The following is a 67,969-nucleotide window of genomic DNA, read 5'->3' as shown; positions in this document are numbered from 1 at the left end:
TTTCCCCCTTTCAACCTCACGTTCCCCTCAGCACCACGGGGAGGGGGAAGGACGCAGAGGGCCAGCGTTTCACAATGATTGAAACTGGTTTGCTGCTAGTGAGACCCCAGAACCTGGGGCTCCTGGCTCAGAGCCGCCCTGAACTTCCTGGCGCTGCCTGGTGGTCACCGGCACCAGCCCAAGGTCCGGTGGCTGCCCTATATAATACGGAAGAAAGAATTTTAGTGCGATACATGGAATCCAATAATAAATATTTATTCCGGAGACAGTGATGAAGCAAATATATTGGAGCCAGAGGTATGTGTGTGTTTTGTGTGTGTGTGTGTGTGTGCAGAATCTGCCCGTTCACTGATACCCCTGGGGTCAGGGGGCTTCCAGCTTGGGCACCTCAGCAGTCTTCAATGTCCCTTAGAGGCTAGTCTCGTCCCCAGCAGCGTCATTTGTGTTCTTTAATGCTGTCCTCACCAGCTCTGCCAGCTCTCTGCAGGCTCTTCGTTCTTCCTCCAGACACTTCATCTTCTAGTTATTTTCTTTTAATTCTTGGACTTCATGCTTCAATTCACAGTCACCATCAACTGTTTTTCCATCCCTGCCTGGCTTTCTTTGCCTGTAAGTTTCTCTTCCTCTGGAAGCACAACGTGGGGAGCAGCCCCTGACCTGGACTCGAATTCTTGCTAAGATCCTCCTCGCAGCAGAGAGCAGCCGAGAGCTGGGGGAGAGGTGAAGACAGACAGCTCCACAGCGTGGGGGCCGCTGGAGGCTGGGGGCAGGGGCCAGGTGGCCGTGTGTGGAGTGCTGTGGTGGGCAGCGTGTGGTGGGCAGGTGTCACGGGCTTGCTGTCCGCAGGCTTGCTGGAGGGGGTGATGGAATGGGAGGAGAGGGTATGAGACAGCACAGAACGGGCCTTCATGGCAGACGCCACTTGCGTTTGCTTCTGCACGTGGTCCGGCCACTCCTGGAGGCCCTGCTGGTTGTTGCACCACACTGCCCTCCGCTCGTCAGGCTCCCTGATACCTCAAGTGCATCGCTGTGACTTTCCCTGTCCTCAGGCTTTGTGATTCTCATTCCTGTCGTTGGTAGTCTCCACTGATGGCTCAAACCACTTGGTTGTGGCTGGCAGACATTGTCAAAACAGTGGCGAAGAGCAACAGAAGATATCTCTTTTTTCCCCTCACTTCTGACATGCTGAACCATGACCTGGGACATGTCAACCACGTGGCCCAGGGTCTGAATGTCATCTCCCTGGCTGGGTGGCTTCCCTCAGGATCTGCAACTCCAGCACCTGCCTTCTCCAGGTCTCGAGAACTGGGCTGAAAGGTTTTGGAAGGCAGTTGTGGATTTTTGAATCTCTTGTTTATCAGGATGACAATTCTCCGTGTGTCTCCTGAGCTCCTTGAGCAGCGTGAGTACTCATTCAGCCAGGTGTGTGAATGGTTTGCTGAGGCTGGAGCTCCACGCAAGAATCTCTGCCGGCACCTGGCGTCTCCGAGCACTGCCCCCACTCTCACTGCGCTGGGACAGCAGTCACTGGCTGCTGAGGGCTGGTGGACACAGCAGGCAACACGAAGGTTTTTCATTGTTGGCATCGCATTTAAAAAGAAGCCTCCAGCTCTCTGCTCAGCTTCAGGCAGTGTTTGAAGACTGTACAAGCATCTGCTGAAAAGAGTTTAATTCTTGTAAATTTCCCATTCAGTAGGAAGTGTTTGCTGAACTTCTCACCCATCCGTAACGGCGTAGATGGGTTAAAGTACAGTCTGAAGTGCTTTACGATATTCATTTACTGTTTTCAAAACATTCTGTACCCTGACATTATCGAAGTCTTTGCTAGTGCCGGTGACAATGAATCCTTTGGGAGGGCTCTGCAAAGCCCCGGATTTGGGGGCCCGTGCATGTTGCTCAGGCTCTCGCTCCACGTGGACCTGCCACACAGAGCACAGATACTGAACGAGGGGGAAGGCCACAGACTCACCCCCGACCCCTAGCAGCCCCAGGGGTGGCCCCTGCTGGCAGAACCCCACTGGCCAACTCAGCAGTCGGCCCAAAGAGCCCTGGGTGCTCCTGGCCTTCACCTGCTCAGCCTGGAAAGTTATCTTTTAAGATCACTATTATTAGCCCTGGCTGGTGTAGTTCAGTGGATTGAGCACGGGCCTGTGAAGCAAAGGGTCGCAGATTCGATTCCCAGTCGGGGCACATGCCTGGGTTGCAGGCCAGGTCCCCTGTGGGGGACACATGAGAGGCAACCACACATTGATGTTTCTCTCCCACTCTTTCTCCTTCCGTTCCCCTCTCTCTAAAAATAAATAAAGTATTTTTTTAAAAGATCACTATTATTAAGGTGGAATACGGAGTATAATACACCATGACAAAGTCAATTATAACCAAAAACCAATATGCTGGGGGAGTAAAAACAATAGGAAAAAAGGCACCAAACTACAGACTAGTTGGTAAACCTTTGGGTGATATTTGCTTTCAGTTTCTTCTAATTAATTTTTTATTATGATGTATGTTGGTTTGTCTCTGAAAATATTAGTGCTAAAACACTTTAAATTTTTAATTATTCATGATCTTACAGCCCAATGAGGCTTTTAGTAAAATTAGGACCTTACAATCTCCTGGCAAGATCCGAGCAAAGAAACATTGAATACCAGTCCAGGCCCACTCCCAACGATTCAACATTTTAACGACCAAGTATCTAGTACTCCCTAGAGGCTGGCATAACTGGACCTCTGCACAAAGGCTGGATATGTTGACTGACAGCAGGTTACTTTTCCCTTAGCTTGCTTGAAAATTTAAGAAAATTGTATCTTAGACATGGATCTGGGGACCCCTAGACATGTAAGGAAAGCCAACAAGTAAGAGAGATCAAAACAGGAAGAAGAAAATTAATGAGAGTGATAAAATTCAGAAGCGAATGAAAACTTAAAAAAATAATGCTTAAGCAACTTCCAAAATGCAAAAAAAAAAAAAAACCCCAACATTGCATTGGTGAAATAACCAAAAGCCATTTTAAAAGGGAATGACAGATCATAAAAGAACTCTATAAACAAAAAACAAGGTAGACAAAACTAAGAATTTAACAGAAGGCTTGGCTCATCAATCAAGGAGATCTGTGGGAAGTAGAAAAAGATGAAATGAAAAATAGGGGAAAAACTGTAGAGATCTGTGCAGGAATACTAATCTAAGAGTTCCCACTTCTGCGTAATAATACTAGACAAAAGAAGGAATAGAGAAAATATGAAGTAAAGAAAACTATTTACTCAAAGGAGAGAAGGTCTGCAGACTTCATAATAACCACAAGAAAATGAAAATGTACAATGTAAACTGTATTATAAATTTCCACAAGCCCAGAGGTACTAAAAGGTACTAACCACTTCCAGAGAAGGCAGGGGTGGGGAAAAATTACTAGAATTGGTAATACACAATGTATCATACAATGTCAACTGACTTAAGAGCAACGCCGTAAACAAGAAAACAGTAGAAATGTCTTTAGGAAGGCAAACATTAGTTTCAACCTAGAACTCTGTGCTTCATCCAACAGGAGACCTTGCAGAGAGGCTGGATCACTAGGTCCTGTGCAGGCCCCTCTTCCAACCTCCTCACATGGCTCCCTCTCATTCTGAGGACTGCTCAGCATCCTGTACGGAGGGCAGCCGTGTTTGGCCAACCCGACTTTCTTGACTGCGCATGCTCTGCCCCAGCCTCCTCTAGAACGTAGGGACCGTTCTAGGGACCGTTGGGGTAGGGGCGCTGTCTTCTGTATCACTGTCCTGTATGTGGCGTAGTGCCCATTAAACATCTGTTTTCATGTACCCAAAACTAGTTAAGTTTCTCCCAATTTTCCTGTATCTTCTAAGATTTTATCTAATAATATCTTTTGATTTGTCATGTAAGATCAGCATGACTTTACTTTCAGATCTTAGAGCAGTAATTCTGAATTAAAGGCAGAACCACAAAAATCTAAAAGAGAAGTTTTTAATGTCCAGTGAAAAAACAAGAGTAACTTTCATTTAGGATTAAGAATATTTAATGTTAAAATACCTTAACTACACAATAACATCCTAATTAGATAAGAAAATATACCATGTGAATTCTACAGGGAAGTACAATGCATCCATTTTTATCTGTATCTTTAGAATAAAGCATCATAATAAAGCACCATCATGGGATGGTGTATGCTTTTACTTTTAAAGAAAGCCAACCACCTGGCCAGGTGGCTCAGTTGATTGGAGCATTAACCCATACACCAGAAGGTTGAGGGTTCAATTCCCAGTCAGGGCACATGCCTGGGTTAAGGGCCAGGTCCCCATGGGGCACATGAAATGTAACCACACATTACTCTCCCTCTTTCTCGTTATCCTCCCCTCTCTCTAAAAATGAATAAATTAATTTTTAAAAAATTATTTTTAAACTTATGCATTACAGTTTCATGCAGTTGCATGAAATATGTCCTGAAGGGCTGTCTAGGTGTCCAGTGGAGTCCAGAAGTTTTATTCATTACTTTTTAGAACAAATGTACACAGCAGCACATAAAAGCAGACATCATTTTTTAAAAAATAAACATGCATACAGAAAATTCAGAAAGAATCAACACAAAAATATTAATAAAATTCTAGATATTTTCTAAATCTTTATTTAATCCTTTTTATTGTTGTTCGAATACCATTGTCTCCATTTTCCCACCACCACTTTCCTGCCCCACCCCCCACCTCCCACCCTCAATCCTACCCTGCTTTGATTTTGTCCATGTGTCCTTTACACTTGTCCTTTGACAACCCTTTCTCTTCTTTCCCCTGTTATTTCCCTCTCCACTCACCTCTGGTTACTGTCAGTTTGTTCTTTATTTCAATGTCTCTGATTATATTTTGCTTGCTCGTTTTGTTGATTAGGTTCCACTTACAGGTGAGATCGTGTGATATTTGTCTTTCACCACCTGGCTTATTTCACTTGGCAAAATGCTCTCCAGTTCCATCAATTTGTCATGAAGGGTAGGAGCTCCTTCTTTCTTTCTGCTGCATAGTATTCCATTGTGTAAATGTACCACAGTTTTTTGATCCACTCATTTACTGATGGGTACCTAGGCTGCTTCCAGCATTTGGTTATTATAAATTGTGCTGCTATAATCATTGGGGAGCATAGTTCTTTTGAATTAGTTCTTAGGGTATAAACATAGCACTGGAATTGCTGGATCAAAAGGCAGTTTCATTTCTAGTTTTTTGAGAAAATTCCATACTGTTTTCCACCTTGGATGCACCAGTCTACATTCCCACCAACAATGCACTGGGGTTCCCTTTTCTTTGCATCATTGCCAGCACTTGCTGTTTGTTGATTTGTTTATGATGGCCATTCTGACCAGTGTGAAGTGGTGTCTCATTGTGGTTTTAATTTGCATCTCTCTGATGGCTAGCGGATGCTGAGCAACCTCTCATATGTCTCTGCACCCTCTGTATGTCCTCCTTGGAGAAGTGTCTGTTCAGGTCCTTTGCCCATTTTTTAATTGGATTGTTTGTCTTCCTGGTGTGGAGTTGTGTGAATTCTTTATATATTTTGGAGATCAAACCCTTGTCCAAGATATCATCAGCAAATATATTTTCCAATATGGTTGGTTCCCTTTTCATTTTGATGATGTTTACTTTAGCCATGCAGAAGCTTTTTATTTTGATGAAGTCTTATTTGTTTATTATTTCCTTTATGTCCCTTGCTCTGTGGGACGTATCAGTGAAAATACTGGTGCATGGAATATCTGAGATTTCCTGCCTATGTTCTCCTTTAGGATTTTTATGGTATCATGACTTATATTTAAGTCTTTTATCCATCTTGAGTTTATTTCTGTTTACGGTGTAAATTGTGGTCTAGTTTCATTTTTTTGCATGTAGCTGTCCAGATGCCCTAAAACCATTTGTTGAAGAGGCTATTTTTACTCCATTTTATGTTTCTGCCCCCTTTTTCAAATATTAATTGACCAGAGACACTTGGGTTTATTTCTGGGCTCTCTATTCCGTTCCATTGATCTTATGCCAGTACCAGACTGTTTTGATTATCATGGCCTTGTGACATACTTGATGTCAAATATGGTGATCCTATTTTCTCATAATTGATTTAGTTTCTTCTTTCTCAAAATTGATTTATTTTTCTAAATCTTTTACATGAAAAGCTTATTACTATTGCCACTAAAAACAGCAAAAAAAAGAAGAGGGTTTAAAATAGCTACTGTAAAGAGGTAAGATGTGTTGCTCAGAGATTTTTCCACTTAATATTTTCAGTTCCTTCCTTTCTGCCCCTACTCACTCTTCAGGGGCAGGAGGAGAAAGGAGTAACTTCAGAGAACACCTTTAGCCAGAAAATTATAAAAGCTCACAAGGTCAGAATATAAAAGGCTGTGAGAAAAGTCGATGAAGAATAAAAAAATTGGATAATAGCACCTTGGTGTCTTCACCATCTTCCTGCTACCACTATCAGTTACATTATTTATACCACTCTCAGTTATATTATTTATATCACTATTGGTTATATTATTTATACCACTATCAGTTATATTAGATACACTGACAGATAAATGCAAAGTAGAAAAATTATTTAAGTCTATCTGAAATCTATTCTAGGGTTTTAGGAATATCTCTTGGAAATGGCTTAAAGAAATCATGTCGTACTCTTTTAGAAAAACAAAGCAGATTATCACTTTATGTCAGTAACCAAAGAATTCAAGCTCCATTGTAGAAAAACTGGAGTAAGATAGTCCCACTTTATGGAGAAATGATAAAATAAGAACTAAATTCAAGAGGGGGTTGAATTTAGCGCCACCACCACTGGATTTGCACATCTGTCCCCTGCACATCAGCCTCTTCTGCCCGGCGCTGCCACTGCCCACCTCCCAGTGCCCACCTCCCAGGCTCAGTCCCTTCATCAGGAATAGAGGGGAACATACACACACAGGAGCCGAATGAGATATATGTGAAAGGGCACCACGAATCTTAAAGAATTATATAAGGGACCTATTATGGTCTCTAACACGAGCATCTAGGCACACTACCTAACCACTAACTGGTTTGTAAAGTCACTCAGAGGCTTACCTTGCAGCACCAAGCAGAGAAGACACTTTCACAAATTCTTTTTTGAATATTCTAAGAAGGACATACTCCCCAGTTGCTGTACAAAGCCACCACGTCCACCCTCTGGGGAAATCCACAGGCTTAATTACTCTAACTTTTAAAGAAATTAAGGGCTCAGCTAAAGTGTAAATGGAATAAGATCTAGAAGGCATTTCCTCTATGAAGTAATCTCTGGCATTTAAATGAAACAAAAGGACCAATGTGGCTTTAACATCTTTAGGATGAACTGTCTTCTATTTCAAAGAACACAGTCTTCTTCAGCCAAAGACTAGTTCTTCTTCATTATTTTAAATCAAACATTTCCTCTCCCCTCTTTCTCTCCTCCCTCTTCCCCCCCCCCCCCAACTCCCCAGCCACTTGGTCTTCAGGGTTTTTTGCTCAACATTCCTAACTGCAGGAATCTATGGCCGGAGGAGAGGGGGCGGAGCCATGGAGACCCAGTCCTTGCAGGATCTGGCATCTCAGCTCCCAAACCTGTATGTTGCACATTAAAGCCCAAACTTGTTTTCTTCTCTTTTGAAACTTTTGACCAACAGATCAGGCAATGTAAAAGGCAAGTCTGTTGAGTCACTGAGGTAAGACGAAAGACAGATTTGTGCAAAAGTGGAAATTTTAAAGCAATCCAAACTCTGTGGGTTCTCCTTTGGGTTAAAATAAAACATAACAAAAAAACCCATTCTCTGCAGCGCCGGCAGTAACATTTTACGTCGTTCAGTTATACATTTTCGCTCCCACCATTTTATTTTCTTTTGTGTTTAAATCACAGTTGGAAGGAATAAGGCAGCTTCCATCCAGACAACTGAAAACAGCCCACTTGACACCGGTGCCGGCCCGGCGTAGGGCTGGTACCGGGCTTCGGGCAATGGAACAGCTTGTTTCCCATGGGGCACCTCCACTCCTCAGTTCTGTCACCACTGTCTCTTGTCCCTCCCCCCACGGCTGGCAAGGGGTAGCCTCAGGGGCTCACAGTTCAAGCAGACTCGGAGGATTGCCTGGCTGGGAGAATCCAGCAGGGCTCAGGCCCGGCAGCAACCCCTCTGCTGCCAGCTACTCCCTTCGCTGGGCGGACTGAGCTGTGAGGACTGCAACCAGCGGGAATTACTTTAAAAGTGGGGGACCAAACAAGCGCTGAGAACTACAACCACTTTGGGAAGAGAGGACAGCCAAGCCTCCCCCTCCTTCCGCAGCTACCTCTCAACTGAAGGCCAGTCTCCTAGGAGGCACCACCTGAACAGAGCCATTATGTGGTCACCTGGTTATGAGGGGCCAATCATGGCATAGCTCTCTTTATGTGCCCACCTCACAAAGACAGCATGTGACTTACAATGCCCCGCCCTCTCCACCTACCCCACTTCTGCTCTCTTTCCCCTTCAGTGCCAAGCACCCCAGACTTGGGTGTCCGTTCCTCATGGGCTGCAGGAATGTCTGCTAAAGCAAGGACCCCGGTTTTGGCAGCAACTCAGTTTCATCTGGTCTGACAGCTGACTAGTTTGATGTATTGCTCACCAAACATATTTACACAGTAAATGTTGGCTGTTTTGTAACTAAACACTCGCTGCCTTCCAAAAAGTGTTTGTTTTCATCTGCACTCTGACCATAGCAACCCTTGGGGCCCTGGTCCCACTCTCAGTAAAAAGCTATGACAGTGTGTTTAAAATGAGACTCAAGGACATGTCACCCGTCCACGTCCTCATTGGTAACCTTGGGACCGAACTAGTTCTTCCTAGCTCAAAAATGCAGGAATTTACCAATGTGCGCTCCTCACCTCAGTTTCTCCCCTCCATGGAAGGCATTTCCAGATTTTCCTTTTTTCCCCAATGACGATGCTTAAAGTACGATTTTCTCACACAGAATTGAGGACCACAAAGAGGCGTCCCACAATCCTGATTTGATGAAGATGATGGTGATGATTAACATCTGGCAAGCACTTCGTAGGTCGTCAACCTTGCTTCAAGTGAGGTGTTTATTTAACCACCCAAAATGATCCTCTGTTATAGATTTGACAGAAGAAACTGACATGCAGAAATAAACTAACACTGCCACAGTCACATGACTGCTGGGGGTGGGTGGCTTGGGGGGGTGGGCCCAGGATTTGGTTCTAGACAGTGTGGGTCCTGGCAGGCACTTTATTGTGATTATCAGGAAATAAAGGTAAAAGTAAAATGTGGGAGGTAAAAATGTTACAGCAGAATTTTTAAGGGAGAACAACTTTTTGGTGTGAATTTTAAATCTATTTCCCGTCATTCGGTATTAAGTCTCTCACATGCTCCAGGTGCTGTATGTGTGAAGCGCTCCTCCTTCAGCTTCAGGCAGATGGAGAGACGGAGGCTTGGAGAGTCTGGCTGTATGAGGTCACACTGCTGGCAAGTGCTTCACCTGGGAACTCAAACCTGGATCTATTTTCCTCAGAGTAGTTAGTTGCTGATAGGGGAACCCAAGTGGTAAAGATTTTAGCTTCAGTCATAATGGGTAGGTTTAAGTGACTAATGCATGTGAAAACAGCTGTTATTCCAGGAACTGGAATGCAGGACCACATGACTCCAGGGGGCTGACGAGCAATTCAACCTTTGTGCCCCAGGGGGTCTGCAAGGGATGGAGATGCCACCTGAGCCCTGTGCTCCAGGGAGGGAACACCAGTGATACATAAAGAATTGCTGACCAATACATAAAGAAGTACTAGGAAAACTGCTGCAGGACTGCAACTCTTATCCAATTGACCTTTTGGTGACCTCTCACCTGCCCTTTCTTCTCCGTATAAAAAGGTCAGCTTGAAATGAGACCTGAAAAAGGTTTTTGAGGATACGTAACCCACCATCTTCTCATATCTCCAGCATCTGAATCAAGTGCCCATGAAGATTCAATCCTTGTTTCTACCTACCGGTTCAGGTAGTGACGGGCAGCACAAATGCTGACTCTTCCCATTGCAATGCTGGGGGAAAGAATTGGTATTTATCCTGGAAACATAAATGAAACAAACGAGGTGAATTTGAGGAGTCACTATCAGATGGTTTTCAGTGAGGTCATTCTGGACAATAAGGCAGAATGAGGGAAACACAAAACCAATTAAGACACTCTGTATTCATCTAGAGGAGATATGAGGGTTTAAATTAAATGTAGTGCCAGTGACTGGAATAAACAGAAAGGATGGGAGCTCAACTGGGAAGTAGACTAGAAGGACTTGCTGACTACACACAGAGAGAAAGAAGAAGGGAGGCAGAAATAACTGCTGGGTTCTGGCTTGGGTGACCAGGTAGACAGCCCTGGCTCTCTCCCAGACAGAAAGAGCAGGAGGATGAATAGGTGTGCAGAGGGAGATGATTTTGGGTTCTGTTAAATGCAACATTGAAATGAAGCTCTTGGGTTGAAATTGGATATAAACTTCTTTATGCTAAGTTTGTTTTGTGACACCCCAATTTATATTTTCAAAAATAGCCCACGCCAAAACAAAAAGCAAATAAGAAAATTTCTTAAACTTGACATGCTAAGAATATCACTTTTAGGTGAATCAGTGGAGAGGAGAATGTTATTTTATTTGCTATGATGCTTTGAAAGAAAATACAAGAAAACTAGGTCAGATGCAAGAAAAATTGCATTGCAGTCAAGTGATCAGAATTACATATTTTTTTGTGCTGCAACTAACAGGGTTTCATCTGGAGTATTATAACTAGTGATTCCCAAAGCACAGGACTTTGTGTGTGAGTACTATGGCCATTTGTTCTAGGAAGAGTCTATTATCACCATCATGTTTGCAAAGGCATATGTGAACAAAAATGCTAAGGATTGCTCTGCCGATTTGATGTGGACTAACTTCTCTCAGTTCAAACTCCAGATAATTATAATCCAGATTCTTCAGTAAGGGGGCACTCAGCGGTGCTGATGCTGATATTTTAGTGAGCTCTCCAGCACCCTTTCCACCTGTGTTGCTCCAGGCTTTCTGAACTTTCCTCCCACCTTCTCTCTTCTCCCGGCATGTGGGTTTCTTTCAGCCAAGTGAATCAATGGAGATGAGAATGTTAATCGATTTGAGATGATGCTCTGGAAAAATAATAAGGGTGTTAGTGTGCCATACCATCAGGAAGTTAAGGCTCACTGGACAGGTCAGTTCTGGCCACAAATGTCCAGTGTGATTACAGTCCCAAACCTTGGGGCATGTTATGAGACAAGTTTAGAGAAGGGTGTTGAGTCTAGAAGCTTCTTTTGCCTTCCTGGGCCCACTCTTTCCTGCTCTTTAGTGGTTTGTTTTCTTCTGGTTCCCTTGGTCTAAGTTCAACAGGAAATTGAAGGTCTTTCTCAGCCCACAGCCCGTATTTGCTCAGGCCACCTCCACACGGGGGTGGAAGGGGCTTTCTCCCCTGGAAGTGCCTGTTCAGACTCCTGGTGTCTAAAGCAGATGCCGGCTCTACACCCAGCTCCAAACACTGTGCCAGCACCTGGTTTGCACTGAACTAGTTTCATGCGAGAGCAGCCTTCTGCACTTGCCCAGGAAATAAACTCACAGCAAAATCTACTTTAGAACAAGGCAGAGTATAAAGAAACTCTATAAATGCCTTCAACTGTGTTTCTCCAATCATGCCCATGCTCCTGTTGCCCCCAACATTTTTATGTTTCACTATTTCCAACGGTACGTCTAACATATGTCAACTTTGAGTCTCTTAAAATAGACTCCTTGGCCAAATGGACTTACTAAAGTCAGGACCATTTTGCTTGCAATGATTTAACATGTTACCCTCGGTTTCTTCTAGCAGATTTTTCCAGTTTTGCTCCCTAGAAACAGAGCCCATTGATTTGGGAACACAATTTGTCCACGTGATGGCTCCGTTGCCCTATTATGCAGACGAGTTGTTTTCATCCTCACGTTGCGACATCCACCCTGAAGTGCCTCTAGAGTTTTTCCATCATAAAGGGTTAGGGCAGCAAACTGGGTAAATGTCGGGATCAGGAGTCTGTCTTATGAGTCACATTTGAATAGAAAGCTTGCAACCACTTAGATTGCATTGGCGGGGGCGGGGTGGCTAAGGTTTCCACCCCTCTGCTGAGCGGGCCAGGCTTCTGCAGGGGGCTCATTTGCTGAGCCTTGGCTGAGTAACGCTCCAGTCATACTTAACCACACATATAAATTATTTAGGATACTCCTCTAAAAAACTGGTTATACACTGAAAGCTTTGTCCAGGAAAGGCAAAGAAAAACAGAGCACAGAAGCAGCTGATCCAGTGTCCAACCCATTCTACCCTGTTCTTGGCATCCATAATGTTAGTGCTGCTCCACTTTGGCCATCTGGTAAACCTCTACTCGTTCTCTGAGGTTTATCTCAGGCAGAGCTTCCTCTACAATACTTCTCTAACTCCCTCAGGACTAGAAGTTCTGCCTCTGCAGTGCAATTAGTTTCTTCTGCAAACCCTTACCATAGAGCAGCCTTGTACCACATCGTATGGTAACACTTTACTGACACCCCCATTAGACTAGACACTCCCTGAGGAGCAGTAAGTATAATGTCTGGCTTGCAGCTGTCTCAATACACTTTTCTCAAATGAATGAATGAATGTCTAAATAAATTAAAAGTTTTGATAAAGGCATTACAATAAAAGATAATTATAGGCCAATATTCCTATGATGACTATAGATGGTAAAATCCTCAATAAATATTAGCAAATTGGGTCCAGTAATACATCAGAATGATCATACATCATAACCAAGTGGAATTTATTTCAGGGATGCGAGCCTCGTACAATAGTCACAAATCAATAAAATGCAACACAGCACACAAACAAGTGAAAGATAAAATCATATGACTGTATCAATAGATGCAGAAAAAGTATTCAATAAAATCCAGCACCATTTATAATAAAAACTCTCAGCAAAATGGGAATAGAGGGATCATACCTCAATATAATAAAGGCCAGGTATGAAAAGCCTACAGCCAACATCATACTCAAAGGGCAAAAATTAAAAGCATTTCCCTTAAGATCAGGAACAAGACAGGGATGTTCACTTTTACAGCACAGTACTCTCTTATTCAACACAATACTGGAAGTTCTAGACACAGTGATCAGAGAAGAAAAAATAAAAGGCATCCAGATTGGAAAGGAGGAAGTAAAACTGTCATTATTCACAGATGACATGATAGTGTACATAGAAAACACCAAAGACTGCACTAAAAAACCTACAAGATCTAATAAATGAATTCAGCAAAGTAAAAAGATACAAAATTAATATCCAGAAATCTATGACATCATACACCAATAATGAACTATTGGAAGGACAAACTAAGACAACAATCTCATTTAATATTGCAACAAAAAACATAAATAACATACCCAGGAATAAACCAAGGAGGTAAAAGACCTGAACTTAGGAAATTATAGACACTGAAGAAAGAAATAGAGGAAACAAGTGGAATCATATATGGTGTTTATGGATTAGAAGTGACACCATTAAAATGTCCACACTACCCAAAGCAAACTATAGATTCAACACAATTGCTATTAAAACTCTAATGGCATATTTCGCATATAGAACAAATACTCCAAAAATTTATAGGGAACCAGAAAAGATGCCAAAGAACCATAGCAATCTTGAGAAAGGAGAAGAAAGTTGGAGGAATCACACTACTGAATATCAAACTATACTACAAAGTCATTGTAATCCAAAGAGCCTGGTACTGGTGTAAGAACAGGCATGTAGATCAATGGAACAGAACAGAGAGCCCAGAAATCAACCCATGACTTTATGGTCAATTAACATTTGACAAAGGAGGCAAGAGCATACAATGGATTAAAAATGGTCTCTTCATTAAATCATGCTGGGAAAATTAGCTACATGCAAAAAAAATGAAACTAGACCACCAACTTACACCATACATGACTAAACTCAAATGGATTAAAGACTTAAATGTAAGTGGCAAAACCTTAAAAATCCTAGAAGAAAGCATAGGCAGTAAGATCTCAGACATCTCTTATAGCAATATTTTTGCCTACATATCTCCTCAGGCAAGGGAAACAAAGGGAAAAAAATGGGACTAAATCAAAGTAAAACGCTTTTGTATAGCAAAAGAAATCATCAACAAAGTGAAAAGATAACCTACTATATGAGAGAACATATTTGCCAATGATACACCTGATGGGAGTTAATTTCCAAAATATATAAAGAACTTATACAACTCAACACAAAGTAGACAAAAAAATCCAAATAAAAAATGAGCAAAGGACCTGAATAGACACTTCTCTGAGGAGGACATACAGATGGCCAATCGACATATGAAAAAAAAAAAAAAAGCCCAACATCACTAATGATCAGATAAGAATTAGTGATAAGAATTCTTATCTCTCATCACTAATGAGAGATAAGAATTAAAACCACAGTGAGATATCACCTCAGACCTACCAGAATGGCTTTCATCAATAAATCAACAAAAAACATGTGCCGGCTGGGGTGTGGGGTAAAGGGAACCCTAGGACACTATTGGCTTCCATATTGATGTCAGTATGGCTTCCATACTGATGGTATGGATGGACCTGGAGATTACTGGGCTAATTAAAATAAGCCAGTCAGAGAAAGACAAATACCAGGTGATCTCACTAATGAACAAAGTGATAAACCAGATAATTAACAAAATAAAGTAATGCACTAAATAGAAACAAAGGCATGTATACATGAAACAGACTGACAGCTGTCAGTGGTGGGGGGGGCAGGGGGAACCGAGGAAGGAAGTGACAGGATTAGCCAAAGAACATGTCCCACCCGTGGTCCCAGACAACAGTGTGCCGATGGCCAGAGGGACGGAGTGTGGGGGCGGGGTGAAGGTGAGCAAAGGAGTGGGGGGGATGGCGACCTGTGTAATAGTGTCAACAATAAAAATAAAGTTAAAACAATAAATTCTCCAAGGCTCAACACCTTCTAAGTCAATTCATTCCATTAATACCAGCGCCAGATGCCAAAGTCCATACTCACTGAGAACTGAGAACAGTCATCCTCAACAGCCTGAATACGTCCTGTCCTGCAAGATAATCTGCGAACTTTTCGGATGAGAGGTTATATTTTTGAATTCCCACGTTTTCAGGAAATAGAAACAAAGGAGAGTTACCTAGACAAACAAGGGGTCACTTTATCTGTTTGATTTCTACCTGAACTGTTTTTTTAAATATAAAGTAGGATATAAAACAGCAGGTATCCTTCCTCCTTTAAAAACCCATAGGTTTTTATAGGAATCTGACTATCTCTGCTAATCAAGTTGGAGAAAGCTGACTGCCCTAGTGGGCTGCAAAATCCATGGCTGTGGACATTCCTTTCTCCATTTCAGGTGGAAGTCTAACATTTCTGTGAGGCACATTATCAGCGCCTTATTCTTTGTCCTCAGTGGACTAAAGTTTAGCATAAGGCAAGACCAAGACCCTTGGAAAGCATCTTCTTTTTCACTTTTTTTTTCTTTATTCACTGACAAGGAAACAGACAAGATTGTAGGAGTTCCTCATTCCTCACTCTTTACTGACAGATTTCATGATTCTTGTAACAGGTAATCAGCTTCATGACCAAATTTAGCTTCTAGCTAATGACAAAAAAATCTTGTTCTTAATTTTAAAAAAAAATTTTTTTTACCTAAAGCAGCTATTATAATGGTGACTCACCCTGGGTAACATTGTCTACATTTTATTTAACTTACTTGCCTAATGTCAATTGAATCTAATTTAAGTAACTTTTGCAAGTTCATTTTATAAATTTCCTGTCTTGACATGTTTTATATGAACATTCTAATTTATTTCAGTCATCTCTTAGTTTACAGATTTAACCACTTTTTAATTTGCTGCTTAATTACCAGAACCAATTGTTCAAATGCCTTTGCCCCCTTTCACTCAGGGTCAAAATGTTTGGAAAGTAAAATATTTAATTACCCTAGTCAAATGTATGCATTAAAAGCCCAATTTTATTTTATAATTTTAGATTTTATTTTTATTTTCTCAGAGAGAGGGGAAGTAAAGGTGAAAAAGAGGGAGAGAAACATCAATGTATAGTTGCCTCTGGAGCACCCCCTTCTGGGGACCTGGCCGCAACCCAGGCATGTGCCATGACTGGGAATCAAACCAGCAGCCCTTTAGTTTGTAGGCCAGAACTCAGTCCACTGAGCCACATCAGCCACTACCAAAAGCTCTCTTTTAAACAGCCATTTTACCCTTAATTTTCAAAATAAAATGCTATTTTCTTATCAAGTTCCTTAAACTCTATTACAAATTTCAAATTCAAATCTGTGAGATCATAGAAGACCTATATTCTCCTTTAACTGGGATACAGTCATTTAAATCAGCCCCCTGGAAATTTAGACTATAATACTTCTGTAACCGTGGAAAATTCTAACGGTGGGAAACTGTAACCCACCCCACCAGTCTTTCGACATTGTGTCTGTAAGTGCAGACTTTAATATGTGGCTTGTGGATGAACAGCATGATTTTGTAGGAATCCTAGGAACTAGTTTCAAAAGAGATAGACTCTAGCCTTCAAGCTTTCCAGCTCCAGGAGGTTTGCTGACCTTCAGCGGTGGAGGCAGGATGACAGGAAGCCAGCATGATGTGAAGCCGGGATGGTTAAACCAGGGTGATGCACACAGAACTATCACTTGCCTTATCAGAATGGACTATGTTCATGGCGAATTTTGCAATCCTCTCCCTTGGTCTCTTTATTCTGTTCCTCCCTGCCTCCTTATAAAAGCTGCTGCCTCCACTGACAGGTGGAGATGGGCTTTGTGACCCGAGTCCCCCATCTTCCAGGTGGCCGGCATCTGCAAATACACCGCTTTCCTGTACATCAGCACCTGCCTCTGGAGTACGGGGAGGCAGCTGGACCTGCCTCGCACTTTTGACTTAGTCTTTCACATCCTTCCATTTCTATCTAGTACTCGTTACTGATGTCAGGCTTGATGCTCAGATACTGGCATTATTCTAAAATGCAGAACTAATGATTGAAATCATGAATGTGTCAGGCTTTCTGGCACATTCTGTGATCAGCAGTCCAGGAAGAATAAAAAGGGGATATGTAAAAATATATCTCTTTAAAAAAAAAAACGTCAGGGCACACACAGACTCAAAGCCCCAAGGGCGCGGGCGAGACAGCAGCCACGACTGTCCCTCTGACCAACCCTCTGAGTGCTCCCGCCACCTCCTTGACTAGCCGCCCCCACCGGGCACTGGGCTGCACAGCACACCCGCCTCAGCCCACCCGCCGCCTCATCCCACCCGGCCATTCCGCACCCGTTTTTGCACTGCTACCGGGCGCCCCCGAGGCCGCACACTCCCCCTCCGTGTTCCAGCGCCCCAACATCCTCTTCTTCAGGACCAGCCCCCACCCCCCCCAGAACGGTCCCCTGGACGCCGATCTCGCGGATCACAACAGGGCTTGAGCCCGGGACTTCTTCCCCGCACCCCGATGCCACGCGGATCTGCCAGACCGCGACCTTACTTAGCCAGGGGGAGCAGACGCTCTCCATCCCTGCTCGGCGCGCCGCCCTCAGCCCGAGCTGCTGCAGACACTGGCGGGGACTGGCGACCGCCGCGGACCAGGCAGCGGGCGGGTGGCGTCCGCTGAGCGCCAAGGTGGTGCCACGAAATGACCGTGCGCGCGGGCGCGCTGGCCCGGACACCTGCTCGGCTTCAGGTACCAGCCGCGCTCCGGGTACCAGCCACCCCGGCACCGATTCAACTGCGAGCATCTGCCGGCTTGACCACCAACCTCTCTCCGACCGTCGCCCTGTCCGGGCCCCTTCCCGGCAGCCAGGGTGTTGCTTGAGGGACGCTCGCAGCCCACCTGCTGCTGGACACCACAACCTTCCTTCCTTCTTAAGCACAACTAAATCAAATGAAGTATTTTTTATTTTCTCGAGTAGATTCGTTGCCAATACGATTTTTAGCATGCTAACAATGTTCTCTTATGTAATTAATTCCAATAGAATATGCCTGGTTTAGGGAGAGGCAACCTTTATAATTTTAAATATTACTAGGTGAAGCAACAAAAGCCTTTCGTGATACAGGCAGCTACGGAGTGTTGGAAAGCACATAACCAGTACATCTTAAATTCTTGGTACAGAATCGATCAAATGAAATTTGAAGTTATACGTATAAATCTAATAACTAAGTGAAATAAAGTGAAGACACACAATATTAAAACATACACAAACATGAAAACCTTTTATGTATAAAAAATATAGGCTTAATTTGAATATCTGATAAAAAACAAGCAAAGAGATGATTTTTAATTGTAAATAATCTACTTCCAACAGTTTGACTGAATTAGTAGAGGTTCTTCTGGGCTAAATTCTCATTAGTAACTATTGTTTTTCATGTTTCTTTCTTAAAATATGAGAATACATATATGCAAGATTATGTGAGATTGATTTGCATTTATGATAAACTACTTCAAGCATCGTCATGGAATCTCATTAAAATGAACACTTACCAACCTTTGTCTCTTGCTGTGTTCATACAGTATCACTGATAAAGCAGTGGTCAGGATTTACATGCTTTTTAAAAATGTTACATAAGTGTTTTTACATGACAAGTACTTTAAAATAGGAAGTGCTGTACAAACTTGAGAACTGTCTTCTGCCTTAGGAGCAGGTCCATTTGCCAGTCTGGCCAATAGAGGTCATATAAATGATACTCCCGTGTGACCAGGCATGGTCTTCAAGTAGAAGAATGATGTAAACTTATCATTATTTTACTTGAATCATATTTTTTTACTTTTATTCTATTAAAGAACATTTTATTTTTACTGTTTAATGTGGTTTTACATCTCCCCTCACCCAATAATCTCTTTTTAGTCCTACTCAAGTTGAGTTCCCTCACCTATCTCACTTGCTACCATTGACAATTCCTTTCTGAGTTCAACCTTTGTGCTCACTGGTGTCCTTTTTAAGTATTCTCTTTTGTCTTTTCATGCATGCTGTGCATTTTTTTTAGTTACCACCCTTGTTAGTCATAAGATTCATAATTTTTGCTGCTTCGTTATTTTTCCTTGAAGTGCCTGGCAGTTTTTTTCCTCCAGACTCCCAGTGTTTTCCATGTCCATACTTATGCATTGGCATTCTGATTAAGGTTATGTATTGATTTCACTGGGTAGTACATCACGGCAGTGGAAAGTGAGCCGGATACTGAGTGGTCCCTAAGCATTTTACAACATATGTTACTCCTTGAAATACATTCATTTACAGCAATTTTGTTTGTACCAGTATTCTGTATCACAAACTATAAAATACCTACGCTTATGAAACAGAAATAGTATTGATAATTAAAGGAATAAAAATGAATCTCTGTGATATTTTACTATATTGAAACATGCATTGCTATTTCCTAAAACTTGCTGTGGAATAAAGTTATTCTTAACTTTTCCCCTAAATATTGAGTAGTTTGTACATTGATAAGATTCAGGGATAGAAATTTGTATCGATTAGATAAATTTTGAACTGCTTTCTGTCGTTGTTGCTCGATCATGGTTTATTTTCTTTTTTATATTTTTAACACTTTTCACATTTAAAGTTGCATGTAGAATCGCTCTTTTTTTGGTTCTCATTTTTTAGTAGTGTGCACACATCCCCCACCTCCCTTTTTCTTAACTTAAAGAAAGGTAGTTTTATTTTCCCTTCAATGCTTCGTTTTGCATTTTTGCATGCCCAACTCTTGCCTTTTTGTTATTCTCAAATGGAGAAATTTATGATTGGCAAAAATATAAGGAGTCATGGGACTGGAATACTATTTATTTTTCAACTGGTGGGATCTTTTTAGGTTTTATTTAGCATAGTTACTACACAATTCTTTAGACAGCTTTCTCTGGGTGTGGGTGTTGAAATGAGACTATGAGCAGAATTGGATGATTAATTTAAAAATGAAATTTACTATCCATCCCGTGCTAATTTGGCATAGGAATAGTGAGAAAAATGTTTGGGTATAAGTTTCAGAAAACTAAAAATCCTTTTTAAAAAAATTATATATTTATTTATTTATAGAGAGAGAGAAAGGAAAGGAAGAGGAGAGAAACATCCATGTGTGGTTGCTTCTCATGTGCCCCCCTCAGGGAACCTGGCCTAGAACCCAGGCATGTGCCTTGACTGGGAATTGAGCCAGCAACCCCTTAGTTTGCAGGCCAGCACTCAATCCACTCAGCCACACCAGTCAGGGCTAAAAGTCCTTTATTAATGTAAGTAATGTGATTATGGGGATATGAGGGAAATGAGCTACTCCTATGTAGCTGTTAATACAATGCTTATCTTTTACTAATGTGGTTGTGACAATAGCTATTATAAAAAGGTAGTAGATGATATAAGAAAAGGGATGACTTCTACTTTCTAATGTAATTATTTATTCAAAATCATTTGCATGTAATTTATTTCCTATCAGTTAGCACAATTCTTTTCTCCATGACAACCTAGAGCAGGACGATTGCCTTTTCAACATTTCTAACCTACGGATATTTGCATATAATTCTTTTTCTTCCACTTGCCTCTTATTTTAATAAACATTTCCTCATTGCCTTTAACTATTCCTCTGACCTTTAATGTGTAATTTATAGTGATGCCTATGTACATGTATAAATTAAAATGTGCTTATGCAATATTGTACTAGTGTACTAAATGCCTTTTAATACTTCAGTATCACAAAACAAATTCCACTTCATATTCATTTATTGATAATCTCCTTACTGAGAGACATCATCTAATTTAAGTTTTCCCTGTTCCCCTTCCCTTCCCTTCCTGTGCTATGTAAGTAATGGGTCTTTAAGAATTATAAGATTTTATTTACTTTTAGAGAGAGGGGAAGGGAGGGAGAGAAGCATGAATGTGAGACAGTAGCTACATCCTCAAAATGAAGTAAGAAATGCAGTGCACTTACATTTGAGGATGTAAGTGCTACCCATTAGAAATTTTCTAGATCTTCAGTAAACATTTTTTAAAATAGTAAACAGCAATCAACATGTATTTTTACACCATGCTAAGGAGGAGTTAGAAAGGCAGCTATAAATTCTATAATAACAACAACTGGCAGGATTAGGGCTGTTTTGTTAAGAATGTCAAGGTGTTGCCCTGGCCCATGTGGCTCAGTTGGTTGGAGCATCTGGTAACCAAAAGGTTGCAGGTTCAACTCCAGTCAGGGCACCTTCCTAGGTTTCAGGTTCCATCTGTGGTCTAGGTGCCCACAATCTCAGGTCCGAGCACTTGTGGGAGGCAACCAATTGGTGCTTCTCTCTTGCATCGATGTTTCCCTCTCCCTTCCTCTCTCTAAAGAAAAAAAGCAGTGACAAAATGTTCTCTGCTGAGGATTAAAAAGCAAAAGAGTATTAAGATGTTAAGAACCACATGTCTATTTTACCTGTTACATCAGTAGCACATGTCATTTTACGTCTCAAATGAGTGACTTCGAGCTCCTGATTACACCCCAGTTCCCCTCCTGCACCCATGACGCGTAGCCACAACAGACTCTGTGAAGTGACTGATGATGTCTTTGTAAGAGAGAGTTAGCTAAAAAGATGAACTTCTTAAATTAATGGGCGCCCGTGCACTAGTGACATTGTCTTCAATGACTTCATCGATCTGCTTAACCATGTTTTAAAATAATAGATTTAGGTAAAAAAACTAAAGAATCTCTGAATGATACAGCATAATAGATTGTAAGAAAGCTGTCAGTATTGTCAGGCTCAGGATTTCTAATAAATACTGTTTTCCTTATTATAATTTTATTATTATTATTAATATTGACTTTGTAAACATTGACAAATTAAAGATTAGTTGGAGCATACATTTAAAAGTATGGCTGGCTAGAGTGACCTATTAACTCTATTCCAAGTGTGAAGTTCTAAGTTCTTTTTTGTTCTGATATTTTTATGGTTCTTTTTTTTTTTTTATCTTTAGAGAAGAAGGGAAGGAGAGAGGGAGAGAAACATCAATTTATGGTTGCCTTTCATGTATCCCCTGCTGGGAACTGGCCTGCAGGGAACTGGTCTGCAACCCAGGCATGTGCCCTGACCGGGAATCGAACCGCGATTGTCTGGTTCGCAGGCCCGCGCTCATTATGGTTCTTTGAAATATTAATTATGGTAAGGTTTTCACTTACCTTCTCTTTAAACCTTAGTTATCTGATGTTCAAGCAACATGGTATCTTGATGCTTTCATTCATGTTGATAAAATTGCTTCTCTAAGAGAAAGCAACCATCTCTGCCTTGTAGAAGACAGTAGACAACGTCCGTTGAATTGAGAAACCAGAAATCACTCTTAGATGTTTTAGAGTCTAGCAAATTTAATGGGTTTCAATCATGACCAAATGCTTTGTGTAAGATTCCTTAATGACCTTAATAACCATTCTCAAAAGATCCATGGTGGGTTGTGCCACATAAAACTGTCCATTTTTGCTTTTTAATATATATACTTAACTGAAAACTTAATAACAACCATTATGGTATTAACATTAGAAAATGAGGACGTGGGCTCGATGAAATCGTGGACTTTCTGTCACCACTTCACTTTGTGGCGGAGTGGTCACCAAGCTTTCACCACGGCTGCTCCTGTCCACAACACGTTCCGTTCCCTCGACACCCTTCACTCTTGGTGCTTCAGGCTGCACCTCCCTCAGGAAGCCTCCTGCCTTCCAGGGAGGGGAGGAGGCTGCCCCCTGCAAGGCACCTGTCATAGTCCAGGGTGGTTGCTTATTGACCTGTCTCCTCGGCTAGACGGTGGGCTCCGAGAGGGCGTCACGGGGACCCTGAACTGACCACCTGTGAGCTGCTGTATCCCCACGTCTGGCTCAGAATGAATGAACACTCAGTCAACACATGGAGTGAAGGGAGGAAGGTGATGTTCTTAAAGAACCAGAAAAAAAAAAACAAACAAGATTTTAGGGAGTGGAATGAAGGTTGTCCACGTAAAATTGTCTCTTAAGAAAGACAAAGTTGGGCTCCACACCCACCTGAGCTTGGCCTGAGAGCTTAATGCTGAGAAGGGGGGGAGGGCGGGAGGCACGGCCTCCTGGAGGCCAAGGAGGCACCGAGCCAGGAGGCTGCCCTACTGAGAGAGAACATTGGGAAGACGGCAGAGGGAAGGCTTAACCAGCACTCCAGCTGCCTGCGCCTTCTGTGAAGACTGTTTAGTTCCCACTCTCTAACCCCAGCTCGTGGAAGCAAGATCCTGCATGGAGAGAGTGGAAATGGGTTTTCTTTTCGTTTTGCCATCAGAGTTAGGCAAATCCCTTTATTTTTCTGGGTCTGTTTCCTTATCTGCAGAGTGAAGGTTGTGGCCTGTTTCTCAGTCCTGTTCCCAGGGACACTGGGCGGTTGTGCGTCAGCTGCACACCCTCAGGCGCCTCCACATTTCCGCACTGGCCCTGTGGACAGCAGCCCTCCCCTTGAGGATTGTTCGCTGGTGTGAAGCCAAGGCCGTGGGTGTGATTTCCTAACCCTTCCCAGCTCTCTTGGCACCTGGACCTCATCTGTAAGGGACATAATACCCCTCTAGCTGTAGAGGATCAAGTCCAGATCACCTCCCTGGACCAAACGGGGCCCCGCCAGATATCGGTTTCCTCCTGCCTCTGACATCCCATGAGAGCCGCAAACCTACGTGGACTTAGACAAGTTCTCACGTCATTCTTTCATTAAGCTACAGATGCTTACCAAATGGGCTTTAAGCTCTTTGACAACCACTGGGCATTAGAGTAGGGAGAGTCCATGGAGATAGTGCCTCCTGACTAGGAAACCGGGACCCGGAGAAATCTGAGCCTTGCTCAAGACCACAGCCAGTGAACACCAAGGCTCTGCCCTGCACTCTTCCCTGAACAGCACCCCCACAAAGGGGCAGCTGGGCCGCTTCCTCCCTACTCAGTCTGCCAGGAACCTTCCCATTTGTTATTTCGTTTAGCCTCCCCAGACCTCACACCTGCATCTTTCCACTGGAAAGAGGAGGCCAAGATCGAGTCTATACATACGGCTGCAGCAACATTGGAGCCTCTGGCCGTGAAGTCAGGTCCACGACTCCCACAATGTCCATTAACTTCAACCCGCAGAGCAGGAGAGCTGCTTCAGCCGAAGCCTGGGGATGGTCCTCATCTGCCCAGGTTCGGTTTGACTCAAACACTTCCTACGGTAGACTTAAAAGAAATGTCTAGCCAGATCCCTTAGCAGCCCCTCAGCCTCATGAGCCTTTCCAAAGTCACACACCTTGCCCCCACCCAGCCAAGCCAGGTAAAGTGGACACTGCCTGAATCACACAGGTGGTGACCCCAACTTCCAGTTCACACGTCTTCTTCTGCACCCTGAGACTTCGTGAAGGTACCGTGTTGCCCAGGGATGATACCTGAAGCCTTATTAAGAAAGTCTTCCTCTCCCCCCACCCCTCACCCCACTAGGGACCAATTCCCCAAAGGCATGCTCAGTTTGCAAAATGATTCCCACAAGGAAGCCGGGTCTGAGGTTGGTCAGGAAACAAAACCAGCCCCCCCCTTACCCTGCTGAAGCACAGAACATGTGAGCACCCCCACCCCCCTCCCCTGGAGCCCCAACATCAAGTGCTACCCCAGCACACGAGTACTCAGCGTGGTTATGAATGGACCTCTTTCTTGGGGTCTCCCCTCCTACGAACCCCGGCCTCGAGGAGAAGCTGCCTGTACATAGGAAACACGCACAGGGTGTCATGGGAACATCCCTGCTGAAGAATCACCCCAGCCTTCGTGGGCCGGGGAAGAGATCTCAGGGGAGAACCTCCTGTGGATAAAGGAACTGCTTCCATGGGATCCTCACTCTCTGGTAACTGGTGAGGCCTGGGGCCATCAGTCCATTCGTTCAGGACGAAAACCCTCCACCTACGTGTGGGAATGCCAGCTTGACGCTGCATGAACACTGATGTGTTGGTCAAGCTCCCAAAGCACAAGGCTACTTGGTTCATGAAACACTTTGCCACTCACCTCTAGTCTCCCCACCTGGGCCCTCCAGCTTCTGTGATGAGGCAGGTCACCAGATGGACACAGAGGGGACTGTGGACCCCTGGGAACCAGGGTCTCAGTGGGGCAGTTAGAAATTGAAAGCCATTGGGATGTGCTTTACGTTAGAAACGTACCTCAAAAACACAGGCAGCAGCAGGGAACTGATATCTGCAGACACTGGGGCTCTGCCCGAGAAACAAGAGCCCGGCGGCAATAGTTCATTCAGACTGGAGACCTGAGGGGTGCACCCTCCCCTTTCCCTCGAGGGGCAAAATTTAGGAAACTCCATTGCCAAAAGCAGCTGCAAAAGGGAGTAAGGCACGGAATTTTGCTTTGTTAAGTGCACAGAGACAGCGAGCGCAGAAACAGACTGAGAGAAACAGAGAGAGAACTGGTTGTTGCCAGAACGGAGTGGGGCTGGAGCACTGGGTGAAACGAGGTGAAGGGACTAAGACGCATAAACTGATAGTTACAACATAGCCCCGGGGAAGTAAGTAAAGCATAGAAGTACCGTCAGTAATATTGACTTAGCTATGAGTGGTGCCAGTGGGGTGCTGGAAATATCAAAGGGAATACTATGTAAAGTATATGATTGGCTAACCACTAAGCAGTACAACCATAGGAAGACAGGGAGGGGGGGAGGGAGGAAGGAGGGAGGCAGTCTGTGATTGGTGGAGATGCAGCAGCGCCAGCCAGCAGCAGCCTGCAGTGGCTATCTGACCCTATCCGACGAACTTCGAAGACAGGCGTGTTCTCTTGACCTTACTAATTTGTCTTTAAGTGTTTTGGAGAAGGCCTACCAAGAGTAGACAGGCAGCAAAGCCTGCTGCCTCTGACAATGCCCTGAGCAGAAGAGAACTTGAGGCTTATGAGTTCTACTTACTGTCCTGAGAAAGAAGAGTCCTATAGACTCTTCAATCTGGTTGTCCATTGGTTGCTTAGGAAACATTTATAAAATTACAGGTGATTGGACTTCGCCCCACACTAATAACCAATCTCTGAATTGTTTGTTTTTAAAGCTCTCTGTGTAATTCCACAGTGCAGTTAAGGTTAAGAAACTTCTATATGAAACTCTCAAGCCCCACGAATTCCAAGTTGACTAGATACAGATTGAACTGGAACCGGACAGGCCTGCTCTGACAGCACGCAGGCTGAGCATCCCTTCACGGTGTGGCCCAGACCGGGTCCACTGCTGTCCCCACAGGGCACTGAGCTAGTACTTCAAATACTTGGTTCCGCATCATCTTCCCAGGAGACACCTGTGGTTTTTGCAGGGACCAGGAGTTAGACTGGTGGGTGCTTCAGGCTGGAAGGGTCAGACTCAGGAAGGAACACTGTGATCACAGGGCTGCTGCCTCCCTGCAGGACCAGGCCCGGACCCGGGCCCCGCACTCGCCGGCCCTGCTCAGCACAGAAGGGGCTCGAGGACATTCACACAAGGAGGTGGTGGTGGTCATTAAAAGAAAATAAGGTGTTTTTCATGCTTTCTCTTTTCTATTTCTTGTAAATCCCCTCCTTACAAACTGCTATCTCCTTGTTTCTACGAAGTTGGGCAGAGACCAGCAAAAAGTATTTTGAGCAAAAGGCCAGTTTAGCTGGTATGGTGCAGTCAGTGTTACCAGTAGCCATTACGTTACATTTCTGAGAACTGGGGGAAAGAAACTGCTTTGTTCAGGAACACATTTTTTAATAGATTAGAGATGAGACCTAACACTGCCTCCCTTTCTCTGTAACTACCTCCTCCTACCCACAGCCAAAATTTCCCAGAGATTGGTTCTTACAAGGAACGACACACAGATCTCTGGAAATTGACACCCAATGGTATAACATTAACACACTCCCAACAGCTCAGAGCATCAGTACAGAAGTGCTGCGTGGAATTATCGGTTAGAATGGGAAGACTATTAGATATCAGCCATTCCCACGATGGCCTCATCCACCTAAACATTTTAACATAGGAGTCAGCAACTTTCTCTGTAAAGAACCAGATCATAAGGATTCTGGGCCACAGACCCCCCCCATCCCAACTACTCATCCCTGCCATTGGGGTCCAAAAGCAGCCGCAGACAATACATAAGCAAAGCTGCATGGGTCTGTCTCACAATAAAATTTTAATTGACAAAAAGAGGCAGGCTGGATTTGGTGCTTTGCTGACCCCTGTTCTAACAGACACTATCTATCTGTCTGTGTGTGTGTGTATTTTTAAAGATTTTATTTATTTTTTGACAAAGGGGAATGGAGGGAGAAAGAGAGAGAGAAAGAAATATCGATGTGTGGCTGCTTCTTGCGCACCCCCTACTGGGCACCTGGCCTACAGCCTAGGCATGTGCCCCGACTGGGAATCAAACCAATGACCCTTTGGTTCTCAGGCTGGCACTCAATCTACTGAGCCACACCAGCCAGGACACACTATCTGTATTTTGAATATATATTTGCTTTTGTGAACACAGCTTCAATAGACTGAACTGACATTTAACAGGTGACAAATAAATAAGAAATGACATGGTAAAAGATGGATAAGGATTTAATGACAAATATTCCATATTGGTTTGCTTGAACACCAGAATGCTGTCCAGGGAACCATCATTAAATAAAACAACCTGAAAACAAGGCGAATCTCACATACACAAGCACACACACACAAAACCTGTTACTTTCAGGGTCATTAAATTATTCACTATTTTAACAGCTGTAAAATAACATTATAGTGAAAGGAAATGTGCACAAATTTCGGACAGTGCAGATTGTCTATGAACACAGGTCCCTAATTTGTACCTCTTCACATATGTACAGCCTCTTGATCTCGAAGAGAGATGGCTCAAGGGGTTAACCTGTCATCTTCTCCTCCCCACCGGGAGCTCAAGACTTAAGCAAGCCACTTAACCTATTTAATCTGCTCCAGATTTTGCTCAGGAAAGGGCAGCCTGCACTTGACCAAACTCCCAGGAAACAAATGATACACTTATCTCCACCTTCATTAGTGAGTTGGTAGGAGTCTTCAGACAAACGTTTGTAAGGGTGAACCACAGTTAACAGGGTTTGCTTGAGAAATAATATCCTAAAACTAAATACAAGAAACACAGATATGTTCCCTGAAGAATTGTGAGAAAAATGGAATCACAGTTTAGATGCACCGTAAGAGTGGGTGTGGCTGGTTGGTCTGTCTCCTTCCAAGAAGGGGTTTGCTCACGGAGGGGACACTGAAGTAGAAGCTGACCCTGATCCATTGTAACAGGAAGAACCAGAGAGGTCAATGAACTCCAAAGACATCAACCACCTCTAAATTACTTTCCATTACTTCAGTCTCCTCTCCCTGTTGAACCCTTTCTCAAAAGCTGCTAATATGTAATGCATTTGATGCAGACGAGACTGTGCATTAGTCGAACCATGGCAGCAAAAGGCCAACTAATCCATCAAGTGGATGGGCAACCCATGATGAATCAAAAGTCCAATGACATTTCATAGGCACAGACTTGCGAGAATTTAAAACGGTGGAAGAGGTAGATGTGCATGGGGAAAAAACCCAAAGGAATAAGATTACCTACAAAAGGGCTATATTATTTTCATGTGAGTCTCATACACTTCGTATTCAGACCATAACATTCAGAATAAAGAATGGACACTTGCTTTGCTCATATCACTCTCAACGAAAAGAACATTTTAAAAAAATTAGTGTCTTCCAAAGCTACCTCTATTTTGAAAATCTATTTGCATTTCCAAATAACAATAGTCTGATTAAGAGAGCAAGATTAACAAGCATTATACAAGCCCGTAATTTTCAGGATTTTTAAAAGTGTTTTTATACTGACAAAAACATGCTTTCCTACAGCCCCCAAAGAGGTCCTTTGCTAGACTACAACTGATCAAGTATAAATTACTGGCATCCCCATAAAATTTGCTAAATTGTAAAAACAACCTTGCAGTTGTCTTTTTTCTTTTCACACGTGCCCAACAGTTCATGAAGATGCTTCCGTGAAAAGCACAGAGTAACAATCCCCAGTGAATGAAACAAGGCTGCTTTCCACAACTCTAACGTCTAAAGGCTAGCCTAGGCAAGGGATTTCAGCACAGGTAACTGAAATCTATACAAGAGTCATCTAACTACAGCCTCCTAATAGAAATGTAACATACCTAGGACACCCTAATTATGTGACAAAGACCAGCTCTGTCAACAAGGACATCTTTGGCCCTTCTAGACTAGCCTTAAAATTTCCATCGAGCATATGAATTTTCAGTGTCCTTGGTTTATTATATAGATCATAACAGGTAAGTCATCCTAGCAGCTGAGCTGGAGAGCACAAAGGGTCAGACCACACCTACCCACGCCGCTGCAGCCTCTCCTCAGAACAGCATTCAGCACTCCTGTCCTCAGGCCTTCCCTAAAACAAGGGTCATAATACTGATCTACCTCACGAAGATGTGAGAAACAACTAACAGTTGTTAAAAAGCATAAAGCACTTTACAAATATAAAAGTGCTAGTTTGGCATTTCCAGAACCAGAAAACATTCATTGCTTGTGCTATTTGGCAATTTTGCATTTACACCTCTCCCTGCTTGTGCCCTTCTTGTATAAAGCCTGGAGCTTTCTACTGTGCCTCCCTGTATAGGAAAAACAAGTTTCTACTCAGACCAGAGCCCAAATTAATAGGGGTGGAGGTGGGGCTTCCATGATTTCCCCCATCACTATGGAGGAGGAGGGGTGCAAGATACAACACGAAGGCAAATGAGACAAAGGAGACTTGTACCCCAGCATGTGAATTTCGCTTTCCTGTGTTTCTCACATAAGGCCAGCAAAACTCTTGAGCTGGCTGACCTTTGTAGCAGGTCACTGGGTCGGCTGTTGACGGTCAAAGGTTCACTTGCAATGAGCGTCCAGCTGACCTGGGAAAGGGAAAGTCACACAGAGCTGGGATTGTTCCATTTCCCTGCACATAGAAGATCACAAGTGAGACCTGTAGGAAACATGGAGCCGGGCAGACAACTGACACTGGGGTCCAGGGTCTGGTCACCCACACTGACCACCTTGCCCCAGCATGAAGCTAGAACATTCCAAAGGAAGTAGCAACGAACCAGGGGCGGGACCAGGGGATCCTAGATCTGACAACCAGTTATGAATGAATCTCTGAGTTTTACCTTTGAAATGAGGGTGTGTAGCTTTTCTGCCCAGTATCCCCTGGACACCTCAAAATAGCAGCTAACTGTGGCTCAGAGAAAGGAAGAGCATACCTTACAGGACTGGCTAGGTTCCTCTCCTTTTCGTAGGACTACAGCTGATGTTGGGGGGGGGGGCGGGTGAGCGGGGAGGACAGGGCAAACGGTGGCTGAGCACCTGGCGGGATCAGGGTAGAATTATCCACACTGGCTTTTTATTTTACCCTGTAACCCTCACTCCAACCATGCCCTTTCCTGATTCCCGCAGGCCATCACAGCCCAACCCACTCTACTCCTGCCATCCTGTTCCCTCCCCTACCACCTAACTCCCCTGTTCAATGTACTCAAAGTGCCCACTCTGCTCCTACACAGTGTTTGAGAGGTCAGCATGCTCAAACACATCTCCCAAACACTTCTTCGTTGGGGAGGAAGCAGGCAAAAATATAACACCCCAAAGAACACATCTTAATCTACCCTCCCTTTCAGGACCCCCTAACACCAAAAGGTCCCCAGTCACTCTCGGATTGTCCATCCCGCCCCTTCCCATTTCTTTCTATAGGGTCTGTCCCCAGGACATCTGGGCCCCAAATGCTCCCAGGAGGTCAGCCTCCCTCAGGCCCAGCCCTAGCACAGGTGAAGCTTCTGGTGCTGTGCGAGGTGCGTTTTGTAGCGGAAGCCCTTGCCACATCCCGCGCACTTGTGCGGCTTGTTGCCAGTGTGGATGCGGCGGTGGCGGATCAGGTGCGAGCTCTGGATGAAGCTCTTGCCGCACTCAATGCACGTGTACGGTTTCTCGCCCGTGTGCGTGCGCTGGTGCTGCGTCAGCGTGGAGAAGTCACTGAAGCGCTTCTCGCACTGACCGCAGCGAAAGGGCTTCTCGCCAGTGTGCACCCGCAGGTGGTTGACCAGGTGCGAGTTGCGGCCGAAGCCCTTGCCACACTCGCGGCACACGTAGGGCCGCTCGCCTGAGTGCGTGCGCTTGTGCGTGAAGAGGTGCGAGCTGACGCTAAAGGTCTCGCCGCACTCGGAACACATGTAGGGCTTCTCGCCCGTGTGCACGCGCTGGTGCTTCACCAGGTCCGAGCGCCAGCTAAAGCGCTTGCCACACTCGCCGCAGCCGTGCGGCTTCTCACCGGTGTGGATGCGCTGGTGGTTAGCCAGGTGCGAGCGGCGCACGAAGCCCTTGCCGCACTCGCCACAGGCGAATGGCCGCAGCGCAGCGGGTCCCGCACCGCTCGCCGCCGCGTGTGCGCGCCGGTGGCTCAGCAGGTGCGAGCTGAGGCTGAAGGCCTCGCCGCACTCGGGGCACGGATAGGGCTTCTCGCCCGTGTGCAGCCGCCGGTGCTTGAGCAGGTCCGCACGCCAGCTGAAGCTCTTGCCACAGTCGGCACACAGGTTGGGCCGCTCCCCGGTGTGCAGGCGCAAGTGGTTGGTCAAGTAGGTGTTGCGGCTGAAGCCCTTCCCGCACTCTCCGCAGCGGAACGGCTTCTCGCGCGGGGGCCGGGCCAGCGCAGGCCCCGCCCCGAAGCTCCCGGCCACGCCCACCACTGCGCTGCACTCGCCCCCCAGGCCGAAGGGTTCCAGGCTGGCTGCCGCAGCTGCCTCTGCAAGGCGGTGGATGCGCTGGTGCTGCAGGAAGGCGGCACCCGGGCTGAAGCTCTCTCCACAGTCGGGGCAGATGGTGGGCGAATCCATGATGCTGGCCATCAGGCTGTCCAGCTCCCCGAGGTCCACTGCCATAGGGTGGTGGAGACGTCGGAAGCGGCGGTGGGCCGGCTTGTCACCTCGGTGCCGACTGCCCAGGGAGAGGTGCCGCCTCCAGGGAAGCACCGGCCGGGGTGGCTGCTCCTCCTCCTCCTCCAGCCGGTTCTCGAAGGCGCTCTCCTCCACCTCTTCCAGGGGACTCTGGGACATGCTCTCGGACACAGACAGTCTGGGGAACACGGCCACCTCATCTACACCAGCCTGGTCATTCTTTTCCTCGCGGAAATCAACCCCTTCTTCCTCACTCAGCATCCTCTCTGCAACAGCAAAAGGTGACAATGTGGGTGACTATACCTGGAGGTCAAAAAGTAAACCCGAGAAGAGTGTGGGCCACGATGTAATTAATCCCCTCCCCCAGGGATACTCTCAACCTCACTCTCCAAGATCCCTGAGACCTGGTGCCTCCTGGGGAAGAAAGACTTAAAGGAAAGTATGCTCTGAAACCCGGGGAAAGGTCAAGCACCTGCTCCCTGGGCCCCAGCCGCATCCACTGTCCCCAAGGCTTCATGCATTAGAGACATCTGAAGGCCTGACAGTCTGCTTGAAGTGGTCAAGTCCGGGCCAGGTGGGATCTCGGGAGAGCTTTGCATACTGTAAGAGTGACTCATGCCTTCCAGGGGCCTGGCCTCAAAAGGTAAGACCACTCCAAGTCAACCACAAGAAAAGACCACCTGGCCTACCCAGGCCTACCCAGGCCCTGACCTGATTTTTACATCTGTGACTGGTCATTCTGGAACAGCTTAAGGTTGAACAACACACCAAACACAGCCCCAACTTAAGGGCTTCACTATGTAGGGGGAAAGGGGAAGTGAGCACGGGGCCTAGAGCTAGTGAGCCCAGCTTAAGAGGCCGATCCAGCACACACACCTATCTCTGGCTGCTTATGCCCAAGCAGATGACCTCCCAGAAAGGCACTAGATATGAAAAAGCACATGCTTGTATGCATGGCTGGGGCCCGGGATGAGTTACAGGGTGAAAAATATAACCTCCCAGTCCAGGCCATAAGGTGTTTCAGATCACTTCTGTCCCCGAGGCATGCACCGAGCAGGATAAATAAGGAAAGCCCGAAGACAGCACTGAATACGGATGGGGTCCCAGCATGCACTGTTTCCAGGTCAGGAATAGCAAGAGCCGTTGGGCACTCAGAAGTGGCCACATGAACCTGGGCAGGTCTCTCACCACCGAGTCTGCTTATCCACAAACAAGATAACAGTAACTGTAAACATCTGAATACTTTGCTCTGCACTGTGCCTCACAAGCCTTCACGTGCAGCAATTCACCTAACTCCCAATAGCCCCGTGAGGTAGGTTCTAACACCATCTGTGTCCCCTCCTGTGTTGTTCCAAGTGTTGATCTATCGCAGTATTCCGTGTAGTGTAGGGTGCTGCACCAGTGAGCACCCTCTTCACCTGTTTACCAGAACAGCCCACCTCACACTGGACTGAAGAAAACAATGTTTCTCAGGCTTAAGATGGTACAGGTTCCGCTTAACGGTCTCCTCGGGAGAGCTCCCTCACAAGAATGCTGCCCCGGTTAACAGCTGTGGAGGAGCCAGAAAAGTAAGTGGGGTGACTTCCCTGGAAACTCCAGCTGCCCCCTCACCTGTGCAGATGTCAGGCGCTAGTTCCCGCTCCTTGGAGTCCTCTCCTGGAGCTTCGTCCTGTGGGTTGGGGCCCATTTTCTGCTCCGGGTGGCCGCCTCTCTTGTCCACATCCTGTGCACGAGAACCCATTTCTCTCTCTTCTGGGTCCCCTTCCCTGTCCTCAGAGTTCTCAAAATCGGAGCCCATCCTTGTGTCTTCTGAGTCCAGGGCTACACACACACCCTGTTTGTCTTCTTGTTCCATCCGGGAGGAACAGGACAAGGGAGGTGACCAGGAATCCCTGCTCCAGACAAAACACACGGATAAAGGTCACGTCAGTCTGGCCTCATTCTCTCACTGCGTCTACCTTTGAATTCCAGCGGTGTAGTCCAGTAAAATGTAGAGTTCCAAGCTTCAGAGAGCAAATCTCTGCTCCCCCTCACATTTTAAGGTTAACACTTCTGAGCACAAAGGAGGCTGGTCTGGGTGCCAGAAGAACAGTGGGGCCAACCTGAGGCTATTATAGGCCAACTCTCGCTGGACCACACTTTGATCTGTTTCCATCTGTTTAGTGAATGATTCTATTAACATGGCTTTGTAGCTTTAACCAAGGGGTAACAATAGTATCCCGATTTCACAGCCGAGAAAATGATGCTGAAAAAGAAGACCCACTAGCCCAAGGCCAAAAAGTAAGCAGTATAGTGGGGTTCAAACCAATTTCGCTGCCTCAAAGTTCCATACGTCCCTTACTCCTATTAAAGCTTGTCTGTAAGTCTACACAGTTTGTATTGATCAATTACACCTCAGTAAAGCTGGAATGGGGGTGGAGCCTTACCATCCTCAAGTCCATGGCAATCTTGTGAGGATTCTAGCTAATGATGAGGGAGACTCTAAGAATTCAGAGAAAAAGCGCATTCAAGACACAAGAATAACAGAAGCATTGGCATATGAACTGCTGGTTTGAGACCATGTCACCAGCAGCAGCACCAGAACCTGGCTTTGTGGTGAGGACCAAGCTTTCATAGGTCTGTGGGAGGTGAATGGAATGCATGTAGGGACCCTCTCTACTAGTTCACCTTATAATACACATCCTTTAGTTGTCAAGAGCCCTTAACAGAGCACATGCCTGACGTCATCAGTGACCCCTCTACAGAACGGGCCAACATGGGAACCGTAGGGAGAAAATGACCTCAGATTCCTAAATCTTTTGTAGACATCAGTTTACATTTCAAATTTAAAGGGCCCCCTGCCAAGACTGAGCTGAGCAATGGAGCCAAAAATAATTTACGTCCGCCATCCATCACTCCCACAGCTCGGCTCAGAGCGGTGAAGTAGTTTATAGGTCAAGGATCTTGGATTAAGACTTAGAAGCATCCAGCTCTCTTCCTCGGCAGCCCCCAAACAGAACTTACAAGAACATGGCTAAGCAGGACGCCCCTTCCTTGGCCGGGAGCTTTTCCTGCCTCCACTGAGGGCCTCCCCGAGGCAGCCCCGGCTCTCCAGAGACTCGAAGTGGACAGCAGCAGGATAGGCCACGAAAGTCTCGCTGTTCCAGTGCCTTCCTCAGTGCAAGGTGGACAATGCTGCTCAACCCTCCTCACAGGCACAGTTCAGAAAGAAGTGGTCAAAGAGCACTTTGGAAAATGTTGTGGAGAGGAATGGATCCTCCCGAGTTGTACAGATGTGGAATAAACATGTGATTTCTCATTTTAATGAGGAATACACACACTCTTTTTCTTTTTAAGTCCTGATACCATTCCAGCTCACCTCAAAGACACACCAGCACCACCCTAATTTTGGCTGACTTATTGCTCTAAAGAGCATTGTATATCCTTTCTCAGAGATGCCCCACTCCCTAGACCAGAGGGAAAACTCAAGCCCTTCTCTTAAACAGCATAGGAAAATGGTCAGTCAACAGTGTCCTGGAATGCAGCTGAGTTCCTTTAGAACACCTTCTGTTTCAAATGCCAGGCTTCTGCCCTGGCTGGTGTGGCTCAGTGGATTGAGTGCTGGCCTTCGAAACAAAGGGTCTCTGGTTCAATTCCCAGTCAGGGCACATGCCTGGGTTGCAGGCCAGGTCTCCAGTAGGGGGCGTATGAGAAGTAACCACACATTTATTTAAAAAAAAAATGCCAGTCTTCAAACACTCAGGATTAGGCTCTAGAAAATCCCATTAACGTCATAAACCTTTTATGAGTTCTATCCCACAAAGGGCTCTTAACCCCAAACCACTTCTACCCTCATGCCCTTGCCTCATGGAGCAATACTCAAGCACGTTCTTAGCACGTTCCTTGAGTCTGCATTTATGATACACCCCGAAGGTGAGGGGTGGAAAGAGAAGAGTGGGGTTTTCAAACATGTTTTAAGACCTGTTGGTTTGCTAGTGGTTAAAGCAGCAGAGGGGGGGAGTTAAGGGGGGCCTAATGAATGGTTTCTGCCAATCTAAGATGAGTAAGAAGAATTTTACATCAGTAAAGGAGTCAAATTGGTGTCTCACCAGAAACGCATACAAGCAAAATGGCAGATAGGGGGCCCAGAATGGTACTGAAGTGACTGCAGCTCTCTATCCTGCAAGGCGGGGCTTCGGGGCCCACCCTGGGAAACAGAGAAGCTTAAGGTTCAGCTCTAAGCCCAGGGGCAGAGCACCTTCTTAGAAAGTACTTCAGATGCAGAAATAAAATAAGAGGACTTTCTGATTTATGCTTTCTTGGAAACAGACATAATTCATACCAGAGATACTAAATAAAGAAACATGGTTTTTCTGGATTTAAAGGGGCAGCGGGGAGAAAGGAAGAATCTGAGTCTCCCACTTATGGCAAGCATATTCAAGTTCACAGTGCTGCCACACTCAGGGTTGAGGAGGGTCCGAGCTCCCAGAGGGAGCCTGTCTATGGCCTCATTCACGCCAGGAGAGGCAGGGCCAGGTTTGCTCTAAAAAGATGGGGAAGCTCCTGTCACCAGAGAGACACCATTCATTGTACAGCCTCCACTCAAATTTATTCTCAAATGCATTCCACTCATGCAAGACTGGAAATCTGCGTGCCCCACAATGCAGGCTCAGTTCTACTCACACGGTTACACCTTCAAGTTCTGGGCAGCTATCAAGTAACGAACAAGGCTACGTAGAAGGAAGGAAAGGCAGTCACCATGTATTATGAGATGGAAACTGATTGGTTTAGAATCAGTCTCATTGAGTTTATCAGTATATGAACACTAGCATATGTATTTATACATATATACGCAGATTCAGGGAAGAAACCAGAAGATGATTAAAATGTTAATCGCACATCTCTTGGTCACTTCTAGGAGTGTTGTATCATTTCATCTAAACAATTCCCCGAAGAGGCAGGGCATTTTTTTCAATTTCAGAGATGAGGAAACAAGCACGGAAGTTTCAAGGGTAGCCCAAGGTCACCCAATCTCAAGCGGCAGCGCAGGGACCCAGACAGACCCCTGTGCTCCAGCTCCAGTGCCCGAATTCTCGCCCAGAAGCTGGTGTGCTGTTCGGGGCAGCTTTCCCCTTTTTGTGAACATCTGTGTATTCTTCAATAAAGATGTATTGTTCATCAGCCAACTTGGTTTTTAGCCTGACAAAACACATGAAAGGAAAACCTATGATTCTTCTAGAAGCAACAAAAAGGAAGACTAGAGACGTGATTACCTCAGCTTAGATGACTTAATTTCAGAAACGTTATCTAGACACTGTGCCTGCCAGTCAACAGATATCTAAGCACGTTTTGTCCCAACTCCTTTCCCATTCATTCTCAAAATGAAAACTAGCAACATGTTTTCTTAAGCAAGGTCAGGGTTGGATAATGCGTGGGCGGCAAGGCCCTTCTGAGGGCCTCGTGGCTAGACTGGCTGGGGTCAAATCCTCCGCTCTCGGCCAGCTACTTTACTCTGTGCGAGTCGTTTGGCCTTGCTGAACCTCACAGTCGGCATCCGTACAGACAAGTATGCTGCCCCGACCACATAAGACTGTTGTAAAATCACCTGGCGGGTAGTGGAGACACAATAATTGGTAGTCATGAAACTTAAGCCAACCTCTTGATTTAAGAAATCACACACACACTCTTCCTAAATTGAGGGTCACGGCTATATTCATCAAGAATGGCCTTTGGCCAATAGGAGCAGAGCTTCCTCTGGCCTGGCTGCTAAAGACTCTGTTAATGAGTAACCCACCTTGTGGACACAAGAGCCAGGCAGAGGCTAGCTTCTTGGGGAACTGGGGTGAAGGAAAACAGATTCAGCTCCATATGGTTTGGAGATGTTGATAACCCAAGCTGTACACGGGGAGTAGACATCTGCAGCTTAATGAGGTGGATGGCTCAACAAACCTGACTTCTACCCTCTGTAAGGGAGCTCTTCCCCTCAGTCAGAAGGGGTGGAAGTACAAGGGGAAAAACAACAGAAGTAATGGTGGGAGCAAGTCAGGTAGATAAGACTAATTCGGCATCAACCTCTGAATCAGCGGCAACAGACAACAGCCCTGGTTTTCGGCCAGCACGGCTGCTGTGCTGTGCGACTTTGAGTCTGTCCCCTCTGGGCTTCTCCTGGTCAGGGAGGAGGTTGGGTCTGAGTGTGTCTGGGTCCTCTTCCGGGCTGTCATATGACAGGCGGGTCAGTTCATCCAGGGAGGCCATTGTCAGCAGCAGCGTGCTCACTGGCGGGCACTCACTCAGCAGCACGCTGTTAGCGCCGCCGCCGCCGCCACCACCACCGCCGCCAAACCTTTCTCTTCGGATGCAGGTCATTTCGGGGTGGGATCGGCCAACTCTGCCAAGACTGCTCAAATCCTAGCTCACGTCCCTTCCTCCCACCCCAAAGCCCCCAACTAAAAAAAAAAGTAATGTTTATTACCCTGCAAAGGAAAATGCCTAAGCACATTCTAGACGAACTTGACCCCATTTGAAGGAGTAATGAGATCAATTCGAAGACCCCGCTACGGAGTAAAGGTGATAAGGCATCATGGAAAGAAGAGGGAGGAAAGGAGGTGGGGAAAGAGGAAGTGAAGCCAGCAGCGGAGTGGGTGTTAGAATGTAACCTGAGTTTGGTAGCACATTCTCCCAATGGCCTCCCTAAAATTCCCTGAAAAATCTGGGCCTTCCCAACAGCAAGAGCCCCCATCACTTTATGGATTCGATTTCATTTCCTGCGAAGGGGGTGGGGCAGAGAAGCGCGTACCTCTCCCCCACCTTCCTAAAAGGGAAACCACTGGCTGGGTGTCCTGGTGGGACAGGAGCCCACAGTGTCGCGCTACCTTCCGGCTGGGGTGCTGCTGTGGCCAGTCACCCACTGGAACAACCAGGGCAGCCGACCGAGCACTGGAGCAGGTGTCTCTCATTTGCCTCCAATAATTCGGTAAGGGTCGCCCACCCTGTTCTACACGTGAAGAAAACTGAGGTTCTGCAAGCTGAGCTCCAGGTGACATAATTCCCAGATAGAGTCAGGACTCAAACTGGCATTTCTGGGCTCTCTGCCACCCCATTTTCCATTCCTCTGGCTCCTCGGAGCAGAAGAGGCAGGGCACGTCACAAAAGGGAGAACGGGAGAGACCACCTGGCAGGCCTGCCTGAGGAACTGCGAGAGGAGGGAGCCTGTGCCCTGAGTGAAAACCTCTCCCACCCACCCCCGACCCTCTTCCCCTCCAGCCCCGGAGGTGCGGGGGAGTCATTTGCCAAGGCCACTGCCAGGTGGCCTTGAGCCAGGCCTGTGCTGGGGCTTTCATGTCAGGGGAAGGAAGCGGCCAGGCTGGCCTGGGGCAGCTCCCTCTCCGCCTCCTTGGGCTGCAGCTCCTTTTCTGTCCCCCTGTCCCCTTGCCAGTCCCGCCTTACCTCCCCGCCCCCGCAGGCCCGGGCGGCCCCGCTTACTTCCCACGCCCCCTGTGCACCCCGCTCTCCCAAGGGAGGGTTTCTATAGCGGAGGCCAGGCCGGGCCGCCCCACTGGGTAGACGACTGGAAAACAATTTCAGTCTGCGATTCCAAAGGCTGAACTCATGACCACAACCAGGGGCTAACCAGGGATTCCAGGGGGTTAATCATTTGTCAGTCTTCAGCACCAAAGGGGTAAATAGTCAACCTGCCTCTCAGGGCATAAGGCCATCAGGGTCCTCCTCCTCACTCGGACCAGAAAGAACCCCGAGGGCAAAGAAACCCACCTCACCTACTTGCAGGGGGTGCCTCCAGGTGCAAGGAGAAAGGAGGTGTCTGCATCCCAGGGGACACCTGACTTCCTCAGTCCCGCACCCAGACTGTCCAACCCAAACTGCCGGCCTCTCAAGTGGCGAATGGCTGCATGAGGTGAACGTGAATTTCAGACAGAGAAAGCAAAAAAAAAGATCCCTGCAGCTAAGGAATAACCACTTGCCAGACAAAAGAAGCTAAAATGATGTAGTCTCCTCCTTGTGGTTACTACATTTTCACCTGGGGAGGAAAGCCCAAGTGGAAAAAAGACAAAGGATCGAAAGGAAGGCAACTAAAAAGTCCATGTACGACCCATTGGCCAGAGCTAGTCTGAGGCGCCTTCCAATCTCAGTGTTCAAGGATCGCTCAATGTCCTTGGGATCAGGCACTTCCTGTCTGTTGGCTGGGCTGGAGCCCCTCAGTGTGGCCACAGGGCCTTGGCTTGTCACAGCTGCCAAGCAAGCCTTCGCCACCACTCCACTCCTCCTGCACAAAGCAAGACTTGTTGCAGTGCAGGGAAGAGTCTGAGAACCATGCGAGTTAGATCATCTGCCCTCGGCTGAGAAGGCACAAAGGCCAGCAGGGGGGTCCAGCCTGCGACCCGCGGGGCGCACGCAGGCCTGGATGGCTGTAGTGTGGCCCGATACAAAACCGTAAATTTACTTAAAACACTGTGAGTGTTTTTTGTGACAACGTCTTGCAATGTATTTAATATGTGGCCCAGGACGACTCTTCTTCCTCCAGTGTGGCCCAGAGAGGCCGAAAGGCTGAACACCCCTGCAGGTTTTCCCCGCAGGCATTTACTCATCCATATTTTACACCTCTCTGATTAGGAGGTTCTACCTGATGCACGGAGAATCCCTGTGTTCGTGATTCCCGTCTCACGCCCCTCCCACCCCACCCGGGCCTCGGAGCACCACCACCACCTGACACACCCTCAGCTTCTTCCTTTAGCACCTGGGCAGGGCTCGGAAGAATTATCTTTAGATACTTCCTCAGCATGTTCAAAAGCTCAACGTTTGTATTTCATGGAATCAGAGACTCGGGTATCCCTCATCTCAAACTCCTTCTACAGACAGGACACTGAGGCTCAGAGAGGGGGAGCAGGTACCAGGTCACAGACGGACAGGTCTAGGCAGTTTGCTACAAGCGTTGTAGCCAGAACCTCCCTTCTCTGTTGGCCTCTGCAATGATCTTTCAATTTCTTTAAAATAAAACACTACTTCACCAACAGCCAGCCAGATGAACCTGGGCCACACACACTGGTTTGTTTTCGTTCACACTATTTGTTGAGGGTTTTCCAGAGAAATGGAACCAATATTTGGTGTACATAGAAAGTTATTATAAGAACAATTAAGTTCTGTGATTATGGAGATCGGCAAACTCAAAATCCGCGGAGTGGCCCAGCAAACGGCAGAGTCAGGGCTGACGCTGCAGCGCGTCAGCCGGAAGGCCTGCTGCAGAATTCCTCGGTGCTCCGGGGAATCAGCCTTTTTGTTCTGTTCAGCATTCAGTGCACTGGGTGAAGCCCACCCACAATTATAGAGGGCAACCTGCTTTTCTCAAAATCCATCAATTTAAGTATTAGTCTTGTCTAACAACTCTGCCACGGAAACACACAGAATAACGCTTGACCGAACATCTGTGTACTGACTGTCCCAGCCAAACTGACACGTATAATTCACTGTCACGCACGCTGCAGCTAAACAATATGGTCTGTGATAATCCCATCCCACGTCAAAAGGTACACATTAAACATCCTAGTTTTCCTGGACGTCTTTATCAGATTGTTGAATGGGGTCTCTGCGGAAGGCAAGCAGGAAAGAATTGAAATTAATCTTAATTAAAGATCTGCACAGACATGTTTGTGGAGAGGCACGCATCTCCAGAGCAGAAAGGAATACCATTTCATAACCCACTTCACGGAAGGACAAGAGAAAACGAACTGAGAACGCACAGGGTGTGGCTACAGGACAAGGGAGTCATGAACGAGCAGCTTCGTTCCGAGAGAAATGATGCTGGAATCCCATGTGTTAAGGTCACCAGATGGGGCCACATGACCTCAGGAAGTCTTTCCAACCCAGATAATTCTGTGATCATATTTCCAGCGGAATGAACCAGCCTCAAGAGATCCTTCATCATCACAAATAGGGAGAGAGGAGTGTTCAGACCAAGAGGTTTCAGGCATACTTTCAACTGCCCCAGTTTGCCACTGCCAATTCGACAGGGAAAGCTGCTCTCGTAGTTCCCTGCCCAAAATAACTGGCGCTGTGGATGAGGAATGCCTGGCGCGTTCCTGCCCAGTTCATTTCAGCAGTGGGTAAGTGACACCTCTGCTCGGAATCTGCCAAGGTGTCTTCCAGCGAAGAGAAAACAGAATAAAAATGTAGAGACGTCACCTGATCCTTCAGTTTTCCTGCCCTGTTAAAATTTAAACTCCATAGTCAGATTGTCTGCAGCATAAAGTGAAACATTTACAGACACTGGAAAACATCTTTTAAAAAAATACCCATGCTAATCTTCTTTTCCTTAAAAAATAACATTATCAGCAAAACCCAGATCACAGGAAAGTCTAAGAGACACAGGATCCCATTTCTTCAACAACGATGACCGAAATGGCAAGACAGAAAGGAGGAAAACCTATGAAAGTAAAAAACCTTGACACGTGTTGACACACCTCAGTGCACAGGCCTTATGGGAATCCGAATTCAGATGAACTGCAAAAATAAATTATGAGGAGATTGGGGAGTGGTGCATACTAGGATTTGATAGTAAGGAAGGATTCATTTTTTAAGGTGTTGGTGTTGGGGTTAAGTTTACAAAGAGTCCTTATAGCTTTAAGGGCTACATAATGAAGTATTCACGGGTGAAATGATACTTCTGGATTTCCTTCATTTGAAACGGCATCTAGAGTTTGAGGATGAAGCGGAGCAGGCAGGTATGCAGACGAAACAAGATGGCCACACTGGGCCTCGTCGGAGCTACGGGGGCTGGGGGGGGGGGGCGGCATACGTCGTTTTATTTGACTACACTATCTACTTTTGTATTGGCTAGAATAATTGCTAATACAAATTTTAATGAAAAACATAGCAAGTTATTTTTCCTGAAATTCAAGGTTGATTATATTCCCTTACATTCTGAGCCAGACCCTAATAAAATGTCAGTGACTTCCACAAAAGGGTCAGCCTGCTTTTACAAACTGTGCCAAATCAGAAGTAATTACACTGCTTAACAGTGAACCTAGGGCCCATGGGCACTGGGGAGAGGCTATAGGATAAAGGGGCCAAAGAAACTCAAGTCTGATGCTTTTGAGTCTTTTTTTAAACTTATTTCTATGAGACGGCAGAATAGCTGTTATATCCAAAATAGAATCAGAATCCTGTTTCCACTTCCATCTCCTTTTATATTTCCAAAGAACTCAAAGAAGGGTGCTGCCCAGCCAACGCTTGTTTATTTCCACCACTGGTTCCGCAATGACACTCAAGACCAAGGAGAAATAAACTTGGCCGCAGGGCCTGGCCCTGCCAACTCCAGGAGGGGGATGCTGTGTCCCCAGGAAAGTCCAACCAACACAAGATGGGAGTGCCCAACAGGCGAAGTACACAGCGAACAGATCATCCCCAGAATGATCTGCTAAGGGGCTAAAAAATGTAAAGGTGTAAGTGAAAAGGAAAATAACACACTACTGATTTTTGAACCTGTGATCTCTAAGAGATTAACCCGGGCAGGAACGGTTCCTTGACTAGCCCAAACTGAGAACTTTTAAATTTAGCCAGTGTCTCTGTCAGAAAAACTCAGAGGATGCCGTACAACTTGACTCACCGCATTACAAAGAGATCAGCTTGAAGATCTCTTCATAGATCATATTCCCACTTTATGTTGGAAACTGAAAGTTCACAGATATTTTCCACCTTAGCCAACGGTGCAGGGTTAAGTCTGTGATGCACAGAACCAGTCACAGGACACAGCTGCCATCCAGGAAGTGACCCATCTGTCTCAAGAAGGAAGTAGTAGCATCCAGGGCTCATGGACAACTTGAACACCATAATTCCAAAGTCAGGTTCAGGCTGTCTGTGTTCCTTACGTGCCTTTACATCCAGCTCCTAGCACTCATGCGGAGAGCAGCAGTCCTATGCCAGCTTGTAAACAGAATAACGGAACTTCCCTAAGGCACGAGTTCTTAGCCTACGAGCCTTCAGGGTCCATGAACTCCCTGAAACCTTCAGTGAATGTGTCTGATGAGAAGGCCCATAGCTTTCCCTTGGCCTCTGAATGGATCCCTTGCACAAAAAAACAAACAAAAACCCTTATAAATCACTTCCACAGAGGATTCATGATCCATTCCTGATTACAGCATTTCAGAAGTCCTCCAGAGGGGTTTTGGGGGAGGGGGATAAGAGCGATTTCCCCACTGTCTGCCGTGAACCTAATGCTGGGCTGGGGAAGAGGTGAGACACTGACTGGAAACCCCAAACCAGGAGTAGCACGGTATCAGGACATTTCAACGGGACAGTGGAGCGAATGCAACCTGCCTCATCCCGCTGACCGACCTCAACCGGCAGCACCGTTTTACAGATAAATAAGTCAGGCTACAGAGGCCCAGGCAGGTTAAGGGCAGAAATGAGCCCAAATCCCTGACATCTCAACTCTTGTTCCAGTCCCCTTTCTCCTCAACCCGACAGAGCCTACAGTGCTTGGCTGAAGCATTCACACTGGAGATCGGGCCTCCGAGCATCATTAGTTCACCAGCTTTTCGCTCCCTAATCGTTTGTTATGTGGCAGGTGCACTAAGAGGGAGTTAAGTTGCTCTTCAAGCCTCTAACACACCGCCTCTCGGGGATGTAGCTAATTTATACAAGTGTGGTCCCAGGTTTATGGCTCCATCAGCTGCATACTTGGACAGTGAGTCAAAGCACATTAATCAGGCCCTAACCTACCAAGGACACAAAACGCTGTTAGTTAATCCTTCCCTTCTCAAAGGGAAAAAAATTGAAATCTGGCCAAAGTCACCAGCTCACTCCTAACAAATCCTCAAAGTGTTAGCAAAGCTGTTCTGCCTGCAAATAATGATACAGAAATACCCAGATGAAGAGGAGGATGCAACGTAAGGAGCTAGGTCAAACTTCGTGGCGAGTAAGGAGATGCACCAGCCACGCTCCCCAACGTGACCCATCGCCACGAACGGTTTCGCAGATCTGTCCTCTTTTCTATTGCATCTTTCTCCTCGGGTCTTAATTGCCGCCCATCCCCTGTGGGGGAGGCGATGCAAAAGTGGGCCCGGTGGCAGGCCCACTACCAGCTCCATTTTGCTGAAGAGACTATACCCACAATAATGAGAGAATTTCACTTTTTGTTTTTGCCGATCATTTCTTGACCAGATCCCTTATCTTACAGATTCGGCCCACGAGGACTAGAGAAATGCCTTATGTGAATTCACAAAGGCAGGAGTGGGTGGCCAGACTGGGACCAGCCTCAGGTCCTCCGATTCCTTCCAAGTTCAGTGGCTCTGGCCCCAGGCCCTCCCAACCAGCTCTGCCACATTTGTGGGTTGACTGCTCTGGTTATACCAACAGCATTTCCCTGGTTCCACCCTCTTCCTTCTGATTCTTCTTGTTCTTTCCCAGATGCCTGCTAATTTTTTCCCATTGTCATTTTAATTATTTTCCTCTAAATATGTAAAAAATGTTCTTCAAACTCAACTTCCTGTGATCCTCTCAAATGGTTTCTGATTTGAGAGGCTTTGGATTATCTACTGTTTGTCTTAGAGAAAACAGACATTTTGTTGGCTAGGGGAAAAAACAGTTATTTGAATTAGCATTGACTTAATGGAGTGTTATGGTAAATATTTAATAATTCCAAATCCTTGGCACAACATTTGAAAGAAAAATCGAGAGAGAGAGAGGAGAAAGCCTATGAAACATCAAACTGAACAATTAGTTCTGGTTATGCCACTTTTTTAAAAGAGTCTTTTTTAAAGACTTTTTTTTTTCAATCAAACTCTGAAACTCTCATGAAAACCAGAGACCCTTTCCTCTGCAGTAACATTTTTTTAATGCCCCAAACCACTGATCAAACTATATTATGTTTCCCTGTGCAGTGCCAATTTTGGGCCAGAGGAGTCTCACAGGCCATTGGGAAAAAGAGGGACAGGTGTCAGTGCGCCCTGCTGAATTCCAACATCGTCACCACACACATTCATGTCCCCGTGAACCATGGGCTCCCCAGGTGTGAGCCGTCTCAGCAGGTGGCATTGTTAAGTTGCGTGAGTCAGGCTCACATTAATATCAGCTGTAATGTTCGGTCTTCCAAATCTGGGGGCCTCTTCTTTGATCTCACCAACAACACTGTCAAGTGCCTGGCATATCCACTGGGATTCGGCAAATGACCGTGGAAATCCTGTGGAGACACACCCCTTGGGAATGTTCTCCTTGCTTTGTATCCAGAGCACTGCTCTGTCTTAGTAATTCTCCTATTTCATTCACCACCCTGTCTCCTCTTCTGATCTCCTAAAACAGGTCAGCCTTCAAAGTCCTTGTTTACCTTTTCTTCTCCTTCTCCCACCTTTCAACCACGTGGCCCCTTCCCCTCGTTTTAAATAAACCCCTCCTCTGTCCAAAGACAGAGGAAATTTGAACCTCTCACCTGCACTCCACCACATCTAATCATGCACCCGTCACTGCAACGGAAGAACTTAAGAGCCCCTTCCAGTCCTGAAGCGCTGCCCTGCATGTCACATGGAGCACAGGACAGGAGGCAGCTGAAGGCAGGGGGTCAGGGGCAGCTCGTGCTACCTCATCAACAGACCTGGTTTCCAAGTTTGCCAGTGACACACTGGATGCCCCCAAGACAGTTCTTTCTCCTGCTTCAGTCTTTAGTTTCCTCCTCCGTACTATGGGGGAAACGAGCTGAGCTGCCTTGAAATATCGTTGTAAAGACTAAATGAATTTCCATTTGTAACGTATCTGGGTCTTGGTCGTATTGGAAAACATCCCACATCTTTGTTACAAATCCACTTCTCCAGGCGGTGCCCATTTCTGTTCGGGCCTCTGTTCTTACTCCTCAGGCTCCAAACCCCAGAGGCAACTCTGACCCCTCCTCACCCCTCCCAATCAAACCAGTAGCCAAGAACATCCTTTCACTTCTCTCCTCTTTTGGCCTGATCACGGCAGCACTCTCACCAGTTCCACGCACCAGGCTCGGTCTCAGAGCGTAGCTGCCGCTCCATTTATTCTCCTGCTCAGAAACCCCGGTTGTCTTGGCCAACCGTCTCCAGAGAAGCACACACTCCAAGTCCTCAAGGCTCTCTTCCTTCTTCCCCCTGACCTCTCTCTGCTGACTCCAGCCAAAAAGGGTTACTCTCTACCCCCAGGAAGGCAGCTCCGCTATCATTCTTCTCCTGCCATCCTGCCCGCCAGCATCAGCGGGAAGCAGTTGCTCCCTAACCTGCAGCGGTTTAGGGATCCAGACCACCTCCCACGATTCAGCTTCTCGCTGTGCAACCTGGAGAAAGTTGCTCAACCTCTCTGAGCCTTCGTTTTTCATCTATAAAATGGGGGGAAACTGTGTCTACTTTATAAGATTATTGTTAACTGCTCAGAAAGAATTATTATGATGTCACTTTGTATGACTTTCAGATACTTTTCCTCATCATATTCTGCCTGGGATCAGTTTTTAAAATATAACCATGGTGCCCTGAACATGTGGCTCAGTTGGCTGGGCATTGTCCACAAAGCAAAAGGTTACTGGTTTGATTCCAGGTCAGGGCACATGCCTAGAATGCAGGTTCCGCCCCGGTGGGGGGCATGTCCAAGAGGTAACCAATCGACGTTTCTCCCGCACACAACGATGTTTCTCTCTGAAGATCAATAAAGAAAACATCTCCTTAGATGAGGATTTTTTTAAAAAATAGAATTTGCATCTCATTGTTTGCTGGCTCTTTCTTTCTAACACCTCCCAAATGTAAGCTCTCAATGGGAATACATGGTCTTCTTCCCTTTGATGGCTCCCCCCACGTGTTCAGCCCTCAAATGTTTATTGAAATGGATAAAATTAGGTATAATCATTTCTGTCTCTCGGTCTCAAAAATAAGAAGCAAACCAGGAAATCCAGTGACGTGGCCCAGATCACATCAGGTGAGGCAGAGCCATGGAAACAACCTAGCTCTCCTAACCAGATCCAATAACCCGTCAGCACCAGGAGCCAAGCACACTTAATTACACTGCTGAATGGACAGACGTGATACAGACTGGTGATTAGCTTCAAATGTTAGAACCTTCTCGGAAAAGAATCCCGTGTCCTTGGCCAAATGTCAGCCGGGGGACATTTGATGGCAACAGCCCTTGTTTGCATCAAAGAGTCTTGTGCAAGGCCCCTCCGCTCCGAGCTTCACAGCTCGGTCGGCTGTGCAAAGAACGGAGGTGGCAGGCACAGAGTGTGCTCCGGTCCACGGCGGGAAGCGCTACTCTACTCTCCTCGCCCGGACAGGACAACTGCTTCTCTCCCTCTCCTGCAGGAACGCCCAGACTAGAACGCACAGAAATTAAACAGTGAATGAAAAAAAGACCAACATTCAGCCTTTACAAAGCAGTGAGACTGAGTAAGACGTTGCTTGGAGGAGCAGGAGAGAAGGAAAGGAACCACAGCGAGCACAACTGAAAATAAGGAAAATGCTTATTTAACAGTAAAAATGTCTATTCAGACCAAAGGTTATTCTCAGTGTTCAAGGGTTTGGGGCTTTGTTTTGTGTTTCTTCCTACGGCGGGGAAGTCAGCCATTCCTTACTTTCTGTTCTCACCTTACAATCATCAGCCTAGAAGCCCCTTTTCTGAGTCCAGAATTCAGCTATGAGACAAACACAGGCCCTTAAAGAAGTCTGTACAAAGGGTTTATGATATACAGGAAGTAGGTGACCAAGGTATTTTCCAAACTACGAACTCCATCACTAGGCACAAGAGCACGTGTTTTAGGGAGGGGAGGGGAATAGAAACATTCTCTGTAGTAACTGCACCCGAGCTAGTTCAGAATATGGCCACAGTCTGGTTAAATTCAACTGACATTTACTTACTTTTTTTAAAGGTTGGGGAATACTTCTTCAAGCTTATGTCACACTTTGGTTTTTCTTTTTGGGGGTAACCTGGTTTTGTATTAAAATAGATCTGACACGTATACACTCCTCCCAAAGAAAAATATAGGTAAAGTTCGCATATGGAAAAATATTGATATGTTAAGAGAATGAGAAAACAAGCCACGGACTGGGAGAAAATATTTGCAAAAGACCTAACTAATAAAGGACTATTACCCAAAAATACACAAAGAACTCTTAAACTTAACAGTAAGAAAATGAACAATCTAATTTAAAAATGGGCAAAAGAGTGAAACTGACATCTTACCAAAGCTATACAGATATAGCAAATAAGCATACAAGAAGATGCTGACCATCGTCTAGCATCAGGGAACTGCAATTAAACCAACGAGATAGTCCACAGTTCTTAGAACAGCAAAATTCCAAAACACTGACAACACCAAATGCTGCTGAGGACAGGCAGCAACAAGAACCTCAGATGACAGCCAGGCAGCCCCTTACAGACGTAGGCACACTCTTACCTCACCCAGCAACCTCACTCCTCGGTATTTACACCAACGAGTTGAAAACTTATGTCCACCACAAAAAACCTGCCCATGGGACTTGACAGCAGCTTTGCTCACAATCACCAAAACCTGGAAGCAACTAAGATGCCCTTTCACAGAAGAATGGACAACTCATGGTACAACGGGACGTCATCCAGACCCAGTAAGAAATGAGGTATCAAGCCATGAAAACGTATGTTGGAAATGAAATGCATTTTACTAAGTGAAAGAAGACAATCTGAAAAGGCGATGTACTGTATGATTCCAACTATATGACGTTCTAGAAAAGGTAAAACTAGGGAGATGGTTAAAACCCACCAGGTTAAATGGTTTTTAAAAAATCAGTGGTTGCAGGGGTTTGAGGGGAGAGGGATGAACAGGAGGGGCACAGAGGGCTTTTAGGGCCGTGAACCTATTCTGTAGGATGCCATCATGGTGGATATGTGTCATGACACATTTGTCAAAACTCACAGAATGGACACCACCAATAGTGAATGCTAAACTATGAATTTGGGTGATCATGACACGTCAGTGCAAGTCCGTTAATGCAGGTGAACACAGCTCTCTGCTGAAGGATGCTGATAGTGGGGGGGGGGGCTACGCATGTGTGTGTGTGTGGGGGGCATCCTGGAACTCTGGAGTCGCTGCTCAACGTTGAATCTGAAACAGCTCTGACAATGAGGTGGATTTAGCCTGGCCAGTGTGGCTCAGCAGGTTGGAGTGTCATCCCATACAAAAGGTCACAGGTTCAATTCCTGGTCCGGGCACATGCCTGGGTTTTGGGTTCAGTCCCCGGTCAAAGCATGGGCGACAGTCAACCTATCAATGTTTCTCTCCCTCTCTCTTTCCCTCCCTTCTCCTCTCTCTACGATCAATGAGCATGTCCTTGGGTTAGGATAAAAGAAAGCTTATTTAAATACATGTAAATCACATATGTATAATTCCCCCAGTTTATGTAACACATAAGCATATAACTCACTATAAAAAACCAGCAGTGCGGTCATATTAGGAGGGAATCGAAATGAAATACTTTAAAATGTAACACATTTTTTCACCCCATAAACATGAATGGAACACATAGCATATGCCACTCACTTATTATTCGGGATTCCACCTTGTGAAGCTTACTTTCTAATGACATCATCTTCAAAACTCACTGCTTTCGAAGCCACCTACTGCTACCAGAAATCACCGTCAATGCCTGCCTGAGGGTTTTGTTTTGTTTTTTGTTTTGTTTTACTGGGGAAAAGGTGGATTCTTTGGAATTCACAAAGGCTCCTAGGTGTGTGCGGGGTCCACAACGGGAAATGTGTTCGAAAGCCCATGTTCCCAATCAGAGTGCCAACCACGTGAGTGCGCACAGCGCTGAGACCCTGAGCCCGCAGCACGCGTTTCTTAACAGCCAGGAGAAGCGGTTCCAGTTCTCCGACTTACGGTAAGATCCTGATGAAGTTCCCAGAAGGCAATATAAACCTAAAACTCTCTGCGGAGAAGTGGTCCCCGTTCCCTTGATTGCACACATTTCAGCAAATTAGAGCCAGCAGCACGGACTCAGCTCTTACCCTCGGACAGAGGGGGAACTTGCAGAGTCGCCCGCGGCCCTCCCACACACCCGGTCCGAACAGCTTGCGGGCCCGCAGGAGCCCAGTGCAGGGCTTGCTGCACAAGTGCAGGATCCCAGGACTGTCCGGTACTCCTTCCAAATGGCTAATGTGCTTGATGGCAACCCATGGCAAACTGTGTAGACCCCGAGCCTTCCACAGTGAGGCCTTGAATCAGGGGAAAAGAAGGCTTAGTCGGCGTCAGGAGGTCGGTTCAATCTCGTGGTGAGTAAAAACGCCTTTCCGCCCAAAGAGGAGGCCGCGGCTCTTTTCACATCCCCATGAAGACACGATACAGTGGAGACCCAGAGATTTGCCAGGCAAATCACGCTACTCTGGGGGCGGGGCGGGGGACAGCGGAACTCCAGAATGAATTAAGTATGTTCCTCACTCCAGCCTTCCCTTTTCTTTCTTTTCTTTCCATGTTTTTTAAAATCTGCAGAGGTAAGGAATTTCTCAGGTGTAAAACAAATGAGTGCTTTCTGTCTGATAGGGTAGAAGACGGGCAGGACAGCAAGGGGCAGGAGACTAAAGCAACGGACCCACCCCTTCCCCAGCATCAGTGAACCATCGTCACCAAGTGCTAACTGGCCAAGCCCCTGAACCTCAACGACACACACATCTGCTCTGGCACATTTTCAGAAGGCGCTTTCCTGTCTTGGCAGTCACGGGGAAAAGGTCAAAATTAACTAAGAAAATGACCCCTCTGAACCCTCTCCTGCAAACTGTCAATGTGCAAATGTTTCCTGCCTACCATTCTGCATTTTTTAGTTGTTACCAATTCACCAACTCGCAGCTCCTGCACCCCCACCATGTCGAATTGTTCTCTGGACAGGGTTCCTGCCACAAGCAGATGTGCAAATATTCCAGAACCGGGGGGGGGGGGGGGGGGGGGGGGTGTTATTCACCTTGACTTTCATAGCCCAGGTATTTGAGATAATGCAAAAGATTAGGGCAGAGCCCAAGTGTGGCATGAAGTGTCGAAAAAAGGCGACCTAGAAAGCGTAGGATTTGGTCTGAAGGGAGAAAAAAACAATTCAGATAGGCTGGGAGAACATGGAAAAGAACTCTGGACAAACAGTTCTGTGCTCAGAGATCTTAAGGATTCTGAACTTGACCTTCCCAACTGATGGTCATTGGCATTCAAGGGCATAAAAATAACAAATTTATGAAAAACAAGTTCCTGTCAGATAGCGATCCACTAAGAGGAACTTAGAAGCCCAACCACGCGTTCCTGGTAGGAAATCTGGAAAGTGGAGACCCTCGGGAAGGAGGAAAGGGGTCTGGCAATTTCCCCCCAAGAAAAGCACAGAGACACCCATTCTGAACAGGCATGGGCGCCAACAGTCCTCCACCACAGCCTTCAGCTCAAAATCTGGGACTCCAGACAAATTTCTCAACTCCCTTCTGAGCCTCAGTTTCATTTTGAGAATGGGGATAATGATATGTAAATCACCAGACTGAGCAATGCATGTAAATTGTCTAATTCAATAGTTGTTCAAGGAATAGTAACTGCTGTCATCACATAAAAAGGAAGCATGAAAAATTGCCCAGTTGGAGGGGTGGCAAATGGCAATGCCTTGGGGTAGAGTTTAGAGTCTTATCTGTCTCTCATTTCCAAGTGCTGTATTTTAATCCTGGCAGATCACTGGGGGGAAGTAAGGAAGCGATGTGGCAGGTGCCAGTGGCTCAGTTCCACATAGCAGGACAGCCTCTGCAGTGCTGCTTTCTGGATAGCACATTGCACCTTCAGAACTGAGAGGTGTCACTTCTTTGGCCCAAGAGCATGAGAAGAGTCATTCATTGATTATCCACTTGGGGCTAATCCATCTTACACCCTGCTTACAGAGTTTGACATTTTAGACTGGCCAAGAACTTGCTCAAAATACTGCTAATGAATGTCTTTGCACCCGGCACTCCAATAGACCCTTTCAGGATCTCTGCGCCCAGAGCAGAAGGAAAAGCTCCAGTCTGTCATACACTAGATGCTTCAGGTGTGCAATTGCAATAAATCCTCATGGGTCTACAAGAAAGACTTTACAGAGAAGGAAGAAATCAGTTAAGATGTATGCATTCCTTCCGGTTTTTTCACGCACTCATTCCTTCATTCACTCGGTGTTTTCTACGTCTGAGCACCTGCTGGGTATAAAGCACACAGCACAGGAAGTCATTGCCCTCCAGGGGTTTAGTTTGAAGGGGAGAAAGATAAACACCTGTCACAAGGCAACCCAAAGATGTGTGTCACCCAGAGGATACGAGTGCCAGGAGGGTGGCAGTAATTCTGACTAGCCATCAGTCAGAATGCCAATGACCATCAGTTGGGAGGTCTTGGAAGTCTTCTCCAAGGGTGCTCCATCAGCTGGGCTCGGATTTGGAGAAAATAAGCAGGGACAGTGTCAGGAGCCCAACGTGCACGGAGTTCCACATGCCGGAGACCCTGGCAGAAGAACGCCTGCCACATCTGGGCATGGGGAGCTGTCTGCTGCAAAAATGGGCAGGTAACGTGGGGTAGCCAGGGGCCAGTGGAGGACAGAGGTGGGTGGGCACTGAATTGTGAAGAGTTGTGAATGCCAAACACAGGAGTTACCTTTGCTGGTTACATTTAACAATACAGTGTGTGCACTAAGAAACACTGGGGGTGGGGCAGGATCCTAGCTTTATCATCTTTCTCTGACTTTTACCCTTTCTCCTTTCCTTAACAGGACACTAGAAATTAAGTGTGTAGATCTGAAGGAAGCCCAAAGAGCTTTGGGGGGACAGGAAGACATGGGATGCAAAGCCATTAGCTTGAGTCACACAGCCTTCAGCGAGGTCACCTCGCCACTCCAGTTCAGCCGTAGCAACTGGTTTTTCTGTCATTCGTTTTCACTCACCCCTTTAATCCCAGTCAGTTTTGAAGGCTATCTATGTTTCCTTCCTGTAACGTACAGGGTAACCTGACTTTCCATTTACGAGTTTGGTTCACTCTGGTGCCATCTTGTCTTTGGGGCCCAACTGAACTGCTGACATCAGATTTTCTCCAACTATCACCTCTACCTCCAACACAGGGAGAGAAAGAGAGAGAGAGAGAGAGAAAGAGAGAGAGAGGAGGGGGGAGAGGGAGAGAGTAAGCCAGTAGGTTCCCACCGGAAATCATGTCCTGAATTCAGCACCTGTCCCCTCGATTCCGCAATCCCCATGCCCTCACGCCATTTCCCCCAACCCACTCTCTCACTTCAGATGCTTCGTCTCCCCTGGAGAAGCTTGTGGAGAATGCCTGTTGCCCCTACAAGCTGGGGGTACAGGGTTCAGAGGTCTGTGCCCTACCATCTTACCATGAGCCCTGGGTACTCCCGTGTTCCCACCGAGGTGGCTTTGTTGAAGGTTCATTTGGCTCTCAAAATGTATTCCACAATCCTCATATGCTTGCTTGTTAAGAAACTGGGGTGAACACTTGGGTAGAACAGTAACAATCACAGGGAAAGGGACAAGGGAGAAACGGAGGCCCCTTAGGCAAGTGAGTGGAGTTACAGCAGGGACACTTGGACCCTCTCACAGTCGCCCGCTCATCCATCACAGCTCCTTGGAGACCATTAACTTGCTAACCATTATCCAACCGCCTTTACCACACACTGTCCCACCGGAGGAGGGTAATGCCAAATGGAATGCAAGGTATTTGTGCTGCTCTTACAGGTAAAAGGACAAATAGGCCCGCTATTAGGGCGAGGCTGTATCACCAAATCGAGTCCAGCCTAGCGCTCGTGTAGCAAGGGGTGGGGTGATTCACTACGGGAGGTGGGGCAGGGGCAGTTAGGAAAAAGGGAAATCTTGTGGAGTCCCAGTGGGAGCGGTAATCGGATTCTGAATCCTGGCCATAATGTACACTGGCCGTAAGGAACTCTCGGCGCCCCGTGGCCGCGGCTCCCGGCTCAACCTCTAACCGCCCTCTCCTCCCAACCGGCGCTTCGCCGCACGCCTCCGCGCTCAGTCCTCAGCTCCGGCACTCTCCCTGGGTGAAGGCATCAGCTTCGCCCCACCACCCACCCGCCGGCAGACAGGGACCTCTGGCTCTGGGATGACTAAACAGCCACCCCTCCAGGGCGGCGGGCTGTTGCCCATCTCCCCCACCACCACCCATCCTTACTGTGCCATTCGACAGTCTGATGGCAGCCCAAGCCGCTGATCCAAGTCGGGCTAGAATGGAACGGAGGGAAAAAGGGAGAACACATTTCACAAGGACCCAAGAGGACGCGCCGCCCCTCCTCAGAGTCCCCCACCCCCACCCCTTCAGCTCCGAGTGGGGCTGGGGGCGCGGACAGACAGGCGCTGGGAGCGCAGTCCGTCCCGGTCTGCAGCTGCACACAAAGCCCTTCACCTTCTCCTCGCCTTCCAAGCTCCTCCCTGGGCTTCGTTGTTCCGAGGGTCTCGGATGCCCCCTTCGGTGGTCGGCGGGACGGTCCGACTCCCTCCCGTAGCGCTGCCCCCTCCCTCGCATCTCAGCCTCCTCCTCCCCGCCCCTCGCCACTGACCCCCGCGGGAGCTCATCCCGGGCTTGGGGGGCATGAGAGCACCCCCTGCGCCCCGAGGGAGCCGACAGGGGTCCAGTCTCCGAGGCACAACTTCAGCCAGCTGGTCCGCCACCCACTCCGGGAGCACACCCATCCCCACAGCTGTCGCATCGGGTGCAGATCAGCCCCAGCTCCTGACGACGGGGGAGCCCAGGCACAGGCACGCTCCTACCTGCGCGGCAGCGGGGCAGCCAGAAGCGAGGGCGCGGAGCGCCGGGCCCGAGCCCCGCGGCGCGGCTGCCCTTGTGCTGCGGCGGTGGCAGCTGCAGCGGCCGCTGGCTCGCCTGCACACTGGCCGGCTGCCCGGCTGACTCCTCGCCGGGGCTTCCTGTGGGGCTGGACAAAGGACGTTTCCTGGGAGGAGCAGGGGAACGCTCCCAGCATGCCTCGATTTGTAGTTCCCGGGGACTTCCTGCCACCACCGCAGCTGGTACCAGAAAGGGACACCCGGACTGGGGGAGCGGGGGGCCCCCCGCGTCCCTAAGCGCTCCGGGGAAGTGAACAGCGGGGAAGTGGCACCCTGGGCCCTGCCCCGCTGCTCTGGGGGCGCGGTCGCCCGGCAGGCGCTCGCGCTCTGCCCACAGGCGGCGGTCCCCTCCTTGGGGGCCTGCCGCTGAGCTGTCGCTTGGTGCGGGAAGACACTGCGGTGGAAAGGCCTTTTTTTTTTTTTAAAGAAAGGAGAAGTTTGGGATGGGTTCACTTTGGGTTGACGTGTTTTTAAAATAGATTTTCTTTTTCTTGTTCCTTTTTTTTTTTTTTTTTTTAACTGCCGGAATCCTGCCGGGGGCGGATTAAAGAACATGACCGCTCACGAGGAATTCAGGTTCCTTAAGATCTTGGCACTTTATCCTTAAAACCATAAGGGCTGATTGTTTCCAGATCCTGACCTGGCGACATTCCTCCCTCCGATGTTGGCCCTGTCCCAGGCATCTTTTCAAGAAAAGTAATTAAATTAAGAGGTCGGAAACAAACTGCATGAGTTAACAATAAGACGCGTTTTAAAAGCACACATACAGAAACAAAAACCTGTGCTGCTGAATTGGGAATGTGCTGGGCTTGCTGCTTCTCTCGCCCTTACTCACCTTCAGGACTCGGTTCCCTGGATGCTAACGCACAAACGCGGTAAGCGCCACCGTAAGCGCTTCAGCCTGGTGCGCGGGGGAGGGGATGTTAGGGAAGGAAGACATTGGCTGCAAGAGAGGAGCTCCACCTCCAGCCTATCAAGAGTCTATAACATCCTCCACAAATTCCTGTCTAATTATGGAACTACATACCCAGGCCCCTCGTGGGAAAAATCAAGGGAGGACCACATGGAGACTAAATGACTGGAAGCTGTGCTCTCACAAGGAGCTGCGAGAGGAGGTTCTAGAATCCTCTAAAACGCGTCTGTAGAGATAGGAGGTCGTACTTACTCGCCACACCCACTTGGCCTCTCCCGTTTCAAGTGCACACAAATTGGAACACTGGGGTGAGGGATTTAGTTACATTTAAAAAAAGTATATCCACTTTTCTGCCGTAGTTCCCGTTCTCCGGAGATCCTTAATTAACCACAGGGAGGAAATGGGGTAGGTTCATTTAGGGCGCAGAACCGAGGAGAAGCATGTCTTAGATGTGAGCACCTACCTCCCCGGAGTTCCTGTCGCCTGTCACCGTTGGCTGCTTACCTGGGTTCGTTATGCTGTGATCCCTGCGTTTTCCCTCCTAACTACTGCTCCTTAAAGGTTTGCAGCCTGGCAGCATTCTAGTAAAACTGCCCTTCACCTCTTAAAAAATTAAAACTAAAAATAAAAAAGAATTGATCATCCTTGGCAAATCCAGCAACCTCCTCTAGTGTTCAGTTTGAAAAGATGATACACTTGCGGGCAGCGTTCACCATTGTCTACATGCCCTTGCTGAAGGGATTGTTTGTCTTGCTTCCAGCACAGTCCCCTGTCCAACTGGAATTTCCAACTTCATCTCAAGATACCAAACCAGTCCCTTCCCTGTCGTCTCCAATCCAGGACAATTAGTTGCATCAACAACTATTTATTTCCCACTTACTCCATGCTAGTCACACCTGGGGTAGATACATGATAACACTCGACAGTAAGATTTTCAGGAGGAGCTATGAGCCATGTGTTGCTCTCCAGAAGTTCACATTCCACTCGGCATCACACAATCACCACGTAGTGTTTTAAGTGCTGTGACAAAGGCACATGCAGAGGCTTGTGCTCCCAGAAAGTGATGCTCTGTCCATTAACTCTCTCGTCCCAATGACAGCAGGAGGGGTACAGGAGTGGCCAGAGCAGGGGCCCAGAGGTGAGAAAATGCACCTCTTACATAGGGGACTTAGTGTAACGTTTGGTTGTGAAGGGGTGGTAGCTGGGAAGGAAGGAAGGTAGCTCTGAGGACGGGTGTTGCGTGTGGTTCTTACTTGCTTGGTTTTTACAATGAGAGCTCCTTCCTTGGGTATGTTTAAAAGCCCGTGGGAAAGGTCTGGGAGAGTGGCAGAAGGTGAAGACAGAGGAGAAGGAAAGGATTAGAGAGCAGGCACTCAACAAATACTTGCTGAACTAACTAATTCCTGCTACGCATCAGTGTCGAAGATGTTGAGATTGGGGTTAACAAGCTGCACATTCCCAGCTGAGACCAGACAGAAATGAATTCCTTTCTTCCTCCTCACGCACCCTCCCCGCCCTTCATGTCCTGGGGGAAGGTAATAGAAAAATATTCAAGAGGAAGCAGGAATGCGTCCCCCGAGGTCGGAGGATAGAGCCTTTTCCAATGGGTTCCAAAGGTGTACAGCAACTTCAGGAAAGTCTCAAGTTGGGAGCCTGTGGGTCTGGGTTGTATTTCATTTTGAAATCAAGCAAATATTTTACCCTTTTCTTTTTCTTCATTTCAAGGTAAAATAGATAAGATATTCTCATCCTCGCCTTTTCAAAGGGGAATTGACAGTTGAAAAAATAAGAACAATAAAGTCAATTTTATATACACTTAGATATATTCCAGGATTTAAAAAATATGTTCTATTAATAGTCCTATATTTATGGAGTATTGCTTTAATGATTATAGTATTATACTCAATGTTTGGAAGAATAATCTCCTGTAACTAAGCTTTTACTTCCATTTTCTCATCTACTTTCTCACATTCAAAAACTATTCTAATGTAAAATTTGTTTTACTAAAAATGAATATGAAACTATATACAAAATACTTTGAGGGACAAAGGAAAACAGAAGGGGAACTGACTGGGGCAGATTTGCCTACATTGTTTAAGCTCGTAAGTACAAGGGGGACATCTGTTGTTTTTCTCACCTTAACAGGCATCCATCTCCCATTTTTTGGTAACAATGTCTTTGGGGAAACAACCTCTTTCCCACCACAATGTCTTCCCATCACAATGTCTTTGTGACTTAGGGGGGCGGGGGCGAGCCTGTCTCTACCTCCATTTCAGTGGTGGGCACGTGATCAACACCTGTCAGTGAAGCTATGCCGTTGTGGTACAAAGGATACGCTACTTAGAGGAAAGAGAGATGAGAAAAAGTGTGTGTGTGTGTGAGAGAGAGAGAGAGAGAGAAAACATATGCACAAGCAAACCCTTATGATACTGTTGGATCATGCCTGAAGCCAAACACCACCAGACTTTTAGTTGCTTGAGCCAAAAACATTCCCTTTGGGCTGAAGCTATTTCGAATTCTATCTCCTGCTTCCCAGAGTGTTCCCCGTGCTGGCACGGGGTGTTGCCGTGCACGTCCCTCACTGCGCAGTTCCTACGGTAAGGGAGGGTGAGAAGGAACGGAGTCTCAGACCCCAGCGTTTCCATTTCCAGAGTGGCATTTGAGAAATCTTGATTGGTGAATGTCGGGATTTCAGAAGGTTTGGGCTACGTGTAGTTTTCATGAATGTTCTCCAGAAAGAGACCTGCTGATGTGGGAACAGGCCTGTGCAGAAGAGAGGAGTAAGAAATGGCATCCCGGGTCTGAAGTATTTCCCCCCCGAATTCCTCAGACAAATCCAAACGGTCCGGAGTCGGGTGTACTGCGCCATGCCAGGTTGGAAAAATGAACTTCTCTGCCTTTTGCAGAGTGACAGCGAAGGCTCATGGGTGGAAAACGGACACTGGAAAGACCAGGGTCGCACCGAACTCCTCCTGCTGTGCCTTCCCTGCCAGAGGGAGGGAAGAATTAACCCCGTTTTAAGTAGGGTAGACACATAATTTATCATCCAACATGGGACAATTTTGAGGGACTAGGGGTGTTGTTAATAATTGCACCTGATGGATGGCTCTAAAACAGGTCACCCTAATTGAAAGAGCTATTCACCAGGACACAGCTGTGCCTGGAGAGGCCGACCCATTAGCCCTCCTCACCCCCAGATGATTGTTTCTCGGGTCCCAAGTGGAGGTCAAGATGGCCACCCTCAGGCCTTTCCTGACAAGGCAGAAACCCCCCTGGCCAGGCTTCTGGAGCGGAAATGAACTTCACACATCTGAACTGCACTAGCAAGTGGATGAGCACCTAAGGTCAGTTCCCAGAGGGCGACCCTTCCCAATTCCCAATGCAGTTGTGGTCCTGCAGGAAAATAGGCAACAGGAATAGTCATCATGTGAGTTAAAGTGGAAGGAAATAGCTAAACTGGCCACAGAACTCAGTTCCCCAAGGAGCAGGTAATTCTTGCCATTTCTGATTAGCAGAACTGAACACATCCCATGGGACAGTCCCCCTGCTTATCATTGCCCCTTTCCTTTGCTGTCAGGCGGGAGTTACCCTTGCTTCCCTCTGCAGTCTTCCAACTGCCTGTGTGGGGAGCAGTGGAACTTGTAGTTCAGTCATCCACGGTCAGAAAGGGGGAGGGAGCATCATTTCACGTCCTGGCCTAGGAGCTAGACACAAAGTACGGCTCCTTCTCTTTGGGGTTTGGGTGAACACACTTTCACCCGTGTGTAGAATAATTGCATGCTTTTAAGGGGGGACATTTTTAAAACGGTGTATGGAAGTGGGTGAATTGCAGCTCAGGGCTGTTCTTTATTTAATGGCTCAGCACGTATTCCCACTTCTTGGAACAAAACCTAACTCAGCTTCTGAGCAACCCTCCCCAACCTCGGTCTTGTCTGGAAGAGGCTGCCACCCTCCCCTCCTCCCGCCTCCCTCCTCCTCCAGCTCCAGGACTAGGTCTGTAACCCTGGCCTCCCAGAGTCAGCGCTGCCATGAGGGTGCCTGGACCTCGAGTCTGTTCCTTGGAGGGCACACTACACAGAAGCTGAGGCCAGAGAAGCTCACTTTCTTTGTTGCACTTGTTCTTTGGAAAGACAACGTACATCTGAAGAGGCGGGTGGTGCAGGCTAAATGTGGAGTTAAAACAGAAAAGAAGAGCAGAGGGAAGAAGTGAGAAATAGAGAGGTTTATTCGAGGTCTTCAGTTCAGCTGTGTCTGATCTACTCCTGCACTTTTCAGTTATGTGAATAATTAAAGCTCCCACCACCACAATTCCGTTTCTTGATGTATTTGCTTGACTTGGATGTCTGCCTATTTCAACACAAGTAGTTCCAACAAAACTGAGAGATTTTGTACGTTTTGCAGTGTTTCTCCTGGTGAAGACACTGGAGACAGATGGTGAGGAGGACGAGACAGAGACCCATCTGGACAACACTGTCGGTGAAGAGCCCTTTCCCTGCATGGACTCTGATTGTTTCCGGTGCCAGCACTCTAACTCTGGCTGGTTGTGATCATGTGTGACGAACTGCACCTTCCGGGGTGGAAATGACACTGACGCCTCGCTCGCGCGTGCCTGACCTTTGGGAGAACTCGGCCATGACTTCTACCCTTGGATTGGCTCTTTTGCTTTAAAAGTTTTTCAACCCTTAAAGTTACTGGGTAGCTTGTTTCATTTATTAGTAAGTAAGGTAGTGATTTTCAACCGGTGTGCCACAAGAACTTTTAAAACATGCAACAGTTGACTATTTAGTCAGGGGTACTGACCTCTTTTTCCTGAGATTGTTAGATAAAATAATAACAATAGACAGCACAACAATAGCCATCTGGTATGAATGAATCAAAATTATACCTATTTTTTGTGAGATCAGCAAAAAATAACATGTTTTTTGGTGTGTGGCAGAATTTTAGCAATTAGTTTATGTGTGCCACGAGATAAAAAAGGTTGAGAATCGCTGAGGTAAGGTAAAGCTTAGTTTTCTTGGTGTTATGTGTTGTTTTGTTTTCTGGTGGCATTTGGCTTCTTCCTTTAAGTCTCAAAGCTTGTAGTCCCACATCAGAGATGTCCCTCCTCCGCCGACCAGAGGAAAAGAAAATCTAACTCCAGTCCCATCCTCTTGGAGAGTAGCTCCTTTGTCGCTTCCTCGTAGAGAGAGACCTTCTCTGGCCGCTGGCTCTAAAGTAGCCTCCCCTTTTCCGCTCCTCTTAGTTTTCTTCACATTTGCAACACTTTACCCTTTGTTTTCCTGTGTTTTGTTTCTTCACTGCAACTAGCACTGAACTCCCCAGAGTGAGGTCTGTGTCTGTTTTAGTCATCGTTTTGTCCCAAGAGTCTAGCATAGTACTCGGCTTTTATAGTGGGAATTCAGAAGATGGTTGTTGAATACATTTCATAAAGGAACATTTTTAAGAGAGGAGCATCATGCTAACTTGTGGGCAACTTCCCTTGGATACACTTTTTAAAAAGTAAACTTTTTATTCAAGTATAGTGTGTTAACCAGAGAAAAGATTCAGGCTGTGATAAACAATAAACAGCATTTATTTGAGCAACGGATTGCGATCCGAGAGACACAAATTCAGGTAGCAGCAACCCAAACTCTGGTCTGGGAAAGAACAAAACAAGACAGAGTTCATAAAGGAAAAAAAAAAACCCCACACACAAGGGTATAATACTTTCATGCAAATAAGGATTGCTGGCCAGGTTAACAGGCATTGGTTGGTTCTAATATGCAAACAAGGGAAGTGAGAACCATAAGGAAGTCCATACATGTCCACATGGCAGCTGTCCCGGGACCATTATGGCTCAGCATCCTGAGCTGAGCAACAGGTTGGCCATTTGACAGCAGTTCTGAGGACTCAGACACAAGATGTGCAGGGGCATCATCCCTAATGTGTTAGTGGCTCTCTTAGCACTGCTTACTCCATTTTATTTTCTCCCATTAGCAATGTAAAAGTAACTATTTCATTCAAGTATAATGTATTTGGATACTGAATGTCATAATCCCTAGAGGAGAGTTTGGGGAAGGAGAAAGTGAGAATGTTTCCCATCTGCTCAAAGGCCGCAGAGGGACTCGAAGGAGATTTTTCTTTGGGATTAGCTGGGCACTTGCTCTAAAACCGCCTGCCTCCTGCAAACCGCACCCCTTGCCCTAGCACAAGACTTTGTGTCCTTGCAGGGTTTCGAAGAACCTGGAACTTCCTATCCCGTAAGGATGAGGGGAAGGGGAAATAATTTATGAATCATAGAAAAAAATTACATAATATAAGCCAAGGTATACATTTCACTCAACTCTGTACTCCAAAGTCTAGAAAAATATTTAGTTTCCTCAAAGAGGAAACCAAATATGAGATGGATTGACTTCACAAAGGAAGCTGTAAGCATGAGTCTACAGGACATTGTGGGCATCACTCATTCATAGGATCGCCGGGAGTTGGAGCCAACTCAACAAGAGGTAACACACAAGCTTTTGAATAAATCGGCGTCTGACTAATGCAGAAACTTCAGATGTCCTCTCTCGAAGATTAGAAGCAGGTAAGGATGCCCAGTACCACTGCTTCTCTTTGACTCGGAAATCTGTGCCATGCCAGGAAGGGAAGAAATCAAAGGTATAAACATTCAAAATGAAAATGCAAAACTGTTATTTGCAGATGATCATCTACATGAAACTTATGATAAACCAGGAACCATCTATTTAATATTATTATTTACATTCACAAATACTCTTTCTTTCACAAATAAAATAAGACTCTGAGAAGCTACATTTACCCCAGATTGTTCAAAAATAGCCTCAGAGGCTGAATATAAATCCATGAGGCCAGAAGAAAGAATAAGAACATTCAGAGTGAAAGTGTGAAGGGTCGAACCAGGAAGTGCCTGCCATCCACCCCATCCATCCATCCACCATTCATTCACAGTTGGACCCTTGCGGTGTTAGTGCACACCTGCACACCAAACGCGCACAGCGCTTGGTGCTGGGGACACCTCAATGGAAGACATAGACCCTGATCCCAGTCTGGCAGAAGAAGGATAACCATGTTCGAAGGTAACATTGTGACTGAGTTTGCACAGCAAGCAGTCAGGGCACAGAAGAAATTGGGGTTGTCAGAGAGTGCTTCCCAGTGGTGAGACCCGAGCTGAATCTTGAAGAATTGGAGCTGAGCATGTCAAATGAGAACAAAGACCCCAGATGCTACAGGGGTGGGGGTGAGGTGGGGTGCTTGCTCTGAGTGACAGTGACTGAGAAGAGAGGAGTAGGTGCGGGCCAAGGTCCTGAATGACATTGGGAGCCCTGCTCACAAAGGAGTGTGCACAGTGGACACAGCACTGGGTAGTGAGACACAGACTGGAAAAGGAAGGATCTGTTCTGGCAAACAGGCTGAAAAGAGAGTGACTCAGTCCTTACTGGTTGAATGAGGGAGGGGAACTAAACCGCTTTTTTTTTTTTTTTACTGTAAAAAAAACACTCAGCAGCATCAATTACCATTTCCATCGGCATGGTGGTTTCCCTGTAATTTACCACGTCACAGCTGTTCTGTGGTGTTACCAGAATGTAATCCTATTTTGAATCAGATAGCGTTAGCACCAGGCGGAGGTGACTAATACCCCCCACCTACTCACATTGTGGCTTCATCACTGGGTTTATCATCTCCAATCAAACTGGAGGATTCCCCAATACCGTTTCCATGAAGTAGCAGAAAAGGTAAATCCATTTATTCAATCAATATTCACAGAACATTTTCAGTGCTAAGATAGAGGGTGAATTAAATGCGGTTCCTATTCCCAAGGAGCTGATGGGCACCAGTTGGCCCATGGATCATACTTAATAACATCGGAATCAACAGACTTAATACTACATGCCTACGCTTATTCTATGTGCTTCTGCATATGGACCCTTCATCATCTGAGACTCCGCAGCCCTGCGAGGCAAGTTGCAGGAGGCAGCAGGGTCCGTGCCCTTGCCCCCTTCACCTTAGCAGTCTAGTGACAATCTAGTGTGATAAATGATACAGTGCAGACATGTCGCATTGGAAAAATATTCAGGGCATTCCTGGCCCCTCATTCAGTGTCTTAGAAAACATTTCCTAAGAAACATGGTCAAGCTGAGCCTGGAGGAAGGAGCAGGAACTACCCAGGTGACTGAGGAGGGGAAAGAGGTGACTTGGGGTTGAAGGAATCTTAGGTACCAAGGAAGCCCCTGAGTCTGGAAATGACTCAGTCCCCACTGCACATGGCATGTTGAGAAGCCCAAATGAGGCCAGGGCGAGGGCATGGAGGGAGGGTGGGGAGGAGGAGAAGTTGGCTCTTAATGTTTCAGTGCTAGAAGAAATCACACAGACAAGGCAGTGGGACTAAATTCCAGAAAATCCTGAGTGTAAATATTACCTTTCAAGGCATGATGACCTTTCCCCTTCAAGCCAAAATAAAAATGTTTTTGGATTCATGGACTCATTAAAAAGTATTTTCGTTAGAAAAGTATTTTTTATTAATTGCATGGAGTTATATACTTAACCATCTTTGTCAAAAGGAGTAAATTTGCTTTCAGTTGTAGAACTACCCCATAAATCAGTTACTACTTATTGAAGTGTCTTGCTTATACTCAACATCTGTTCATCGAGAACCTACTATCAATGTCAGGCCTCGTATGACACAAGAGGACAAATATGTTTGTACTATGCATATTTCAGTAAATCCTAAATATCTCAGAAAGTCTAAAAGCATGGTTTTCATACTCTGGACCTGAAAAAAATGGTGGCTATTTTATTAGCAAAATGGGCTTATTAAGGAGTAGCAAAGCCTTCTAACTTGGGACAACAGCTATAGCAAAAGCCATAGGCAAGTCCTACGAAGAGAGGGACGTTGTTTTATGGCGAGAAGGAGGAAGCTGGAAGGGGTTGTTTTGGAAGGTTTGGAAGGTCCCCTGGAGAGAAGTGACAGGTCCAGCAGACGGCAGTTGCTCATTGGCTGAGCTGCTGTTAGAGACGCAATGTCCATCTCTTCCGGTTGAGGACTGTAACTGATGATTCTTTCCTGTTGACCTTTTGTCTGTCACTGACAATTCTTCCTGTCACTTATGCAGCAGTACTGTATGGGAACTCCCCTTTGTGGCCTCCCAACTCCGCTTTAGTAAGGTTTCCCTTCATTAGTTTTTGTAATACTTATAGAATATACAAGTATTCACCCCATTTTACAGATGGAGACACTGGAGAGGTCAAGTGATTTACCCAAATTCACACATCCCGACGCAGCGTGGTGTTGGATCACACACAACCGGGCCATTGCTCTGTCCCATAAACACCCTGCTCCCTTAGAGATTCTGAACTGTGGGTGCAAAGAAGGGTCTCACAAGCAGTTGGAGGTGCTGTAAGTCGGGGTTCTCCCGGGACGCTCCTTTACCGATTTAACATTCTCCCCCTCTCCAGCCTACTTTGTCCGATTTACAAAAACGTCTTTACATTCATATCTCACGTGAGCTTCACGTGGCCCTGGGGCACCGGTGGCAAACACCAGGCCTGCAGGCTAATCCGGCCTCCACCTTGTTTTACCCTCCCAGCGGCAGCACCGAGCTCTCACCTAACTGTTAAGGAGTAGTTACATTTACACAGTCCTAAAGTTACATTTGGCCCTCTGAAGGCAACCTTGAGGTTGATGTGGCCCCCGGTGAAAGTGAGCTGGACACCCCTGCCCTGTGGTGTGGACTCTGCAGGTAATAATACCCCCTTGCCGAGGAGGAAGCTGAGCGTGGGAGTCTCAGCGACCTGAGCTGGGTTACCAAGTCCGAGTCAGAAGGGCAGGGACAGCTGCCCCAGGCTGCAGCCCGGCGACGCCTAAAACATCCCAGGAATCCGTCAGAGATTCCACACCATTGAACTCAGGCCGCTACCGACACTGGCGGACGCAAATGATGGACGCACGTTGGTTCCGTCCCCATTCGAGAAGGAAGTGTGTGTGCTCAGGCAGAAACGTAAAACACTCCTAGGGCTGCCCGGCCGCCTCGGCTGGGATTTTCTGTGACATACAGATGCACGTCTCTGGGTGTAACAGAGTCCTGTCTCAGTCCCAAGAAACACTGAAGTTGGAGGCTGCATTCTGAGACCAAACAGTGTGTGATGCAGCACAGGGAATAAGAGACTTTTATTTTTTTTTTTTTCATTTTTTAAAAAATTTTTTTTTTTTTTTGGTTTTAAAAATATCACTTTCGATCCCTTTAATACCCCCCCATGAAGAAGTCATCTGCTTGGAAATAAAAACTAAAGGAAGAACAAAAATTAGAAATGGAGTATATGTTTTATTGATAGGAGAGCCAGTAAATAAATAAAGTAAAGTTGAAAATATATTCATATTATACATTATATTTCTCTCTATGAAGAAATTTATCAGTACTGGGGTGTGCGCTGGGCTGAGAATAAAATACAAAAACTGTACTTGAACAACAAATAAATAAAATTAAAAAAATAAAAATTAAAAAAAGAAATTTATCAATAAAGTATTTAGATAAAAAGTAAAAGTCACTCTTTGCATAACACTGGTGGTCTTAACTACCCTTTCAGTGATTTAAGAAAAATATTTTTTCCTAGGAAATGTATTTGGAATAAGGATGTGTAACTACATCCAAGGAAGTTATCTCTGTCCTTGATGAGTGTCAGTGACTGATGCTTTCCAGCTGTGAGTTCTGGGAAGGCTGCAAGACAAAAGACAATCCCAAATAAGTAAGTAAAACACTGTTATAATTTATGCATATAATAAATATTTTATTTGAGCATAAAGAGAGACTTTATTTTTATTAATGGAAATAACTATCGATTTTCCCTACCACTCCCTGTTAGAGAATATTAATTTAAAACGACAACAAATTAACTGGAGTCTGGGTTCTGCTCCATGAGACCCCGATTCACTGGCCGAGCCTCGGTTTTTTCACTACCATTGTTTTTTATTTAACTCTAAATTCTTTGCTTCTTTCATGATCGTGTTTTCCCGCCCTTGTGAATGCCTAGCGCGCTGGTAGCCTGCGCCACAAAACACTCACATTTTATTTTATACTCTTTCCGTTGGTTCATGGGCATCTGGTGCAGATTGTTGGTTCTGTCTCCCCAACTAGACTTGGAGCATCTCGGGGCAGGAATCTCTGGTTGTTGTGTGCATCCTCCCCTGCCCCGCACTGAGTGTCCTCGGTTCCCTGTGTGCAGGGGAAGCTCGCAAACCCCTGGAAAATTGCTACGTTCCCCTTTCTCTTCCGGGGAACTCACAGGAACCACACAGCAGCCCACGCACACAGGACTCA

General features: G+C 46.4%; 1 protein-coding gene and 1 pseudogene across 1 annotated transcript; both read right to left on the bottom strand.

The window, feature by feature from the left end:
• Positions 1-330: 330 nt before the first annotated feature.
• On the bottom strand, positions 331-1,653 carry LOC128625975 (rho guanine nucleotide exchange factor 7-like; annotated as a pseudogene).
• A 25,637-nt stretch (positions 1,654-27,290) lies between these two features.
• Positions 27,291-55,806, bottom strand: ZNF697 (zinc finger protein 697). The gene is made up of 3 exons (XM_037135122.2): positions 55,670-55,806; positions 33,560-33,840; positions 27,291-32,214 (listed from the first exon to the last, which is right to left on the bottom strand). The coding sequence occupies exons 2-3, from the start codon at positions 33,801-33,803 to the stop codon at positions 30,818-30,820; spliced, it is 1,641 nt and encodes a 546-aa protein (XP_036991017.2). The 5' UTR covers positions 33,804-33,840; positions 55,670-55,806; the 3' UTR covers positions 27,291-30,817.
• Between the last annotated feature and the right edge of the window lie 12,163 nt (positions 55,807-67,969).

This window comes from Artibeus jamaicensis, unplaced genomic scaffold, assembly GCF_021234435.1.
Source record: "Artibeus jamaicensis isolate MK-2021 breed Jamaican fruit bat unplaced genomic scaffold, CSHL_Jam_final scaffold_1689, whole genome shotgun sequence".
Lineage (NCBI taxonomy): Eukaryota > Metazoa > Chordata > Mammalia > Chiroptera > Phyllostomidae > Artibeus > Artibeus jamaicensis.
The sequence above is the reverse complement of the archived record's forward strand: the minus strand, read 5'-3'. Positions and strand labels throughout refer to the sequence as shown.

What these genes read in the sequence shown, in the direction of transcription:
- ZNF697 (XM_037135122.2), bottom strand. Translation starts at nt 33,803, where the DNA reads ATGGAACAAGAAGACAAACAGGGTGTGTGTGTAGCCCTGGACTCAGAA. An exon ending in AGCGCCTGACATCTGCACAG is followed by an intron (nt 32,215 to 33,559) that starts GTGAGGGGGCAG and finishes TTGCTGTTGCAG; the next exon opens with AGAGGATGCTGAGTGAGGAA.